Source organism: Netta rufina, assembly GCF_964035555.1.
Source record: "Netta rufina genome assembly, chromosome: 1".
Classification (NCBI taxonomy): Eukaryota; Metazoa; Chordata; class Aves; order Anseriformes; family Anatidae; genus Netta; species Netta rufina.
The window spans coordinates 151,545,840-151,617,928 of NC_140123.1; the positions used below are offsets into that span (position 1 = coordinate 151,545,840).

The 72,089-nt window shown below is 41.5% G+C and overlaps 1 protein-coding gene across 1 annotated transcript; it reads left to right on the forward strand.

Annotated features, from left to right (window-relative positions):
- Nucleotides 1-31,477: 31,477 nt before the first annotated feature.
- Nucleotides 31,478-57,247, forward strand: ISX (intestine specific homeobox; the record flags this gene model as incomplete). The annotated part of the gene is made up of 5 exons (XM_084282117.1): nucleotides 31,478-31,646; nucleotides 38,424-38,666; nucleotides 51,721-51,872; nucleotides 56,214-56,330; nucleotides 57,002-57,247. The coding sequence occupies 5 exons, from the start codon at nucleotides 31,478-31,480 to the stop codon at nucleotides 57,245-57,247; spliced, it is 927 nt and encodes a 308-aa protein (XP_084138243.1).
- Nucleotides 57,248-72,089: the final 14,842 nt, after the last annotated feature.

Consider the following 72,089-nt stretch of genomic DNA (forward strand, 5'->3'; position numbering starts at 1 on the left):
AGAGCTATGTAGGATGCTGAAACTAAAGAGTGTATGTGTAAGCCTGGGATTCTCCCATGGCTTTCCTAAAATCAAGATACCCTGAGCTCACAGCATTTCTTTTTCTCTCTAGTGTTGGAAGGGGCTAGAGGAAGCCATGAAGAAGCAATAATTCAGTACATTCAATATATATGCATACTTGTATACATTTATTAAAAAAGAGAGAGAGAGCAACTGCAAAATCCATAGGCCAATTATAACTGTCTTTTTTCCCGTTCCACTCCTTCCATTTATAGTACAGTATGTGCTGTAAGCACTGATTCCAAAATACTCATTGCAATAATTCCCTCTAGCGGAGAATGATTATTTACTACTTACATTCTCACTTCAGTGTTTTCCATTTAGGAAAAATCAAGCTGCAAACACAGGACCAGGGTTAAAGAAAGACACTCCCATTCTGCTTAGAATGGCATTCCTAGAAGTGTTTACTGTTATGTAAAAGCTGTGAATTGTACTTGAAAACAGATATTTTTTTTCTAAAAAAAAAAAAAAAAATCTATTATTTATGGAGCTTTTATAGGCAGTATTTATCTCTTGACCTAAGTTATATGGCATGGAGTAAAGCCACAAAAGCAAATCTTCTATTACACAACCCCTGAATGCTGGGGTGAGGGGCAAGATGAGGATGTAGTGATGGAAAACTGAGAGTCGCCAATAAAGAAACATCTTGGTAACAGGTGTGACCTCACTTACAATGTCAACAGCTGAATATTGGTGATAATCTACTGAAAGTTACTAGAAATCAAGCATCAGAAGGTATAAAATTGCATTAGAATGATGCTTGCAGCTGCATTCAGGATACCACACTGATGTTTCTGCCATGCTAACAACACTAGTCAATTAAGAAACCTTCCAGGCCAGACTAGCAACTGAAAAAAAGAGATGCTAATCCAGTCTCTGAAGTGCTGCAGTGCACGAAGCGTGGGCTCTCTCCATATGTTCTCTCCCTCCTTGCAGAGTAAACGTCAGTATTGCTTTTGCATGTTTAATGACAGTTTTCTACAACCACCAAGGCTATGAAATATTAGAGGAGCTAGGAATGATTAAATTCAACTGGAGTGAGGCCAGCTCACCTCACCATTCTTCAAAGTTGGTGGAAAATGTACACCAGCAAGAGATGCAGGTAGCAAGTTCCCCAGCACCAAACAAAGCTGCCACTTAGCTTAAAGCTCACCCTGGAGAGGCAGTCCAGCTATGTGTTCGTGCCTGAGCCCCTGCCAGTCCACCATTCAAGGCCTTAATGCTTACTGGCAGCCTCTGCACTACACCCAGCCCCCAGCCTCACCCTGAGCTCTCTACAATGGGATTAAGTAATTTATAGATCAAATAAATAACAGGAGGCTATGAATCATGAGGCTATTATTCCTTCAAGGGTTCCTGTTCTAATTCAGAGCAGAAACCTTCTAATGATGCCATCAGCTGAAAAAAAAAAAAAAAAAAAAAAAGCTTGAGTCATAATAGCTCCTGGATAAAATGATATGTGTGCAATACACAATCGCATTTTTGTTTAGATAAGCTGGCTTTGTTGTCCATGAGCTCTCTGACTGCCTCTCTCTGACTGCCTGTAACAGGGAGGAATTGGTTTGATACTTTCCCCCAGTGCACGCTGAGAGAATACATACTGTGATGCACATACCCTTTTGCTTCCACTTAGGCACTGCAAGATGGATCACAAACAGCCATTTGCAAATCATGAAAAATGAACCGTGTTTGTGCTCAGCACAATCCCATCATGTACCTACCTAGTTCACCTGCAAAGACCCTCTCTATCCTGTCCATCGCTTCCTAGGAGCTGTTATGTGAGTCAGGGATGGCACAGTACACACAGGGCTCTTGATTCTCAGCTCTATCATTGTGGTTTCACCCTGGGCAGCTGAACTCCACAACAACCTTGCTCTCAATCTCCCCTCCTCAAAGGAAGAGGGGGAGAAAATATGATGGAAAAGGGCTCAAGGGTTGAGATAAGGACAGGGAAATCACTCACCAATCACTGTCACAGGCAACACAGAATCAGCATAAGGAAATTAATATAATTTATTGCCTATTACTAGCAAGCTAGAGCAGTGAGAACTAAAGGCAACTAAAAACACCTTCCCCCCAGTCCACCCTCTTCTGCATCTTCCCCCTGAGTGGTGCAGACAAATGGGGGATAGGGGCTGTGGTCAGTCCCTGACGCTTTGTCTCCACCGCTCCCTCATGGTCCCTCTCTGCCCCTGCTCCCCATGGGGTCCCTCCCACGGGATGCCGTCCTTCCTGAACTGAGCCTGCGGAGTCTGCCCACAGGCAGCAGCTCTCCAAGCACTGCTCCCACATGGCTCCGTACCACGGGGTCCATCCATCCCCCAGGAGCAAACTGCTCCAGCATGGGTCCCCCACAGGTGGGCGGCAGCTCCCCCCAGACCCCCTGCTCCTGTGTGGGCTCCTCTCTACGGGCTGCAGAGTGGAGATCTGCTCCATGTGGGACCCATGGGCTGCAGGGGGACAGCCTGCTCCACCAGGGGCCTCTCCACAGGCCGCAGGGGAACTGCTGCTGCTTGTCTGGAGCACCTCCTGCCCTCCTGCTGCACTGACCTTGGTGCCTGCAGGGCTGCTTCTCACTCCACTCTCCCAGCTGCTGTTGCACAGCAGATTTTTTCCCCTTCCTTAAATCTTCTCTCCCAGAAGCCCGCCCAGCGTCACTCCCTAGCTTGGGTCTGGCCAGCAGCAGGGGAGCTAGCTTTGGCCTTTTGGAGCTGGCTGGAGCTGGCTCTGATCTGACATGGGGCAGCTGCAGGGCTCTGCTCACAGTTGCCACCCCTGCAGCTCCCAGCTACCAAATCATTTCCACATAAACCCAATACAGCCATGTGCCTCTGGTGTCCCTAAAGGCAAGAACCGGGAGAAGACATAGCAGCAGTACCAAACATTCGGGCTGATGTCCTCAGACTGGCATCCTGAACATGTGCTAAGGGCCCTTGAACACTATATGGTTCTCGGGAGAGGGAGGCAATATGCAGAGCAGCCTGAATATGGCACTGAGCCATATTTGGAGCATTCTCTTCCTGGTGGAAAATCTGAGTTTGCTTCCCTGCCCAGTAAAGACAGATTCATACCTACTTTTCCCAGCACTCATTTAAGTTGAACAACTTGCCCATAATTAAAGCTTTCCCAGCCCATATGCAAAATGGGCCACAAGGCAGACAGGAATGGTTAATCATCAGGTCAAACAGCACAATGGACTATTGCTCTCTACTCCAGTGATTACAGCATTTGCCTGGGTAGGGACAATATCTGGGTTTGGCATTTTACCCTAAACAGTTGTTGAAACATTAGGTAATGGTTCCCTGAGGCAGAGCTTAATAGCTTGGTCACATTAATATGACTCGAATGCCTTCAGACTGGAGCTTGCATCTCAATGCACTACTGCATTATGGAGATACCCAGATGGCGAACGGCTGGCTTGGGCACCTCTGTCCCACTTAGGCAAGTTGACAGCTGCTACAGGAAGTATCGTACAACAGCAGAGGACATAGCACGTATGGAACCCATACCTGTCTCTTCTTTGCTCAGGTTACCCAAGTGAGTGATAGCATTCCAACAGCCCCTCTGGTAGGTGCTTCTAGATCTCTTTGTAAGAAATATGTACTAATGTCACTCATAAGCTCTTCGGTTTTGCTGTTAAGCAAATCCTTGCTAACTAATTACCTTTCAATGTTTCTTGTCTCCACCTCCTTTTGCAGATACCTGCAAGAGTTGTTCAGAGACTAGAAGGCAATGCCCCATAAAAAGGCATCTCCAGCCTTTTTCCTGCAGTAGGTGGCCTCCTTACCACCTTTAATAGCTGTGGCATTGGACACCTTTGTTAGTGTTTCAGCCAAGCTTGCCAAAACCCTAGTGTTCCAGCTTCAGAGTAGGATTTGGAAATGTTCATCTTTCAATCAACTGCCAAATGCTTCCTCAGGAACAAGGAGAGGGATGGCTACTTAGTAAAGCCAGACTGCATCCTAAACTGCAGCTTTCCAGCTCTCACCTTTTAGATCCCACACTTGTTCAGAGTGCAGCAAAAAAGAGGCCATAAATGGCAGAAGGCTATAAAGACCAATCATGAAAAAGATCAGAATGAAATTTGGGAGTACTCTCCTTCATTGCACTGGGCATGTTTCCCTTAGATCATAACAGTAGGAGAGAAATGCATACACCCTAAGAAGTGTGCTTCTTTTGCTGGGAGTCTGGATGCTTCAGACTTGTTTTAAATTGTTAACCAATCCAACCCATTCTATGATTCCATGACTCTATGAAAGCATTTGAACTGTAGCCAGGCCATTATGCATTGAGATGCATAAGCAGGGTATGACAGTAATTAGAAAATAAGCACGTAACACTATTTTATAAAGGCCCATTCCTCACAGAGGCTTTATGTGTTGTGGTCATCCTGTTGAAAGAAGTGGAACTGCTCAGAGCATGTAAAGTTAAGCATTTGTGTAAGTCTTTCTAAGATCAGGGTAATAAGGCAAAATAAAAATAAGTAAAAAAGACTAAGCCTTTACAATGCATGGTTGGTATGAGATTTTCAAACATTCATAACAGTTAAATAAAAATCAATTTCTTTCACAATGAAATTGGGCATTTTGACTTAGGCAGCTATTTCCTTGGAAAATCACAGTTTTCAAATATCAGCCATTTTGCCAATAACAGTCGATAAAAAGGGTCACAAGAGAAAATGGGAGAAATGTATTCTGCTTCTCATTCTCAGTTGGAAATGGTCTGAATAGTTTATAAGTAAACTTTTCAAAACTGTTCACCAAGCATTTGAAATTTTAGCCTAGAAGGTGGATGTTTCACAAGCTAGAACTATAAGAAAAAACAACTTTATAATAAAAAATGTTTTGCCATCTTAAATATAGTGCTAGTTGTCACTTGCTTTAATACCTGATAATATGGTTTTATAAATATACAAATAACATATCATTTTGCATCTAGTGCTTTGATTCCAGGCTTTTAAGTCTTCTAGGAAGAAAAAAGTAACGAAGCAGGAAGCAAAATGATAAAAATTCAAGGCTTTTTTTTTCTGTTCACTTCTGAAAACCAAAGTGCAGGAAGCATAAAGGTATTAGTGTTTGCAGGTGTTAGAAGAACCGATAAGGCACTGGCTTACTTGATTGTACTATGGGACCATTCTGCTATAATCCCAGAAGAATTTTAAGCAATGATAAACGTAAAAGAGCTTTTAATGCTTCTTTCTACACTAAACAGGAGACTTCATCATCACTAACCATATTCTTCAGCTTGAGCAAAGGTCTCTGCTGTGTTGCAAAAGCTTCTTTAGAAGAGCAACTCTACAGCAAAGCAAAAAAAAAAAAAAACATACCTTCACCTCCAAAAGGAAAGCTAACATTCCACCTTTCTGAAGGAATCCAGGAAGCAAATATTCATCCTCACACCAAGCTTCATCTTTCTAGTGTTCAGACTGACTGAAATCATATTTTCATCCTGCAGTGTTCCAGCCAAATTGTTTCATTTACTCACAAGATTTAATTAACACCTGCTGAAGTCAATGGAAAAACTATCGTTTGAATGGGAAGTGGTCAACCTTATGAAGAACACTTGGAGTAACAAGATAAATAGCATAAAATTGCAGCAATATGTGGATAGGTATCTTGGATACACTTGTAACAGCTACAGTTAATGACAGCAGGATTTCACTTTGTTTTCCTGAGGTTATGTCTGTATGTCTGCATGCATGTAGCTGAACATGCATTTTAACCCTCTGGTCATTATAATTCACCTATTCCAAGTTGATGTTTCTCTTGCTACCTGCTACAAACCCATGTAGTATCTGGTAGGAACTAGTTTATATTTTTTTAATGGTAGATATAGTGAGATTCCTTGTGGCAGCAGAGTTACTCCATAGGGTATCTTGGTCCTTTGAAAACATGGGATAACCACATTCCAGAACCACATACAAATGCCAACATGTCTGATGCACCATCTCAGCCAGCACCAAATCAGCTATGGAAAAACAACAAACATGGTAACAGACTTAACAATCCTTTCTAATGACTGGTCAGTAGATAGTACCAGAGGATATCATTCCAAATATATTCTAGGAAAAAAAATATACCTTCTTTTGCTTTGCAAGTCAGCAGAGAAATGTTACATCCTTTGTTGAGATATGTAACTCCGCCTGAAGCGTCAAATATTTTCACTGTTGATCTTTAATTCCCTGTTCCCCAAGCACAAATGTCTTCTGTAATGTCAAAGAAGGATGTAATTCTTGGCCGTTTGCACAGCATATGCACTGGCCTGAATTGCAATTTTATGCAGATATGTCTGAAATACAGGACCTGACATAGTAGAGCTGCAGTCCGCCTAGCCCAGTGTCCTACCTCCAGAAGGCATGGATACTAAAAGACACAGCCTCCCCATACCATCTTCATCTCAGAAAACACCTTTCCAGAACAGAGGTTCACAACCAAAATTTAAAAAAATGTTACCAAGTACTACCTTTGGCAGATATTGTCATAGCAGCTGTAAAAGTACAGCTACTGGTAGCATTTTCTTTCCTCTAGTCCTTATACTGCTTTGGAGAAGCTAAGGTGACACTAACAGTGCTTCCATTGCCATTTAGAAATATGGGAACTTTAGCGCATGGTAGACTTTGCAAGGATTCAAAGTGACATTCAAGTCAGATCTAGCTCTAGGGAAGAGAAGCAGAAATCAGGCTAATATTATAGAGTGATTTTAATATACTTGTTCTTAGCTTTTTTTCCCCCTTTCTTTTAGGTATAATTGATCCTTTGGAAATTAAAAAAAAAAAAAAAAAAAAAAAAGCAAGTTCATTTTGGCTTATAATGAATAACAGCTTTTGCGACAATTGCAAAGTGCTTGAATTAGGAGAAAAATAAAAATTTGTAGAAGCACACAGAGAAAAAGGATAAGGAGAAATGGAAATTATAAAGAAACATTTATGATTTATGAAAAATTCTTCATTTTACTGCTAATCATAATGGACTCCCGCTGCTTATAACCTTATTGTAATCAAAGGGGTATATTCATTTCTTGCATAGTTATGTGCACATAACTCCTATTGAAACTAATAAGTGTTATGCACTTGCTGTGAGGGGCAAAGAGGTTCCACACAATTAAATCATTTACTATAGCTGTATTGTAAATGATAAGAATGGCTTAGAGTGTTATAATTATAGATAACATTGCCCATTTTTTAATTTTACAAACGATATATAGCCCTGACCCTTCAGCCTTGTGCTTGGGGGAAGGCAGAAATGATGGCAGGGATTGGAGGTGGTGGTGGGACAGATTTCTGTGCATGGCCAAGCTCTCCAAATGCCTCCAGCAAGTCTTGCTATGTGCTCTGCAAGAGACTGCTTAACTGCTTTTCAACAAAGCTTCCCATCAGTGCCTGCAGGGCTGGGTAAAAGCTGCCCACTTCACCATGCCTGAAGCTGTGGAAGAAGTACATCTTGGCAGAACCAGACACCACACTAAAAAAATCAGGTATGGCATCTTGAAGAGACAGCAGAAATATCTGCATTGACCAGCAGGAAATTAATATCCCTTTTACCGTGGTATTAAGGAACCTGCAAGTAATTGTCTTTGCCTGTCTTGGTTTGTACAGTTTATATGTGCCCCATTTGCATCAGAGTCCAAAACAGTGGCAGAATGAACAGCCAATGTAGTTATTTTGTGTGATCCCTTCTGGGACAGTCTGCTCCACCTTGAACAGTCTGACTAATGCTGCAGGTAAACTGGACAAGTATCAGATATATATAAAGATTACCATTTCAATTTTGTATGGCAGGCTGAGATAAACTTTCAATATTAAAAATCAAAATTGTGCAGTTTAGCTATTCGATTAGAGCTAAAAATTGGTTTGATAAAGCTTAACCAAAACATTTCCATCATGCTCGCCAAGGCAATTTCACACAAGATGATGTAGATCAAATTAATATATCCTTAAAAATGTTTAGATTTTGGTAAATTGTTCTTATCTAATAGAAAACTGCAATCATATTCTCCAGTCCTAAGCAATATAAAAACAAATAATATAAAAATTAACAATATAAAACAATATACAATATAAACAAGATCTACAAAATATAAAAAGAAAGTAAAAAATTCATAAAGCTGGGCAGAAGACTATGCACATGGGTATCATAAATAGTGAAGAAACAATTCACCACATATATGCACAATTTAACATGTATAGAAGTGTTTGAAGAACCATTGCTTAAGGCTGCTTTACTTCACACAGTCTCAGGATGCCCTGGCATGAGTATTTTTGAATACAGCAAACGCTTATAAGGCAACTTAGGAAAGCAAGGATTATGCAGAAAGCAGGGGAAAAAAAAAAAAAAAAAAAAAAAAAAAAAAAACAGGTTTCAAAGATTAACTCTTCAGAAATTTCATGTCACTTTGAATTTAGATGATTTGGTTTGGAACATTGCAGACTGTTGGAAAAGCAGAAGTACCACCTCACCTTAGAAACCACCATCACTGTCTTCTTCTCATGTGATACACAGCATCTAATGGAGGGGTTACCACCAGTAATTAAACCAAACTGATCTTCAACCCTAACACAGCACACACAAACCCATGAATGTTACAATCTGGAAATAAGGATAAATATCCAAATCCCAATTTAATTAAAAAAATAAATAAATAAGTAGTGCTCATTCTCAGATGTGCCAGACAAGGTGTGCCCACTCAACGCTTCAGTCTAATCACTTTCAGAGGCTGAGGACAAACATCCTCCTTCAGATCCAGTTGTGCTGCTACATGTTACTACTTCAAATGCTCATCTGGTTTGCCCTGTCCTCCTCTTCCCACCCTTTCCCTCCCCTACAGTTAAGCACCCTTTTGAACCAGACAACACAGAGATTAGTGTCAGCATTTCTTTGTTTGTGCCAAGTAAAACCATCCGGGTTAGTTTAGTCAGTTTAAATAGGAGGTGGCAGCAGTGATCGTAGCCACTTTCTTTGGGCAGAAAGGCAAGGATGAACAGCCAACAGGCAGCAGCTTGGGAGCTGAGGAGGAGGAGAACTAAAATGTTCAGGTGCAGAACGAAGACAAAAAGCCAGTTCGCATCTAATTAATTATTTTGTGGTGCTGAAGAAAACAAACAAACAAACAGCAGGACACTGCACTGGCCATCACCATAAGCCTGTCATGCTGATCTCATGATTTTCCTGCTTCTACCTGGACCTGAGGTATAACAGATGTGATAATACAAGGGATTGCCTAGTTCCTCACATGTGGCATGTTCCCATCCAGGAAATCCCATTCAGAAGTGTGGCAGCATTACCTGGATGGTACACATAATCCAGAAAGCTCAACAGCTGTCAAAAACACCAGATACACTATTTTTGTGCAGCAAAAGTCATTTGGGATTTGCACTCCTGCCACACGTTCTCTTTCAGTGCGTGACTGAACAGCAAATCCTGTAGCCCTTCTCATTTAGGAGATGATCCAGGTTGACTCTCTCCTGTCTCCCCTTTCCCTAACATGAGTTGTTTGAAGATGCTGCCATGAAGTGTTTGCTATTAGCAATGTGTCAAAAGGGTGACAAGTCAAAATAGTAGGACCCATGTGAGAGACAACCCAATCTCCACATCCTTGTCCTTTCAGAGGTAGGCCTAGTGATGCATGAAGCATACCAGCAACTTTCTCATCAAGTGAAGCCCTGCTGCAGAGAGCTTGGGAACTCCCACTAATATCAGCAGACGAAGCTGGAGAACTGGAGTGTGGGAGGAAGTGCAGTCCACAAGAAACAGAAGAAATTAGCTAAGTCACCTTCCTCTCAGTGAGGGCAGGTCATAATTCTCCCCAAGTCCCAGTGGGAAGATACGAGCTTAAATAATGAATCTCTAAGTCTCCTTTGTGACATGCAGAAACGTGACTTCTCTTTCTCTGCCTCAGCTTGTCCTCTGCAGTTGTTTGATTCCCAAGGAATTGCAATAGACTTACTGATTCTTCCCCAGCACAAAGAGGGGGAGGGAACATTCACCAAGGAGTCATTCTCACATTTTCAGTCACCTCCTGTCCTGCCCCAGCCAATTAAGCAGTTGTGTTACAGCCTGTTAAAAAGTGACTGTATTCTGCCCCAGAGCAAGCTGCATTCAGAGAGGTGAGTGAAATCTGGGCTTTTCTCGGTTTCAGCATTTAAGTGTCCTCTAGATTAAAAATTAAAGAGGAGATATTTGTGTTAACCTTTCTCAAAACCTGGGGAAGGATTGAAACAATTTTGAAACCTCAAACAGCTTCAGAGAGAGATTCTGCAATTGTGCTACCAGGCACAGTTACTCCTCATAAACCTGAGGAAGACAGGGCAAAGGCTTACGGTAACAAGTATCACTTTCATGTGTGAAGACGTTGATTCTTATTTCCATTATCCCTACAATGAAGTAGGACCTTAAGGTGAAAGTAAATATTATTTTCTTTTTACATTTTTCCTTGATGTTACATCAGGGATAGATTTAGAGGGAGGATGGTTGATGGGTCTGCAGGTCTGCTTATAGCATTTACCCACGTAAATTCTTAGTCACAGCTTGGAGAGCCACTGCTTCCCTTGACCCACTTCCTTAAATTTTGTTCACATCCTCATCAATTTTACATCACTACAGTTTGTAAAAAGCTTTTTTTTTTTTTTTTTTTTTTTTTTTGTAAATGAGAACCAAAAACCAAAGCACATATACATTTTTGAGATTAGTCCCTCTTTTGTTTTATTGGCAACACATAGAAAAAATAGTTACTTCTATAGTTACAGTTGTGTTCAAGAGGTTATCTGGGGAGCTTTGAAGAAATGACTTTTTTGTGGCTGATAGACCCTACATGTTCCAGAGTGCCTCAAAGGCTTCAATCCCCATTATATTCACTTGTGAGTGGTTCTTTAAAAAGCTCCAATAAGTTATGTTCTCAAATGAAGATGTGCTACTGCCGGTGGTACAATGTTACTAATTTCCTTTGTACAAGAAGATAAAACATTAAACAGAGGTATGAAGGACACCTACAGTACCCCTTCTTTACGACTCATGTCTGTCCATCTTCACAATCTTTTCTTCTGGACTCACTGTTTGAAGACCCTTTCACTCTTCCCTTTCTAGAAAACATTTATGCTCTGAATGCCCTGATTTGCTAGGACAAATTCATCTAATTCACTTTAATTAGAAACATGGTAAACTTCTACTCGTGTACAAAAGATGAAAGGTAACAGCTAGCAAGTGATTATTTCTATCAGTAGGTTTCTGTATAGCATTTCAGACAAAACATTCTTGTTCTTAATAGCTTGAATGTCTCAAAAGAAATCCATGGTAACTTGATCAACAGTGTCTGAATCTTTTCACAGGCTGGATGCTTTTCAAGAAATAATGATATTCGAATCATCTTTCTTAATGAAGAAGATAGCATCAATATAATGTGCCAGTTCTGTTGCTTAGCCACTCAGAGCTGGCACTGGCTTCACATTAGGGCTGTTCACTTGGTGACTGCAGGGTGCTAAGGCCCTGATCCAAGAAAGTAATGAAGTAATGAAAGTAATGAAAGTGCCTAAACATAAGCCTGAAGGTAATACTTCAGACTATCTGTTCAGAGCTACACTCCTGCTCCAAGCGCCTTACAGAAATAGGATGAGAAAGCTTGGAGGGAGGACAGACCTGTGTTATTTGCAAACACTTTTGACAAGCAGGCCTCGGTGGAGAAGCAGACGTTACACAGTACTGGGAGCGGTGGTCTCTTGAACAGATCTAGAATGTGTGAATCATTCACAACAGTCTCTCCTATTGCCTGGAGGGTCAGGAGGCACAAAGGCTTTGTACTGCACCACATTGGACTGTTGTAACTGGAACCATTAAGCATGATAAGCCCACTAGAGTAGGAACCTTTTTACTTATCCTGTTCTTGTTGCTATGAGATGTCTATGACAATAGGCTTACTATTACTTAGTTAAAATGATCTCTGCATCCACTCAGAGGTGTGAACTGTAGGCAGACATGAGGCCTGTGAATTTCCAAAGCCAAGTCCGCCCTTTGCTGAAGTATGGAGAGTTGGCCAGGCACCCATACAGCATGCCCCAGGCAGGATCACCTATTTAGCTGACGTGTGGGAAGACAGGAGATCCATCTCCCTCCCACATTCAGGATGAACAACCAACAGAACAGGAGATTTGTACTGTCTTCAAGGTTTCTGCAATGAGAAAATAAGAAACTTTGGCCTGGAACAATGTTGCCTAGCAGCAGAAACCACAGACCTAAACACTCCCAGCTTGGGGAAAATGTATGGACATAAACTGGGAGCTTGTCTCCACAGAGACCCAGTAAAGCATGAGTCTGCCTGTGCATCAACACTCTGCTCATGCAAGTGGCTTGGATGCAGTGACCTGGGCACACCACAATTTGTGGGAACAGTCTTGAAGGAATAAATTGTTATATTTCACTGTAAGTTAATTGTGTGCATGTTTCTCATCAGTATCCTATCCCATGGTCAAAATGGAATATTGGACATCTCTCCTTTTTTTTCCCCCCTCAGCTGCATTCCTATTCTTTGCAGAGGCAAAATCATTCATGAATCTTAAACAGCTTTTGCACAGAATCAGCTCAACTAATGAAAAAACAGAGAAGATTGCTATAATCTCTTGAATCTAAAGAGTAATATAGAGCACTGATTCCATCAGGGTGAGGAAGAAAGAAAGACATGAGAAAGATAGCCAGGTTCATTATGAATGTTTGCAATACATTTCTTTAAAAAATGTGGGGAAGGGAGAGGTGATACAATTTGAACAATGCCATTATTTTACATCATCCTTCTCCTCATTACTTATGGACAGGCTGATGCTGAGATTTAGCACAGGAAACAGTTTTAAGAATCCATATATTCTTGGCTACAGTTCATGCCCTCAAACTGTGCCAGAACTACAACTGAATGTTAAATATCTAATCTACCTATGCATTGTTAATGCATGCATTACAATCATATTGCAATAACATTGAGCACTAATGGCAACTTTTTTTTTCTTTTTTTAACAAAAAGAACGTGATACCCAGAAACTATATAGAAACAGTAAGTGTAGCTAAAACCAACATACACTGAAAAAAATATATATATGATTTCTTCCTAGAGCTTGTGTTCCACTGTAAATGGCAAGCAATTAGATGTGCCCACATTTGTGGTTAAGGTGTACAGGGGACTTCTTCATTTGGGACATGTAGGCTGGTTCAGGTGCATGTTTATCACTCCAGGCAAGATGGGTGATGGTGCTTCTGCCAATTCTCCACAGACTTGCTGTAGAGGTAGAAACCACACCAGCATGTCAGCTCTCCCATACTGGTCTGGGTCACAGGAAGGACTTGGCACAGGTACAGCACCCCATTTGTAAGGATTTTCTGGATCTGGAGCTTGTTCTAGGATCACTGTGTGGTAAGTACTGCCCTGGACTGTTTCAAGGCACTAGCTTGGCCAGAGATTTCTAATCAAGCACTGTTTTGGGTGGATGTTCCTTTACAAATTAAAAGGCTAGTCAAAGAAATTAAACTGTGGAGGCATGTCTCCTCTTTACTGTCATGGCTTCTCTTACCTAGTTAAGCTCTGATGGCTTCAAAGCTAGGACTCTTCCTTCATGTTTTTACAGATCCAGCACAAGGGAACTTCAATTTCAGTGGCAGCTGCTAAGCACCACTGCAATACATGATAATTAATATAAACTAACTGAGTATACCAAAGAAACCAGCTGACTGGCAGGCCCTATGTACTCACCTCTGAAAAGATTATCCCTTTATTTTCCTTTCTGCTTATAAATATATAAATAAGTATATATGTATATTTATTCCCCCCAAACAAACAAACAACAACAAAATTTTACTGAATGGCCATTTAAAAACAAAGTAAATAAGGCTTGAGATTTGGAGAGAATGGGAGAATGGGGCACTTCACATGCCTAAGCTGTTAAGTGTTTCAGGATTTTAAAATGCTGTCTGCCATTTTTCTTAATTGTTTCTGGAACAAATATGCTAGGTTTTCATTACTTACTCAAATGTCTGATCCATTATGCTTTTCTCTTGCAAACAAAAAAGTCTCACTGCAAGGGGAAGAACTGGAGACCAGCCACTACATAAGCAATTAAAAAAAAAAAAAAAAAAAAAAAAACAGAGAGAGAGATTCAATATCCTTGGAACAGATCCTGATTACCAACCCCGAGACCTACTCCCCTTCTTTCTGCCAAGTATATTTTCTTTTGTACTGTCTCCTGCAACATTCTGCTTTGCTTTGGTCTACTATTAATCTAAATAATGCTTGTTCTAGTAGTTAGGACCCAGTTCTGAGGAGTACTACTTCCTGTTTCCTCACTAGTAGCTCTTTCTGGGGATGCAACCCTGGCTAGGAAAAGCAGTTGCAACTCTCCAGCATTTCACTAATATCCTAAAGGGGGATACTTATTCTGTAGTCCTGTACCAAACTAAAATATTTATGTTTCTAATGCAAATACTATTTCTGTTTTTTTTATTCACTTGTCCTGTCTCTGAGACATCTGTTACATCTGTACTCTGTTACATCCCGATAGCAAAGTGTCTCATTTATTTTTGTTGGGGAAATCAAGTTCTTACTTCATGTCTTTACCCCAAGATGTCCATACCCCACCATATCAATTTCTTATTTCAGGTGTTGAAAAGCAGATGAGGTGACTTAATGTTTTCATTGCTTTTCTTTCTGGGAACATGATATGTGTTTTTTCCTTGTTTCCTTTGGCAAATCTGGTACTGTGGAAATACTGCGACAGGAAGAAGTACCTCGGCTGCCTAAAGAATAAGCACCTAGCTCTTAACACCAGCTAAAGTTAGCTGAAATGAATCCCACTCTTAGTCACTGATACTTTCTGCGTAGCTCAAAGCTACCTCTTATAAGCTGCTCATGCTGTGCCAGCAGTCTTGCTTCAATCAATGCAACACCTCGCACAGTGAGACATGACCCAGCTAGTGGCAGAACTGATTTCCCTATTCTTTAAATCAATGAATTCTGCCATTGGTTTTCCTTAGGACCAAAATATTTCTGTATCTGTAGCATAATAATAAAAGTATGCTCATGCTGGTTCAAAGCAAAGGTCTGTGCAGCCCAACAGATAAATTTTTTAAATAAATAAATAAATAATAATTAAAAAAAAAAAAAAAAATCAGAGAGAACTTTAGAAGTAGTGCTGGGATAGAGTGATTACCCCAATCCCAATATACATTTCCAGGAGCTAGAAACTACACTACTTCCTGAGCTTGTAATTGTAACTGCATCACTCCAAAAATTTAGCCTTTGTTTGGCCTAATGCCCTCAGTTTTAGTTGTTGTTGTTGTTTTAATTTCATTACAGTTGGGGCTTTCAAAATTCCCCATGGCAACGAGCTCCACACTTTTATTGTCTCCTGATAACCTATGGCACTTCTACTAAAAATGCTGTCTAATAAATTGTTCCCTCCCTCCTGTCAACCTCGTCACCCTCTTTATAAAGTTTCTAATTCTGTACTTTCCGCACCTACCTCAAGATTTTTTTGCCCCTTTTTTTTTTTTTCCTAACAGGAGACCAGAACTGCATATAGCATTCAAGAAGAGAACACAGCACAGGTCTGCATGGTAACAAAAAGAATATTTTTTACTATGTTCTCCATTTCTTTCCTAATAATTTCTAATATTCCATTTGTCTTTTTGACCACTGCTAGCTTTGAGCTGATATTTAGGAAGAATTATATGTAATGATTCTAAAATCTGTCTTCTGAGTGGTAATAGCTCATTTAGAGTCCATCACTGTGCACATACAGTTAAGGTTGTTCTCCTCCATATGCATTAGTCTGCATTTATTGACAATGAATTTCATCTGTCATTTTATTACCCAATCACTCAGTATTTCAGGCTCCTTCTGCAAGCCTTCACAAACAGTTTTAGTTTTGACTGCTGTAAATAATGTTATGTCAGCAGCCGGCTATGCCAATTCACTATTCAACTACTTTTGAAAGAGAGGGTTTAGTGGCATGCTGAGTAGTGCCTGTGGAACTACACCAACCACCTGCAGCTGCCATGAAACTTCCCCTACCTCCTAACTTGTTAAAGCACCAGGGCACCCTGACAGTCCCCATACCACCCTACAGCTCTGGGGTACCCAAGCCATATGGCTGCCTCCCTGCTGCTTCTAGAGACATCTAGAAGTTGCTAGATAGCGCTCATCCACACCTTCTCCCTGTCTACTTTTGTCCATTCCAGGAGCCGTGCCTCCTGACCCCAGCGGGGGATGAGATGGAAATTTTCCGCTTCTCGCCTAGGTCTCCCGGACAAGCTCCTCGCGCCCCTGTGGCGGGCGAAGTCCCGGAGGCGCCCCGGCTCCCCCGTCCCCTGCCTGGGCGCGGCAGGGCTCGGACCACCCCATCGGCCGTTCCGGGGCGCGGCCGGGCGCACGGCGCCCTCTGGCGGCCGCCGGTGGACATGGCCGCCCTGTGGCCGGCTCGGCGCGGTCACGGTAACAACCACGCCTCGGTGTTAATGAGGGAGGGAGCAGGAAACAGACCGCTCGGAGGGAGGGAGGGAAGCTGCCTGGCTAAGGGGGCCAGATGGCTGCGAGATAAAGCTCCCAGATTGCACGGGCAGTGCAGGACGCGCTCCCGGAGCTTAAAGTTTGAAGCTTTTGGAGAGGGGTGCGGCAGTGGTACAGTTCCCGATTCCAACTCCTGCTAATAATGCCAGTGACTCCCTGCTGCACTCACTGCTGTAATCCCTTCCCATGTCGTGGCACCATCATAATGCTGTGGAACTTATGTGGAGTCCAGCAGCAGCAGAAGATGAATACTTTTACAGGAAAAAAAAATAAATCCTGTTTGCTCTTCCCAAAGGGAGGTGGGTGGAGAAAATGGAACTGGGAGCTCTTGAAGAGGAATAGCTAATGAACAAGGAGCCCAGGACCCTAACATGGTAGTTCTTTTTGTCTAGGAACTTCTCTACCATAACTCAGAGCTTAGGGCTTTTGTTAGCATGCTGTTAGCTGCTGGCAGACTAGCTATCTCTGGTGTACACAGCAGACTGAGAAATGCCAAAAAAAAAAAAGAAGTAGCTTTCTAGTTTTTTCTTCACTTGCTCTCAGAGGGCATGGAGAACTGAGGGTTCACCTCCCTCTTTCTGGGCAGCATTGTGTGTTGTTCGTACAAGAGCCAATGCTGTAAGAGACAACTCATTCACTAGGCACACTCCTTGGAGTAAAACTAAGTAGCCTGTTTGGAATACTGTGCTAACCCAGGTGTTTCCATGGGTCTTAGAAAAAGCATCTCAACAAAGCAAAGTTCAGAACAATACTACCTGCACAAACCTATGTGTATGAAACTAGCCTATACATCTGTGCACTACATGGTGCTGACATGATGCACCTAGAAGGAAGTTCAGGTATAAATGGTCAAACTACAGCTATGGCTTAGCTCATTTCAGTGCAGCCCATTCCACCAGGGACAGCATGAAGACATAACAAGATTTCTGTAACGTTTTTGTTTTCATAACATCACTACATTCATTGGGCGCCTCTCGTCATTCAAAAGTGTTTCCTTGTTCTGTACTTGTACAACACCTAGCACAAGGGTGTTCTTAAGTGCTAAAGTGCTCTGTAATCTCAGCCTAGTGCCTTGAGGAGTCCAGGTGGAAGCTACATTTAGGAGAATTAGGCAAATGCAGACTACAAATCCAGTGAATAATACATCTGCAGTCCACACATTAGTATAAAATTTCATCACATGCATTTGGAGCATATTTCCTAATCCACAGCTTCCAATCTGTATTTGTGACTGCAGACTATTGGTCTGAAGGCTACATTTTTCAGCTGTGCATAGAGAAGACCTATTGCAAGGTTAAGTGCAGCCATGGTGTGGAGGAAGGGCTGTGCAGACACTGAGCCATTCCCCTTTCCTCTGATGTAGTACAAACACTGTTTGGTGTGGGTGAAACTTCAGGTGCCAAATGAGGCATTAAATCATCCTCAATCAGAAAGCCTTGTAAAACTTGCAGTTATAAGCCAAAAAAGCAAAACCTGACCTGATTAGCATTTCAGGCCAGTCACCATGAGATTCAGGTACACTGCACAAATTGCAAATGGATCCGCTCCTTTTGATTGTGTACCCTCAAATGTTCCCACTGTACTCTATTAATTTGAGTCAAACTCTACTGATTTTGTCAGCCATGAACTAAGCCTACATGAGCAATGAAGAAGGTGCATTAGCGTGACTTCCTCCACATGTAAAGGTCTTCACTGCACTTGAAGTCCAGCACTTGAGCTGTGGTCCAGAGATACTAAGCCAGCACCCTAGGCAAGAATCTTGGTTGCACAAACATAAAAAAGTAGACAGATAATTTGTTGGCCATGTTTTGTCATGCAGAAGGTAGCTAAACACATGCTTGTAGTCATTCCTCCCCCACCCTCCCTTCTTTCTCTCTGGAAGAAAATAAAAATACTCTCAAACTGCACTTATCACAGCCACAAGCCTGTGTAGATTCTCTCACCGTCTCTCTCTTTCTCACTCTAAAACACTTTGTATGCATTTGGTCTTTTAAAAGGTTGCTGGAAAGATTTGTCAACAATTCACTGTGGAGACAGAAGTGGGAGGAGAAGCTGGCCATTAGCACTAAAAAGCAACTGCCAGCCGGCAGACACAAGTCAGGTTAAACAACCAGCTTGGACATGACGTTTAAGACATTGTTTGCCTGTCTTTTTTGTTACAAAAAAAAAAAAAAAAAAAAAAAAAAGAGTCTTGCAGGTCCACAGAGACTCTTGCATTTCTTTGAACTGAAGTGTTCTGGATGTGATTAACTCAGTGACACGTGGTGAAAATGTCTTAATAGAAGGATTTTTGTGGAAGGGTTTTTGTGGAAGTTTGAGAGCATCTTTTCTGATGGTGAATCAGGAAATAAAGAGATTATGCTGCAGCTCTCATTGATTCTCTGTATGCCTATTACCCAAGCTGGATCTTAACTGTGCAGAGTCACCTGCGGATGCTCCACATAAACAGATATACTATTTGTACATCCAGACAGGTCATCTGCATGGTGCTGCACAGTCACATGGGGCACATTGGCTCTGCTGGACATTGGCTTGGGCATGTCTGCACTGACATGGTCTCTTGCTGCATCCTCTACTCTCTTACATCCTCCCAATATGCTCACTACCCTATTTCAAACACATTCAGTGCCAGCTGTCTTACTTTTTTTTTTTGTGAATTGTATTATGCCATCTGTATCTCTATTACTTTTCATTACCAAGAGAAAACAGTTCTTGGCTATGTATGACTATGTTTGTGTGTGTGCATGCAATCTTTTTAGTGCTGCATAGCCTTGATAAATTAAGGTGGAGCTAACTGAATATTAGCCATTTAGCTTGTTGTGCCTGAGGTGGATTTTTATTGAAATGTGATATCTCTATTAAAAGCTTTAAACCCCAAGTCCAAACTGTGCATCTTCGGAATGCTTGAATTTCAAATACAGTTGCAGAAAATGAATATTTCAGATGCATTTGGTAGTTCTAACACTTGGTTATTAATGAAGAAGCACTGGTATGCTGCAAACTTGTTCCAACTGCCATATCAATCAAAGAAACTTTCTAATGTTTCAACTTTAGTTAAATGATTAAGTGAAATTATAGATCTTCAGCTATATGCGGGAGGCTGCTTGAATCCAGCATTCAAATTCCTTTTAATGTCCTTGGCAGTAGAGTTTTGTGTATTTAGCAACACTCCTAACAACCAATGTCAGGATATGAAATGGGAGCTAGATGTACTTCCTGTATCAATATTGTTAGTTAAGTGAGAGCTTACCTGTATTATTAACAAGCACTGATTTAAAGGTGACAGATTTGGAGATGTGAAGTAATATGAGTTTGCACTCCATGTTCTTCATGGTTCCTCGAGTGAGTAAAAGAAACTTGTTAACCAAAATAGAAAGTGATAGGTAATTATGAACCGATTCTCAACCTCATCTTGTCTCTACCACTGGTGTATTAGCATGTAAACCAAATTTAGAAAATTATTTGTAAAACAAACGCACAAACAAAAACAAAGCTGACAATGATTGTATTGTATATTTACCCAGTCATGTCAACAGCATGGGTATTGCAATTAGTATCTGATGTCTGCAGGGAAGTTCCTGTGGCTAAAGCACATCCAAGTCTCTACCTGCTTTTGCAAGAGCCAGGAGGAACAAATATACATGATGCCCATGATAGATTAATGCATAGGCATGTGTCTGGGGCTCCAGCTCTGCTTTGGTGACAACAACATCTCTCTTTTCATTATTGAAAAATGCTTTTATACCTCCTGGCTATGAGGGAAAGATGGAATTTCAGCGTGCATGTCAAGGATAGAGCAACATCTGCTTGAGTCTGCTGTCAGTGTCCAGCAGAGGGAAGGTCTGTACCTCAAGCTAAAGGGAAATTAAAGGGACTTTTTTCATAAATAAATACAGAAGGTGGTAGAGTTTTTGTTTGTTTGTTTGTTTTTTATGATGTTTTCATAAAGTTCATAAAAAGAACACCAACAATCTGAAAACATTTTCATTTTTCAAAGTTTACTCCCATAATAATAGAACTAAACGGAACATTTCAGCAAATTAGTTTTATTTTTGACAACATAAGGTGTGAATAAGCTTAAGTATTTAGCCAGTGAGGAAACTCACCGCTTTGTTACATTGCCAGTAGTCTAGACAGGTGTGAGGGGAGAGGGACAGCATCTGTACTAGCTGCCCCTGACAGCCCTCACCTGTCCACAGCCAGATTTCACTTTAGGTAGGCAAGAGGGCTTCTCATTGCCTTAGTTTGGCCATGCATTGTTCAGCTGCTCTGCCCTCTGTTGACCTGGGGTGGGTAAATTTTCCTTTTCTCCTTAGGGTTGTCCATGTAAACCTTTACTGGGTCAGAAAATAGCACTACGTTTATAGCTCTTTTTCAGTGCCTTGCTGGCAGTGACTGACAGCTCATCACCAAAGGAGACTGAATAATCCATGAACAAACCACAGAGAGCTGTGATCCATCTAGAAGCTCCTGAACACAAGTGTCAGGCTCAAAACTCCTCTGTTGCCTTCAGGGCTGAAAAATGCTCTTTCATCCCTCTCAGAGGTTGTCTGAACCAGGGAACTAAATCCCTATCCGCTTCCTTCTCCTTCTATTCCCTTGTCTGCTGCAGAGTGCTGTGTCGTGTGCCACAGACACTGTGGTTTTACTGCCTCCTGGAAGTTGTAGAGGACACAGAAATGGACAAAATCAACAGAAGGAAGGGGATTTTGGTACCACGGGTGAGGGACAGTTCATGCAAATAAATCACTTCTCAGTTAATTTATCAGTCCTGCTTGTGAAACAGATCCTTCCACCTACTGCAAGAGTCCAGACTTCTCCAAAAGTCTTTAGTACATCCTAATGCATTTTTTGCTTAATGTATGAGCAAAAGCAATCTTAAGTCTGGCATTGCTTTAGCTTTCCAGTACTTGACTCTGCAGCCTCAGCTGATTATGTTCTTTAGAGGGACTTTCCAGTATGTAATTTTATGGATAAAAAGCAAAGAGAGCACTTGAAGAGAAGCCAGGTTGGCACACTACTACAGAAAGTTTTCTTTCTTAGTACAAGAGGGAAGGGAGGGGAAGGGAAGGGAAGGGAAGGGAGGGGAAGGGAAGGGAAGGGAAGGGAAGGGAAGGGAAGGGAAGGGAAGGGAAGGGAAGGGAAGGGAAGGGAAGGGAAGGGAAGGGAAGGGAAGGGAAGGGAAGGGAAGGGAAGGGAAGGGAAGGGAAGGGAAGGGAAGGGAAGGGAAGGGAAGGGAAGGGAAGGGAAGGGAAGGGAAGGGAAGGGAAGGGAAGGGAAGGGAAGGGAAGGGAAGGGAAGGGAAGGGAAGGGAAGGGAAGGACCTGCGTAACCCAGTTTTCATAGTCTATGTCACTGTCAAATTAGATAATACAGAAGTACATTTAAAAATTCTATGGTTATGAAACAGATGGGATGGTTTCTTGTATAATTTCACTCAAAATACACAAATGCAGCTATGTCAGGTGTCACTTAGGGGAACAAAACTAGGGCTTTTCTTCCCCAAAGGTTTAGGCAGCTTTAGCAGCTGGGGCTAAACTTTGGATGTGTAGTAAACTTTGGTGTGTGCAGTTTGTGGGCTATATCCACAAAAGGACCTGCTGTCAGCTCCAGGTCAAAAGCACCCATTTCCTTGAAGTTTAAGTTCTTGTGCAACTAAATGAGTGGAAATACCATGATACAGAGGGCAATTTGAGAAAGAAAGACACCCAAAACACACTTCTGCCCTGTAATCGGACATACAGTTATGCATCTCAGTCCCCCTGCAGATCCACACAGGCTCTTGTAGCTACAGAGATGTCCTGCCTTTATCCAAATCCTAATGGTGGCTTGCTGCACAACTCCAAAGATCCTGTTATTTTCTGAGCCACAAGAGCCTCCCTCTTCTCCTACCTCTGCCACTTCAGCACTTGGCCTTTCTCTGGAGGGATATGGCAAGGAAGCTCTTAATGGGCCCCTGTGGGACATTAGAGGGAAGTCCAGGGGCTGAGGAAAAACGTCAGACACATAATTCATGACCTGCCTCAGGCAGAAGGGGGCAAACAACAGAAACAACAACAGTAACAACAACAAAAGCTCTTCTCTCCAGAGTGGATTAATAGGAGCTCCCACTGGAGCCCATTAAATAAAACAAAATGCTGAAAGCTTAGGAATATTGTGCACTTCATCATTTTCTTAGAATCCCCAGGGAGAGGCTGGGTAAAGTTGCAATGCTACCAAAGTGGAGGGAAGGAGCCTGGGAGAGGGCTGGCTCAGGAGTGGCAAGCACTTCCAGGCAAGAAGGAGTCATATCTCCTCAGTAAGTGGATGACCATCTCCTTTGGTGTACCTGGTGCACCTGCAGATGCTGTTTTTCCTTCTCTAGTCTGTACACAGATATCTTGTGCTTCCCCAAGTTGCTGCAGGACCTCAGTGGATGGTTTGCTTGCTTTGCCATCCTGCCATCTGGCCAGCCTGACACAACTGTCCCTGGCAGAGGCTGAAATTTTGATGTATTGTCTGAATTTAGAAGTCACATTTTCTCCAAGTTTTGTTAGCAGAACTAATGAATCACTACAGTGCAATTTCTTTTGCTATCTCTTCATGGAGTTTGACCTGAATTTTAGAACTGACAAGGATGATGTGTTGACAAGACAGGCTGCAAGGATAATATCTCCCAGTCTGCTCTGCCCAATCATGCTCTTGCCCAGTATCATGCTCTTGCCCAATATCTTATCCAAGTCTTTTTTGCCTACTGCTCTCACTTCACTGTCAACACAGGGCTTATTCTCTTGGGACTCCCTTTGTATAGTTCTGAGGAAACATCTTCATGCCCTCCTGCCATTTCTGTTCAGGACCTACAGATAAATTTGACACTACAAACCATCCCAGCTCCTAGCTTGTCCTGAAACTACACTTAAGGCTGAGCATGGATCACAATCACTTTACTCACTACACCTTGTTCGAATAAGTAGGGCTTGGGATATCCTACAAGAATAACCATGAATGATTGTAAGCCATTATTCATTTCTTTAAAACTGCATGTCTAGGCCCTGGGAAGTGTGAAGTTTATAGCAGCTAGGACAACTCTCAGCTTCTCCTGTGGTTTCTAGAATGAATCACCTGAAAAAAGGCTTTAGTGGCCCACCTTTAACTGATTTTAATTTACTGGATGTTTTTTCTGTAGATATTTCTGTATTTCTTTTCCATCCTGCAAAGCTGCAGAAGCCCATATATACAAAAATTCAAGGTTGTTCTTGGCTTGTAAATCATGGGATTTACTGTGTCAGGTAACTGCGGGAGAATCTTTGCATAGAAATCAGATGCATAAAAGTATCACTTCTCACCCAGTGACATCTGTTCACTGTGGGGATGACTCAACTTAAAATGGAGGACAAGGATGTAAGACAATTTTCCTGTCCCCACCTGGTCTGTACCAGCCCAGATCTGCTGTTCTGCAGGACACGCTGCCCTCTCCTGCTTGACTTTGAGAGAAGAAATGGTTCAAGCAGTGATCATATAATATTGGATCTGTCTGTCTTAACATTTGAATTAATTACTATTAACTAAAACACTGTTTCACAAAACCATTTGCAAAGACTATCATATGAAAGGTGTAGACTAGTTAAAATACTTACAGGGTACCAGAGCTGTCTGGAAACTTTATATAACTTTTTTTTTTTCTTTTTTTTTCTTTTTTTCTTTTCCCTTGTAGAAATCAAAGCAATTGTTGAGAAAGGGAAGATTGTCAAGCTTGCACACACTGCAGTCCGTGACCATCCCAGACAGATAAAAGCCCTATTATGCATGCAATACAGAATGTATTTATTCCCACATAAATTATTTGTATACATACTGTAACTGCTTTCCAGGATGCCTCACAGACTGGACTGCTGGATTGTGAAAATAGGTACAGAAATAGAGGAAAAGACTTTGAAAAACAGAATGGATTTAACTGTGTAACATGACTAGGTGGCTAACTGTGCCTCTTGTTAATCAGGACAGACAGCTGCTTTAGGAAAATCATACATAATATAACAAAATATAAATATGTTTTAGGGAAATCATACATAATTAGTTTTTTGGCAAACAGTTGATTTTCTAGTTGCACTGAAGTGACCAGGATACTCAGTCAGCAGCAAACACATGCGTTTACTATGCACACACAGAGCACTACAGTACATTACCAGGCTGCTGTTGTTTTTATTCACTATTCATTTTTCAAACAAGTTTTCATTTTTCAAAAAGATTTTGAAGACCCTTCAGATTGTTGAAACACATTGCTCCAGTAGTTTTAGAAAAGGTTAATTTACCTTGTTTGAGATTACATCTTTATTTAAAAATTAAGTGAATATATAATTGAAAGATCAATAGCAAGACAGAATATTTAATAATGATCAAAACGAAGGGGTTTTATTGAGCTGAGACTAAAGAACTGAAAATAAAATAAAAGTAGTTTTGGGGGTTGTTTTTTTGATTGCTTGCCAGTTGTTTGGGGGTGGGGGAGTGGAGGAGAGCCCTTGACAGTTTGACTTTTCACATCAATTTGGTGTAGTAGCATCTCTTGAAATCTCAAAATACTCCTAGGACAAGAAATCTACTTTCCATATGCCTGTAGCCAGAATGTGAATGACTCTGGACCAGTCTCCTGAGGAATGATGACTATAGTTGGCAGCTCCACCCCAACAGTATAGTATAAATAATTCCCATTCAGCCAAGACACTGGTAGGCAGCTTAACCTCATTGACATCTGCCTACTACTAGGTTCACTTTGTGTGTGTGCAGTTTTTCATACACGCACACTGAAAAAAAAAAAAATCTGTCTACCAAAACAAAACAATCCGGTGCACATGTAGCTAAGCATACAGGACAAAAAAAAAATAAATAAATAAAATAAAATAAAATAAAATAAAATAAAATAAAATAAAATAAAATAAAATAAAATAAAATAAAATAAAATAAAATAAAATAAAATAAAATAAAATAAAATAAAAGTCTCATTCTTTGAAAGAGATGCAATCAGAAATTTGTACAGTAAATTTGAAGGTTGGGGGGAGGACTGTACTGTATTCTAGGCACCTAACTTTCTGATAATTAATCTAAACTACATGTTGAGGCTTTCTCTCTTGGCAATGGAGGGAGACAAGTGACTCCAGATGGAAGTTAGGAGCACTTCTTTCAGGCATTTTTCTGAGAATAGCCCATTTGGAAGTGCCAGTCTCCTCCCTGTTGGAAAATGAGACACTTCACCATGGCACTATTTAGAATATTCTCTTCTGCTGGGCATCTACATAGTAGAAAATGCATGAAGGCCTACTTTTTTTAATTGCAGATACAGCTACAAAACAACAGCAATCCAGCATAGTGCTAGTGATTCATGGGAGGACTCAGTGCCTTCTGCACATCTGGATGATGAACTTTTCTGGGACACAAAAAAGTTCATTTTCATGCATCACTAAGGGCATTCATTCACTAGCAAAGTACAACCAATTTGAAATAATGAGTTAGAGGTCATGGACTTTCTGTTTTACTGTTATTCCTTCCTTCCTTCCTCCCTTCCTCCCTTCCTTCTTTCTTTCCTTCCTTCCTGGAAAGCTGCTTTTATTTCTGTACAAATAGCCTCTGTAGCCTTCATAAGCAGGTAGGGAGAAAATGGCTGTTCTTCCCATGTTTGCAAGGATGGGCTAAATTAAGCAAATTCTCTCTTTATTTTTAACTTTCCATCTGCAAAACAGCAGACAGATCAAAGACAGTTTATGGCTGTGCTGGACAGTTCTCCATGGCAATTGCTGCTCAGAGGCCTGAATTGCTATGAAAAGGACAACCTTTGATCTCTTCAGCCCTTCCCACATATAACAGCTTCTGCTCTGTTTGAAGCAAAAAACCAGGCTCCCAGTCCTGGATTAACTAAAGATTTTTGGAGAAAAATCTCTATAAAGGAGTTGAAGGGCCTGGCAGGGGATAAGCAGAATTATGAAATATGAGAATGGGTTAAACAGAGGATGAAGTTACTAAAAAACACCTCCAAAATATGTAATCAGTGACCTGGACTCAAACTGTTTGTGTGCTCTCTCTTGCAGTCCTTCTGCTTCTGTTGTTATTATTTTTGGCCTGAGAGAAATAGCTTTCTGAGTCCATTTCACCTTGATGGATTATGATGCCTTTTTAAATGTCAATTGATAATAATTGTGCCATTAAAAAAAAAAAAACAAAAAAAAAAAACAAAAAAAAAAAAAAAAAACACTAATAAATGCTATCAGTTTAAACCTACAGTGTCCCTTTTATTAATATTTCTAATTTATGTGCTTGTTGAGAAATCTCTGGAGACAACAGGGCTAATAAATCTGAGGTTAAAAGGACTGCAGAAGGCAGGCTGTGTGGGCTTTCTGCTAGATCATTACCAGCTGTTGAGCTTTGAGAAGATCGCAGTAGCTGTCACAGGGGAGTCTGTCAGAGTCCAATAAGGCATAAAGGATAGAAGACAACCTACAAGGACACAAGGCTTCAGAGGTGACATGGGCAATTTGCAGATGCACTGTAGCCAGCAACTGCTGGTGCACCTATTCACCTGGACCTCTGACTGCCTGAGCTCCTAGACTTGCTCTGTACAGCTGGCTGAACACAAGCCCTGAGAGATGAAGTGTTGTGAGCTGTGGCCTCTGTGCAATGCATAAACACCAGACAGCTCCAGCTCTGTGTCACATACAGAAGTGGGAGCTAAAGGAGAGGCTTTGGAGTTCCAGGTGGAACATCGCCCTGTTACTGTCTTTGTGCAGAAAAGAGATCAGTGGGGCAGGAACAGGCACCATTCCTGTCCAGCAGCATAAATACACTTTGTTTTCCTCTTCAAGGCAGGCAATATTGGACCAAAAGCTCCCAAACATTGATAGTTGATTTTGAGTAAGCATATACAGGACTCTTCACTTTCTGAAAGCACACCATATCTTAAAAACCTCATAGGCTTTGTAGACCTCTAGATGTGCTTGTCATGGGCAGGAGGAGCTGAGAAAATCAACGCGGCATGATTTTCTTCTAGACAGCTGCCTTCTGGTGTGAGGAGTTGCCTTCAGAGCTCAGCAGCCCCAGGGGAAGATGTGTTTCCTGCATTCAGGATTATATAGACTAAATTAGACAGGTAGCACAATAATTATAACAAACGAGAATCATCTGCATTTCCAGGTCAAGCATAAATGCAAAAATATCCCCAAACTATGCTACAAAAGCTATTATATTAGAACTTGGCAGAAAAATAACTTCTTCATTCTTTGGTAATTTAAAAATAAATCATTTCTTGTTTTGAACATAAATAATTTGTTACATTTCAGCAACTCAATCATTTGAAAAAGGGGTCAGCTGAACTATTTTAATTTGCAAAATGTTCATTTGCATTTCAAGCTTCTATTTTTTGCCGCTCATCTTTATTTTACTATCACACAAAGAAAAGAAAATCCAAAACAGCAGTCATTCCAAAGAAAGAAAGTATTTAGTTTTTTAGTTAATGAAATAGTATATATCACTTTTTTCCAATTCAGTATTAAAAAAATATTAAAATGTTAAAGTCTTTCAGTATTACTTAAACATTTTGATATCAAATCTGCATTTTTTTCTGAAGAAACCTTTGTATGCAAAACATGGGATTTATGCATCATTACACTGATGCTTTCTAATCCCCTTTCAAGAGTTGTCAGTTATTCATTGTATTTCCTACCACAGAGCTTGTTATGTTTTTCTATATAGAAGAATAAAAATATATTTCTCAGATGGCGTTGCCTTCAGTTTTAATAAAAAGAACAATACAATAAGGCAGAATAAAAATAAAACCTTCAGAAGGAGGCTTTCAAGTTATAAATTTGTGCGTGTGCATCTCATTTAAACTCAAATGCACACAGACAAGCAACTTGCCCCTGTGAGCAGTGGAGAGGTTTAAAGTCACAAAGTAAGACAGAATAGTTTTACAAACATGCAATGTATGATTTTGTGACATGGGACTACAGTGTTGTCTCAGCAGGTTCCTACCCAGAGAGAGTCAGCAGTGGAGACAGGCAGCATATATTCTGTGACTATGGAGATACTCTGGTTTCACTTGTTATGTGTTGTCAGTCTGATTGTTGAATAAAGATATTTCACTGAGATGAAAACTTGGAGTGTGCCTGTCTCCACTCTCTTTTCTTTAGAGTATTTTTTAATGGAGAGACACTTGTATTTCTTTGGAAGCTGGTATGAGCATTCAGAGATACATCACTGCCAGAAGGCTACGTCCCATCTTTTCAAAATGGTGTGTTTTTAACTGGGCAAAAGTGGAGCTATAGAACTGAGGAGGGATAAGAGGTGTATTTTTTTGCACAGAGAGTCTCTAGGCTGATTTACCCAGCCAGGAACCTCCAAATATATGAGTCCTTTCAGAAGGAGTGTTTGGAGTTACCAGACTTTCCCCAAAATACTACACTTCCTCCTCCTGCAGCAAGAAATGAGACTCCTGAATGCAAAGAGGCTTTAATAACAAACCAAAGACAAAACTTTTAATGGCAAAGGAAAGTGTGTCTTTCTTGGGCTTCACTTGGCAAATGAAGCAGACAACTCCAAGGCTGTATCTACACACAGCTTTTGGAAAAAATGGACAGAAGAAGTGGCTTAAAAAAACAGAGGATCCCAGTCCCTGAAGCCGGTTGCCATGGCCTGAAATCTTCCCGATAAAAGGTAGCACAGTAACAGGCAGAGAGTCCAGACACTGTCGTATATGCTTAACTAACACACTGGAGGCCGGGTCAAGGATGTTTGACTCATGACATCTGGGAACTGAGTAAGATTTTAAGCCGTTACTCTATGGGGAGCTGGTAAAAGCAAGAAGAGTGGCCCTTTTTTAGTGTCTAAGGCAAGCTTAGTAGGGAAAATTAAGTGTTTGTAAAAGTAAGTACCAAGTTTCTCCTTGTGTTTTTTCATAGTATTCCATGAAACTCAAACTGGTTTTTGAATCAGGAATCATGTATAAAAGAGGAAGCCCTTTTATTAAATAGGCGGTTTCCATCCAAGGTGTACATTCACATCTTTTTTTCCCTTCCCTCTCCATACAGATATCATGTTCACCTTCTCCCAGCCCATAAACTACCCACTCTCTCATTCAGACTAAGCAAAAAATTGGAAGAAATCCTTTTTGTGTGTGTGTGTCCAGCCAGAATTACAGCCACTGACAGCACCCAAAAGCGAGAGAGGATGTCAATGCTGCCCTTGGCCAGAGCAGCACCCATCTGTGCATATTGACTGAATAGGCCAGGTGTCCTCTCCACAAGGCCACAAGGCCTCTTGTGCCCATGCAGCAGCTGCCACCTCATCAGGTAACAAGGAGGGCGTGAGGTTTTCCTTTGCACAAACAGCCCCAGCAAGCCACCAGGCAGAGGGATGAAAAGGGAACAAAGAGAAGCACTTCCCACTCTCTACCCCTTACATTTCATCAGAGTAAAGGACACTCACCTGTCCAATCTGTCACCTGAGGAGAAGCTTGATTAATAAAATCAGATAATTAAATATTCTTCATCATGACTGGCTGCACCATTTGTCTTTCTTTTTTTTTTTTTTTCCTCTTTCATTGTTCTTTTTCCACCTACCCACCCACCCCCAACCCTTTCCCAGTACTTGGAATCTGGAAAAAGCCGAAAGCCTTTCATCTTATCAGGTGTGGTTTATTGCCCCTGGTTACACAGTAATTTTGGTCTCCACTCCATGAAGAGGTCATATGATGGGATATCAGCTCAAGAATTGTCAGTTCATTGGACAAATAAGGCAGGGCCTGCCAATACAATAATAAGAGCCTGATAACGAAGGCACAGAGGAGAGGCAGCAGGAGATGGAGACACAACCATAGCAATTTAAAAGGTGAGGGGCAATCCCAGAAGAATGCAAAAAATACCAGTGGGGGCAGGGAGAGGGAAGGAATAGGAGTATCTAAAAACACATTCCTCCCAAAATAAAACATAATGAGAAGATGAGATCAATTACTGGCATTCATCAGCACTCTCTGGGAAATCTTCTTCCCTGTCTTGGATACCTGACTGCTGGTGGGATGATTTTCCAGCTAGCTTGCTCAGGAGATAAAGAAAATAATGTTTTATCTCTAGGAGTGCATTGCTAATTCCTGTTCCTACGTGTGTTGCAAGGGGCCTCTCTTTTTCTCTTGTGACTGATAAGATGGGATGATGTTGAAAAGCACCTGTCTGGAAAGTTCAAAGGGTTTCCAGAGTGGGAAAAGAGAGAATTTAAACTAAGTCTGATGACTGTGGGGGTGGCTGTAGGATAACCTGGAAACTGCCAGTGAGGGAGGTTTCCATCTGTGTCAACTCCATGTATGTAAGACAAGTTTACTAGGTGTCTCCCTTGCTAGCAAATGGCACGAGGGAGAAGTATTTGTCCTGCCAACTGTTTTTTTAACTCCATAATTGTACACAATCAAACGGTCTGTCAAAGATTTCAGCCTGAAACCAGTAAAGAAGGATAACTGTCACTTGAGCAGGATCTACTAACATGAAGCAACTCTTCCCAAGGCATTTTTAACCTGTGTCTGTGAGGAACATACCTCCTCCTGGGATGACAATGTGATTGCTCAGAGCTCTGTACATTTGCGCCGACCAGGGGTTGTTCAGGAGTGGGTGGGGTTGGTAAGACTTTTCACCCCCCCTCCTGATGCTGCCTTCCCCAGATACAGCAGCACAGTTTTTGGTCTCAAGCTGGCCAGAAGAGAGGAGCAGGCAAGTGTGCTCACTTTTGGGTTGCCTCTGTTTCTCCTCCCAACACTCCTGCAGGTCAGCTGGGCGCTAGTGGGGAGGGGAGCGCACCTTCCCAGCTGCATGTTTCCTGGGGTGCACCGAGAGCAGGAGAGGACTTTCTGCCCTGTGACTGCTTTGCCAGGAAGATAATGGACCCCCGTGAATGCATCAGCCAGGGGAAGCCCAGCCTGTCATTTTCCATTGAGGAGATCTTAAAGAAACCTTCTGCCAGCACCACCCCAAGCAGTGAAATCAGGAACAGAATTAACTATGCTGAGACTTCTTTAGCCCTAAAAGCAGGATCACCACTTGCCTTTGGTAAGTACATCACATAATGAAAAACATTCTTTTCTTTTCTTTTCTTTTCTTTTCTTTTCTTTTCTTTTCTTTTCTTTTCTTTTCTTTTCTTTTCTTTTCTTTTCTTTTCTTTTCTTCTTTTTTTTCTTCTTTTTTTTTTTTTTTCTCTCTTTTTAAAACTCTACAGCTAAATTTTGATAAGGTAGATTTTTTATTCTTAAATTTTTCAGGAATTTTGGATTTCTGTAGTCAAGCACAAATTACTCATTATATACTCAGAAATAATCTTTTAAAATTAATTTCCTATTAGCCTCATGGTAGATTGTGTTCTGCTGCCAGCCTTTGGTAGGATTTTGTACAATATGAAGTCCTGGTGTTATTGGAGAGATGTGTATGCAACCTCAGTAGTCATTGCAGGTAGCTCTCTTCAGTAACAGCGAGTTCTTATTGTAAACAAATACAATATCCTTTATATTTCCCATTAAAAAGCAACGGTTCTGTTATTAAAAGAGAAAAAAAAAATAGGGGGAAAAAAAAAAAAGAAGAATCACCTGTCACAAGGAAAGATGGGCATTCAAACACAGGAAGCTGACCTAAAACTGCTGCAGCTTAATGAAGTTGTTGGAGTTTCGTTTATACCAGGTGAAACTGCCTTGTGTTCTGGAATTACAGCCAAATAAGTATCATTTTCTGATAAATCTGACCACTCATCCTCAAGCAAGAGAAATGGTCTGTAAGAGTCTGTAGCTGCGAAGTTTTAGAACTCAATCACTGGAACAAGACATGAGAAAGCATCTGTGTTTAATCATTTCTGCTTATCATCAGGGACGCTAGGTTCTTTCATGTACTAAATAAAGCCAACTTGTAGAGAGCTAACATAATTTTGACTATAGCAAACCAACCAGTGCATTAACCTTTTTGACTTCAGTTTCCTCAGTTTAGTTACTTCAGCCGTAATTGAACTTTTACCCCTTCTGAAACTATTTTTTTTTTCCTTAACAAAGATCAACAACAAACATATTCTGGATTTAGTATTTATTTTTCTTTTTTAATTTACATCTTCCATGAAACAGAGATGTTTTATATAACCAGATACATTCAATTACTGAAAAATGACCAGGAGCTTTGACAGAAGACTTTCACTCACTAGACAAAGCTTATTGCTATACTTTGCAATACATAGAGATCCCTCATGGGTCATCACTCCATTCCCCCAAAAACTGGATGAACCAGTAGTAAGGGACGGAGTATTTTTCTAAAGACCTGATGTTTCAAGTAGCCACTGCTTATTTGCATTGTTTCAGCTCCAAACAGGATCCTGATCTAGACTGGAAAGCAAAGAAGATCTAAATAAGAAAGGAAACTACAAAAAAAATGAACTCGTGGTTGGTTACAGTAGTTGGTCTAGAGGTCAGTCCCACTACTGCTTCTTCAATCATCCTTTGCACAGGATTTGCACTTTCTTGTTCCCCCAGAACACAGGGTGACCTCACCCTGTACAGCAGTTTTTTCCTGACCATGGGGCAGAGCAAACCCACAACACATCTCACAGCCTGGGAGCCCCAGCCACTGGGGCTGAATATAATAGCTAACTTTGAAATAGTACCTGCAGCTTTCCACAGAAACCTGCACATGAGGGAATGGGATAGAGTTCTACTGTATTTTCTCAGAACCACAGAATAGTTAAGGTTGAATGGGACCTCTCAAGGTCAACAGCTCAAAGAAGGGATGAGTTCAAAGACAGACAAGTTTGCTGAAAACCACAGTTAGTGTTGTTGCTTAGCTGTTTCATGACTAGTACTGCTGGAGGGGTGCAGCCCCTAAATGTCTGCTAAATCTGCCAGTGCAGATCAGACCTTAACAGCATCAGATCCAGGCTATGTTTTAAATACATTCCTGAAACATAGAACATAGTAATTTGTAGGAGTGGACAGGGATATAGCTGATGCTGGTGAGAGCGTAATGGATCTCATGCTGATGGAGCCCAGGTGCCAGGTTGCCTAGTGGGGGGAAATGGTGGCATGTGCTCTGTGCGAGTGAGATTTAGTGAACTGAAAGTCCTTTCCATAGGGCCCATGGCCATCATTTCGTGCCACTGGATCCAAAGTGAGACATGTAACACCATGGAAAAGAGAGTCAGTGTTCTTCATAGCATGGACCACAAAAATGTATATTAACAACATGAGACTCTTCTCTGGGAATGGAAAAGCACAGCAGAGACAGGGTTTTTTTTTTTAATATAATTCTGTTTCATGATCAGTATGTTGAAGATAGCCAGCTCTGTTTCAATGTGCATGTCAGCTAAACATGCCACTCGAAACACAAGGTCTGACAAAACCATATGCAGGACATGGTGAGTTCCTGGGACTGCATTGCTGTACTGCCAAGGCAGTCTCACCACAAACTGCTCCACCTGAGAATGCAGTCAGTTTTCCACCTTGAAAGCAATGCAAGCAGAACAACTAGGCTTTGTCTTTGACTTCACTTCATCATCCAGCCAGAGAGATATAGTAGCTGTAACAAGAGAATAGTGACCCTTCTCTCCCCTGCTAGGAAGCAAGTCTGGAGTAATTTACTTAAGGCAATGTGAAATGTTAACTAATGAAAATAGCATATACGCATGGAGATTCACTTGTCAGTAGAACTGGGAAGACATAGGAAAGCTGTAGAGATATTTCAAAATGTTGTTTCATATTGCTTTTGAAATTGATCAATAATTTAAAATAAAAATTTAAAAAAAAAAAAAAAAGAAGAAGAAAAAAAAAAAAGAAAGAAAGAAAGAAAGAAAATGAAGCTTTTTTACTGTTGGTTTCTGACTAGCTCCATAGATTTACCCAAGCTAATTACTCTTTACTTTCCCATCAGAATTGCCAGTTTTTGCAGATAAGGTTTATTTCAAAACTGCAATACCCTATGCAGTACATCTTGGGATAATTGCTGTATTTCATCAAAGTCATTCAACTTTATGCCATATAACACTGACATTAAACAAATTGTGTAAATAGTGAGCTATATCTAATTTGACTCAGTTCTGGCCAAGGTCAGGGCACTGAAATGAGCAAGGGAACTTTTTGGAAATTCCAGGATGGGATACAAATCCAGCTGCTTTCCCAGGACAGCTCAGCAGCAGCAAAGAAGGAAGTACTGAGGGTCAGGGCCAAGTCATATCTTACTACAGATTTTAAGAACATTTTCCACCTCCTATATGTTATGTATCTGAGCTATGCTATGATCCACAAGAGCAAGAACTGAGCCATACACATATCAGTGGCTCCATGAAGTAGATACCTAGGCCAGAAACAATCATCCAGGTGGTCTGCTGATCTAGGCAGCCTAGGGACCAAGATCACGCTTGTCCTTAAGTCTAAATGTAGCCACTAAGTGTTAAGAAGATGGGTGGAACCAGGAGATTCAGAATGTCAGAAACGAGGACATAGAGCTTACCCTGGAGTCTTTTTCCAAGGCAACCCAAGGGCACTAGGTCAGATAACCTTCATAAATTGCTTCCAACCTAAATTATTATGCAATTCTTTGACAAAAAAGAATGTGATGTACAAGTGTTAGCCACTCATAGAAAGATGGAATAGGAGTCAATCACATATAAGATCTCTGTACCTGATTCCTAAGGTTTTTGTAAGGGTGTCTCCAAAGGGGTTTGGAATAAAGATTGTAGTCTTCCTACAAACCCAGTTGTAATATTAGGCATTTGTAAGTTTACTATACAAAAACAACTTACAAAATGACCTGGAACAGCAGCTGTTGATCTGAAGTCTACTGAAAGTTTTGAATTTTTGTGACACTCCTACCAAGTTAAAAAAAGAACATGGAAAAAGACATTTTAGTATTCAGCCTATGTTTCTCCCCTCTTATTTTTGTCACAATGCCTAGAAAGAGTAACTGTGGCCTTTGAAAGGAACACAAATAAGCATGCCCAACAAGTGCTGGTCTCCTTCTTGGTGCCAACACCTTCACTTTAAACAGAGAAGACTTGCAGCCTATTTTAGAAAAAGGGCCAGTACATTAAACGAGTCACTAATCTGTTAAGTGAATTGGTCCTTTCTCTAAAATCCCTTGGAACCTGATTTCAATGTGCTTGAAAGTACAGCTGAAATAATTGTTCATTACTCCCCCAGTTTCTGTTAGTGAGGTTCCACCAACAGGAAGCCCTTTGTCAAGGCAAAGAGAGCTTGGGATGAGGATGTTACACCTGGGAAATTAATAGTAAAAGCAGTAACAGATACAGTAATTATGTTATTACGTCTGCATTATGCCCTGTTGTGTTAAGGATATGCAAATTAGTCTGAATTTAACTGTGGCTTCACACACAAGTGTCAATATGGTAATTGTTTACTTCACTGCTAGCAACACTCCACCCCCATTTGTTGCAAAAGAGGAAACAAATGAAGGAATATAACTGAATAGGTACCACCTGGCTAATATCAACAATTCACCCCACATAACAAGGAAAAACAGACCACCGAAGAAAAAAAAAATTAAATAAATAGATAAATAAATAAATAAATAAATAGAAGTGTACGAGCAAGAGAAAAACAGTGCAATAAAAAGCTGCTTGCACATCTCAGTGACAGACTCTTCCTTGCTCAGAGCCTTAGTAAGGCCCTAAAATCATATGCTTGAGGTCTGCAACAGGTCTGTCTCTCTCCAGTGACTACACAAAGAGGCTTAAATGGAGCTTAGAGCATCTGAAATAACTTCCTGTTTCCAAAAAGAAATCTTGTAATCTTCCCTGACATTTTCCATCCTTTCCTATACAGCTGAAAGTCAAAATAAAAAGACCATTTTGGGCCACAAGTCAAAGTAATTTCTGTGCATAGTAACAGTATGCACGGTAACAAATATCTCATGTCGAGCCAGGCTGAAATGTCATCACCATCCCCACAACAAACAGGAATGAAGAAAACTGCATTCCCTGGGGGCAATCTTACCCCATGCCAATTAATAAATATTTTTCAGAGGTCTCTGCTGGAGCCATATGAATGTGCAATGAAAAATGCTAGCTAGCCTAGATAGCTGCCACTTCAGCTTCTCCATAAGGTTTATATCACTATAATTTGCTTCCTTGATCTCAAACAACACACTCTCCCACTCTTTTCTACCAGTTCATGCAGACATTGGTATTCTCCCATCCATCTATGACAAATTTCCATTGGATTCCCATGGGACAGTGGATTCCCTCCTTGTTTTCTTTTCTTCAGCCTGTAATAATGTTATCCATGTCCATAAGTAAATTGTGCTCATCACTGGGGTATGCAAGTATCTCGGGGAAGCACTTGTATAAAAAAAGTTGTATATGAAGGATGAAGACATGAAAAAAAATTCTATAACTTAGAAAATGCCAATGTCATTCTGAAGAAGGTTTAGTGACTGCCCCTAAAAACACCTTGCTCAGGTACCCTTGTCTTCATTACTGCAGGATATAATTGCTGTTATTTCTGTCCATATTCATCTTCACAGCATCCCATCTAGAAAGGGAGTACAGCTAGTCCTTAATTTAAGGATGGGAGATTGAGATAGAAATCCCGGGCTAAGAACCCACACTAACATCCTCCAAGTTCTTGAGCAAATCATTTAACTCCATGTCCAAGTTAGGGGCCAGTTCCAGGTCTGCCCTCTTCTTTATCCCATGAATGTTGTTTGAAACCCTACACGTTTTCTTACCAGAAAACGCAAAATGAATTGATCCTAAACAAATTAAATGAGTTCTATTTTGCACAATATGCTTCAAACACAGAGGTGGAAATCATACCATGTTCTTAAAGTTAGCACGGCTGGATGCAGGCAGTTGTATTTAGAAGTTTCCCAAAAGATTTGTGATAAATTGAAAAGATAACATTTAAATAATCATTCCTCATTGACATGAACTTTTGGCTGATTTCCAGAGCTCTTGTAACTGTATTTTCTTCATGTCAGTGTAATCCCTCTGTACAAATCCTATTGTGTGGGCTTTTACTGAGGGCAGAATTGGGCACTTTTTCTCCAGATGTTATAATTATCATTGCTCCAAGGCTGGCTAGAAATAGAACTTATTATTTGTTCAGAAAATAAAATTTCTCTAAAAAGTTAGACACTTTGCCAATGCTATATCCCACACCAGAAGTAAAATAGGTATTAAAAATGGAGTTTATACCAGTACAATCTGTTGAGTGTCACAGCTGTTATCTGGATATGAGAGGAGAGAGAGGAGAGGGGAATAGCCCTAGGTGCTGCAAACCCCAGAGCCTAGATGTGGGTGACTGCTCAGGAGCGAAGTCCATTAATAGTTTAATGTTCTTTGGTGTAAATAACAGACAAATCCGTGCTGTAACATTAGCTTCACTCTGGTGCTATCTATGGTGAAAGTCTATTTTGCTTATGTGTTGCCTCTTACTCTACCTTTCCAAGCAAAGAAATCCAAGGAGAAAAACTAGAGCAAATTCTAGGTTTGCTCATTAAAGCAGCACAGACCCAAATCTCTTGTTTCTTGGTTATATCTGCTTACTTCTACACTCCCATTCTGAAAATTTCCCACAAGTATCATCCAAAGTTATAAGGTGGAACGAAGCAGAGAGAAGTTTAGATTTTGGGGGGCAAGCTTACTAGGATCATGCCCCTGCAACATAGGGGTCATCCTGGCAATGATGCACAACACAGAAAGATAAAGGCCATTTTAACTATGATCAGGTTAGAATGGTAAACTATCTAGACCACACTCATGTTTCTGTTCTTTTCACACATACTGGAATGTGCACCTAATAACAGTAGCTTTACCACAGCTTTCTTGTGCTGTGTCCTTCACAGATTCCATCAGCAGGGGTCAACTGGAGAATGACTTACCTTCGGATAAAATGCTTCTCCCTGCCATGTGTACTACACCCATGACCAGAGCAAAGAAAATTCAGGGAGCCCACTGCAGGAGACTTACTGACAGCCCAGCTTCCCTCTTGGGTGAGGAAACAGGCCGTGAACACCTGGAAGGCAAAAGAAAACACGATGAAGAGGAAGATCAGCTATGTGATTTCCCAGTGGACCATCCGCTTCATGGTGAGCACCTCTAGATTCAGACTTTCTCCCAGAATGCTCCAAACCACAGCTGGTATCTTACATGGCACTACGTGGCAATACATAACAGCAGACATCACAAGTATTTCTTGTTAAGCTCTTGCTTGAGTCAGGGGGATGATTCTTCAGTCTCGTCATTGAAACCATGGAGACCCACCCTCTGAGCTAAGCTCAGGCTTGTAAATCCTACCAGTTTTAATGACAGGGACTAATTTGGGTGTTTATTGCCGTCCTTCTTTGGGTGGCAATCTACGGAGCTAGCAGGAAATGGGCATTGCACAATGTGAGGAGCAAGGCTGCTGAACATGCCACATCAGCTTAACATGCTGTATACACCTTGGACCCACGGCACGGGTGGTGAAGAGGTCATCACCATGCACACAGGCAAACTGTTGATATGCAATAGCTCTGGCATGTAGGATGTGACAAGTGCCGCTTTAAGTTCTTTGAGTTTCTGGAGAGGTTAATATGGACAGTAATACTACACTTCAGAAAGCAGGTGCTTGGTAGCAGTAGTAAGATCTTTGCTGCATGGTTTGTTATGATTCAATCCTTTATGAAAAGGGAAAAGAAAAAAAAAAAAAGGAAAAAACAGCACAGTGCAATTTCAATGAAGGCCGCTGAAGGCTCCTTGTGGGTCTGTGTGACTGCAAATACATGTGGCTTCACTGACATCCACACATCTTCCTCAGCCCATACTCTGCAAGTTGGCAGAGGAAATATGTCTCTCTGTGAAATACATCTGAAAGAAAAGCCTTGCTCCTGCAGCTGCTGCTTTGGTATACATGAGTCTTGTGACAAGCTGCTGTCACCTCCTCCTCCACAAGACAAAGCCTGTCTTGATGCAGAGAGAAGCATCGTAAGACAACCAGATATTTTAGCCTACTTCTGGCCTGTAAGCTGCAGGAAGCTGATGGCAGCAGGGCAAAATCATGTGTTGCATCCTCAAGGTAGAGCCAGGGCAGCATGTCTCTGCCACACAGAACTGCCTGAGAGTGTTAACAAGAAGTGCATTTCATGAGGGAGGGAGTTCCCAGCCATGGGGAGGCCACTTTCCCAGGGTGACAGAGGGGGAAGGCAGGTGTCCTGACTCAGCACTTAGCTTCAATGACTGGCGCAGTGGTTGGTACCAGCCTCATCAGCAAAACAGGGGGAAAGCACGTAATTACCTGCATAAAACTGAGCTGAGCTGAACAGGCCCTTTCAATGACAACTTGTATTTTAAAGGCATTTTAAACAAAATCCCTCTGTTCTCTGGAGGCAGTGGGGTTTTGAAACCAAGCAGAGGTTTAATGATCTGCCGTTTTCTAGGCTCCTGGTTCCCACAGTTGCTGAGGCTTTGATAGAAACTGGCTGAAGGAGAGGGAGGATCTGAAAACACTGGATTGGCATTTTCCCCACAGTGCACAAACAATGATGTTTCAAATTCTGTGCACACACTGTGTCATTCTTAGCAGAGAGCTGAAGCCCTGGGTTTAAAATACTTTGCAGCATCATAAGCTCCAGCCGCGGTCCTCCACTTCGTGTTAGAGGAGAAGAGCAGGTGGCTCCTTTTCTCCTGCCTCTGGCTGAGGCTGGAGTCACCTTTTGCAGATATAGTCAGCAGCAGTGCCTCCAGGAGAGGCGGGATGACACCATCCCCTGCAGCAGTCTATAATCTTTACAGCTTGAGCTAATAGCAAATGAACTTCTCTTACCATGCCTAGCAACTCTGTGCCTCAGGCATACTTTTGGCACAGTAGCTATGGGATAGTTACTTGTCCTCTAAGAAAGTATCTTGGTGGTGCCAAACACCCACAGCATATACCACAAAGGTGTCCTCAAGGTCTCCCTTGTGCTCACACTGAGTATGCCTACAAGTGCCCAGGGGAACAGCACCAGCCTCAGCAGTGAGAGAAAATTCTGACATGGAAGACATCAGTCCCTCACCCTTCTATCTAGATAAAGCATGTACACAATTTGTGACAGAGGGCACTAGGCTCTGGGTAAGCATACACGTGTACAGTTATCAGGGAGCAAAAGAAATCAAGTGAAGAAAACAAGAAGAAATAATATCTCTTTGGAAAGAGGAAAGCTGGTGTTTGGTGCTTTTTGGATAGGAGGTGAAACATGAGGAGGAGGTCATGACAATATGCCCTTCATGGGCAAGAGGTTCAAGATAGCAAGAGAACCCCAACTGTGAACCGTGAGTGTGGATTTGGTGCATACTTCCAGGCAAGCCTGCAATGGAAACATTGCAGTGTTCCTAAAAACTTGTTTTTCCCACAAGATGGCTTCTGCAACTAAGTGGTTTAGAAACACAGGGTCATTTAAACTAAATAGATTTATGCCCTTATCACAACCTACTTACAGGAAGCAATGCCTCTTGCACTTTGAACTTAGAGGCTGCATTGTAAGCAAAAATAAAAAAGAGAAAAACCCTCATATGCTAGAGATATGCTTGTGGTGCTAAACTCCCATTTGAATTTGGAAGCCTTCACTCTGCATGTGAACGTTTTCACCCATGACTTGCTGTGTGAGAAGCTCAGCAGAACTTTTCTGGAAAGCCTTGCTCTCAGAAGCAGCACTGGTAAACCCAATTCAGAAGGAGATCAGACTGAGAGAAGCCTTGCTTTGAAGCTGTGGTTACTGATTCTGCTTCGGGCAGCTCTCTATGAAATGACTGATCAGTGCCATTTTGCTATGTGTAACCACCACCACTGCCACTGTCTTCAAAACTCAAGCACAAACAGGGCAAACTGTGGCCATCAGTCAGCATCTCAGCAAATGCCTGAGTTAAATACTGAGCCCCCACTTTCCTTTTAGTTCCTTCTCTCTGCTCTGTGTGAAACCCTTGAGGCTTAACCAGTTCACCATGGCCGATCACCAAAGCCTGAGAGAAGGACGTGTCCCATGCTGGCCAGACCTGTTGCAGCTCCTGCTGGAGACTACCAAGTCCAGGATCCTAGTTCATATAGTCATGGGCAATTATTTTACATGTGCCGGGTCTGACTGTATACATATCTCTGTCTGTGTCTGCCCTAACCTTTTACTTCCAAAGGCATTGGATGAGTGTGCCCAGCAATGCAATTATTTCATTGGTCCAGCCAGGGAGCAGTCAGTACATTGGTGAAACCAGATAACATCATCAGCTTAATATACTGTCAGATGCCCAGTCTTCTGGGACTTCTTCTCTGGGCAATAATTCAAGTACAAGGTAGATCAGGCTTCCACAAAAGGGGCTTGCTCCTAATCTCACTGGGAACTGGGGGTTTCAGGGCCTGGGAACAACTGCACAATGCTATTTCCTGCAGCTCATATCTTCATTATTCACTGTAGAGGAGTGTGCCATAGTGAGTCAACGTCACTCACATATTTCTATAGCAGAAATCCTCTGCTCGTTGCTGACTGGGGTCTTTTTACCACTCTTATAGTTTTATTATTATGATAATATCTTTGATCCCAAAGCATATTGACAAATTCTGTTGTCAATTATCATAAAGACAATGGAAAATATGGAGATGAGCCCAGTCCTGGAGAACTTCCAGTATAAGTCATGTCTCTTCTGCATTGATGCCAGTTGCAGGCATCTTTAGCTTAGTGTTTATGTTTTCTCTGAAGCCATAAATTCATTTGTTCTGTTCATTTGCGGATGATATGGTCAAATCCATGTACCCCTGTGAAATGGCATGGTTTATCACTTGCAGAACAGTCTTTTCCCCAATATGCTTATTTAATGCATTTATAAAGCACCCAAGAGACAATGAAGCACTGTATAATCACAATTCCAGATAAATATCGGCTGCCCAGAATACACCAATGGGACGGAGAAAAAGGGCAAAAGCATCCCATTGTCCTGAACAACAAAAGGAAGCAATTCTAAATGAAAAGGAAAAAAGGGGGGGGGGAGGGAATAAATGCCTATATACAAAATTCTGCTGCCATCGGCTGTCTTACCAGTCTTCTGTTTGTTAGTGTGAATAGTCCCTGCAGTCCTGTGTCTCTGAAGTACAGTATTCCTATACACACTGAGAAATGCAGCGAACCATTGACCTTGATTTGGTGGGTTTACCTGAAGCATTGTTGAAGGCTAGTTCTTTGTTTTTCTCCCTCTTTTAAGACTGACTGTTTTTAATCACACCCTGGATATTAAATGAAAGGCATTAACCCTGAATTTTTTACTCTTGCCTTCAGACTACGTTCACACAGTAGTCTGACTGATACAAGTAAGCGCTGAAGCAAGAAAAGGTTGGCAGTTGAGGACTATCATAAATTCTATTTGTGCTTTTTTGTTTATTTGTTTTGGTTTTGGTTTGGTTTGGTTTGGTTTGGTTGTTTGTTTGGTTGGTTAAAGCAAGTATTAGCATGCAATGCTTTTCTCCAACAGCTCATTCCTTCCAAGGAATTTTAGACCCAAAGGGTATATTACACAGGAGCCAGAGGTTAATTTGTTCCTGCTAGTCAAATCTATGTAATGAGACCACTTGTAAAGTTGATGGCACATCTTGATAAGTTTACTTCAAAGGTCTTACAAGTACTTATTGACTTCTCTGGAATTGTCTGAGAACTTTTCATTACATCTCCAGGATCCAGTGCTTTTAATTACTGTTCATTAAAATTGATGGCAAGACTTTTACTTACTGTATTAACAAATGCTTTATGCTGAAATTAGAAACATCAGAGACTATGTACTAAAATAATGATGGAATTATATTTTATCGGAGGGAGAGCAGACTCTGAGGCTGGGATGTAAACAAGCATGCCTGATTCATGTCTAGAGGTTTGTAGGTACAAGTAATCACAAAGAGCTGGAATAAAGCAGGGAAATGAAAAAAAAATAAATAAATAAATAAATAAATAAATAAAAGGCTGTCTGTGCAACCTGTAATAAGCTCAGCTTTCTGACAAAGGTGATTGACCAGAGAGTGTGGGGAGAGCAATGGGGAACCTGTATTTCGCAGTGAAAACCATTATTGGATTAGTCAGGTCACTGCTTTCTCATTGTTCACTGATTGTGAGCATCTTTAATGTGAATTTTGGCAATGGCAGAGCAATCTCAGAAAGTATGTTTTAAAGCTGAGATGTAGGTGAGTGGGGAAACGCACATATATACCTATCCGAAATTCACTTTGACCTGAAGGAGTTCGTGAACATGGAGGTCATTTAGCCTGGGAACAGAACTGATACCAGGTGGTGGAAAATACCACACACCCCTGTCAGTTGGGGTCCCTCAAACCATGGTCTGTGTGCTCCCTCCAGAGTTTTCACAGACCACTGTCTGTGCCAGACTTATGCACAACAGGGCAGCATCATTTGTAAACACCATCGCCTCTTTGCTGGTGATTGAGAAGGGTTATATTCACTGGGGACTCAGGCTGATGGTGAGCACCATCCTCTAACAAACTGCCCATGTGAACTGTTTCACGTGTGCCATCTGCTCCCTGCCAGCTCCTCTGAAAAACAAGAAATTCCCACAGCCACCACTGTACAGCTTGCTTAAACAGGTTTCTGGCCTAGCATTTTTAGCATTCTAACCCACACTGCCTAAGTCTGCACCTCTCTGCGTTTCAGCCTTGCTATCAGGTGATTAGGCACTGTACTCTGCGCCAGGGTGGACACAGCTCTTCATCAAAGAGTTGCGGACTGAGGAGAAGTTGAGCCTTTAACAGTTTGAGTCCTGCTGCTCTACCTTGACTTCTGCTATGCCTCAGTGGCCAGCAGCTGGATGCTAAATGCTACATTTCACTAGCAGGAGGCCCTATGTGGAACACATTGTACATGTACAATTCAGATCAGTCTCACTGGCTATGTCAGACCCTCTTGAAAGTGGCTGAAAAAAAAATATTTTAATAAAGATTAGCCATGCTGCCATACTCCCACGTAAATAATGCAGCACAAGCTCTTTTAAAAGCCATGAGCCACCTCTTTAAGTAGGAGAGGGACTGCCACAGGCACATCTCTGTACACAGACAAGCACATTTTGTCCTGATGCCATCAGCATGCTGTAATAGCTCTTTTATAGAGTTGCAATTGTTTTTTGCTATGGGCTTGACCATCATAAGCAGAATGTCACCAGAGAAGAACAATGCTCAGAAAAGTCACTGGAAGAAACCAGCTGGGAGACTCAAATATCTATAATTGGTTGAATCAAAAAGGAGAGAGTTACTTCTTTAAAAAGGCTAAAAGGAAAAAAACACAACCCAGCCAGATATAATGAGGATCATTGTCAAGGCTCCTGAGTTTCTCTCTGAGAAACAAATGGCACAGTCATCTTTGTTACACAGAAAAAAATATATTTTTGAGCATATGAAGCTAAAGCCACTGCTTGCTTATGTAAGTGCTTTCTCTCTTCTTGTCAAACAAGTAAAAAATCTTTGGATCTGGCCATCAGATACTGTGAGAGGGTGTCTGTCCAGAAATGACAAAGAGGATTGCAGAAAGATAAACTGATCCCACAAGTTTTACCTATCTAGATTATGTACTTCAAAGCAGAGATGTGTCAGCACTGACTTCCAGCCCTTCTCTTGGGGTTTTAGTTCCTTATCCCTCCAGTATATGCCCCTTGTATTGAGACTGAGTAGGCTTAATATTGTCTTGGCCTGCTAAGACAGGACCAAGTGCAAATCAGAGGTTCAATTGCAGCGTTGCAGAGATCTTCACAAAGTAGCATATATTTAGCTGGTTCAGGCACACAGGGCAGCTGAGGCACAGCAGCCCGAGGTGTAGGCTATTTGCCTGCTACAGCCCAGAATGAATTTGCCAAAGCGTAGTGTTGCTGCAGATACACAGCTTTTACTCAGCAAACTCAGGTACAAGTACTAGTCTTCAGTATTGGTTTGCTTGTACCTTTAATATCTTGCAGCTCCGTTATGGTAGGTGGTGAAAATAAGCTTAGCTAACATGGTATAAACAAGAGATCAGACTCGGTAAGCTATGAGTAGTATTAAAGCTTTAAATTGCCTCCTTTTTTTAAAGGGGGAGAGGGGGCGGCAGCATTGCTACACTTTGGTCCACATGGATATTTGATATTTGGAGATCAGAGATCACATAATACAGTATATTGGGTGGAACCTCTAGAGACCAGCTTGTCCAACCCCAACTCTAAACAGGATCACCTTAGATCAGGTTGCATAGGCTTTGTCCTGTCAAGTTCTGAATATCTCCAAGGCTGGAGACTTCTCAGTCTCTCCAGGACTGTGTTCCAGTATCAAACTACCTTCATGGTGAAAATATTTTTTTTCCTATTATCTAATCAGAATTTTATTTGCTGTAATTTGTACTCATTGTTTTCATCCCTTAACTGCACGCCTTTAAGAATAATCAGTATTTCAACAAAGTTCAAATGTTTCAACTTGCTCTAGGTCTGACCTAGTAACAAAGCCAGATCTGCAAAGGACAAATATGCCTGTTTCTGAATTTAAAGAAGTTATACTGCTTTATCAGTGTGAAGAATCTAGCCCTTCCAATGTCAACAATAAGGCAATGTATAGACAGCTGTATCTCTAAGAATCTGCAAATGCTGACATATCTAGCTGCCTGGTGTTTTCCGGCTTGGTTTCAGCAGTCAGCTAACCTGCAAATGACTTTCACAGAGCATAAAAGCACACTTGAATATCCCCAGCTTTTACATAGAAAATAGCTCAAGAAACTCAGACAGTCTTATTTCCCCAGAGACTCTACAGCCACGTTTGTAAAGCCAATGTTACACTTCCAACACTTTCTAGTCTTATATCTTCCACCCACATTCTTTATTAGACTGTAATTCTGAATGCTGTTGTTTGCTATGGGATCTCTAAGCTAAGGTCCCAAGGCAAAGGAAAGTATCAAAGCTACAGTCAGAGAAAGTTTCATCTTGCAAGGCAAAATGTTAACATACAGTCCCAGATTCTTTCTATTTTTCATAGTGTTTTGTGGGTTGGATTTTTTTTTTCTTTTTTGAAACAAAAATAGAATGACTGATTACTTATAGAAAAAATGCACTCTTCTAGATTTCCTACTGGCAAAATCCTTGATTAGGTCACAGGAGTCGATTTTGTTAGCAATTTAATTTCATTTCCAGTTGAAATCAAAGCCTGTCCTTCAGTCTCTACTGGCCCTGTACCTGACCTCATGTTATTTTATTTTGTTTAATCTGATGAGTTCCAACTTTGAAAGATCTGGTTTCAGTAGAAGTGGCACTTCTGAGTGCTGTGTAGATTCTTCCCTTACATAACAGTCTTATCTACAAAACAGCTCACCATGCCCTTTCAAGAAGGAAAAACGTGGAAGATGTAAGAACACACTGACAGCAAGTTTCTTTTGCCTGTCACCGAGCTATATGGGTCATTTTCATACAAAAGATGCTGAAAGGAGACACCAGAAACTCATGAGCCTATTTTCTCTTAAACTGTGTTGTCCAGTCCTGGACACCTTTGGGTGGGACAGATGATCTGGCAGATCTATTCCCAATCCCATCTATAGCATAATTTCTAATACTGTACATTTCAAAAAAGCAATGGGTCAGTCTTTCAGGTACCATAAGATGTCCCATCTGCACAAAGTTTCTTCTCACACTTACAGCAGCTGTGCATAGACTTTGTCTTCTCATTCTCATATATTCTTTGTATGGTAGTCTTTCTGGATCCTTCTAGACTCATGATCTTTACTACTGAGTTTGTCCTATACCTCACCTCTGTAGAGATAGTATTACATTGTTAGAGATGATTTCTTGAGTCAATGTAGGCTGATTAATTCAACAAACTCTGCACCAAGTGTCCTTCCAGCATCCAGAAATTCTTAAGCTGGTAGCCAAGTATAAATATTTACATCATCATGTCTGTCTATAGTTTGTATGAATCTGCTTTCTATGGAGAAGTCCTGTAGCTAGTATAGTCTGATAATGTAAACCATTCCTTTTTAGCTCAGGTAGTATTCTCTGATTTGGGCACTAAAAAGTCTTGCCTTTAGGTTTTATTCCATATTATACAGATGATGGTTGTCATGTTCTGTATTTACAGGCAAAAAATACTGATTACTGCTTGTTTGGTACCCACTGTGATGGGTTCTGACCCAGATGGCCTTTGGAATTCATTTCATTCCTATCACAGTCCACTTCACTCATCTTAATTCTAGAGAGTCTGGTCAACGCATGAGACAGAAGGGTTTATACCGGACCAAATCATTATTTGCTGTATTCTGATGGAATACTAAAAAATACTCTTTTTTTTTTCATCTGATGTGACATCTTAGATTTTGAAATGTAGACATTTTCTTTCTTTGCATAGTTGTGAAATTATATTTCAGTTCACTAATATAAAACGTTAAAAAAATACATGAGACTTTTTTTGCTTCTTCAGAAATCTTCTGGGAGGTAGTGTGGTCTGCTCTCTTTCTCCTGAAGGATTTCTGGTTGCTAGAAGTTACATAGACTGCCTTGACATACAAAATCTCGCAGGATATGAACCCTGCAAGCATCCCAGGTGTTTATGTACAGTTGGGACCAGAAGAACAAGGGGGTGGTGACAGTTGAGATTAGATTACTTCCTCCACTCTGTTAATGTTGGGGGTAGAGTGCAGCTTCTTCCAGCTTTGGGGAACGGTCTCCCACTCTGTCAAGAGGCAGGAGCTCAGCTCAGTGTTCAGTAAGATATGTGGGACATCACAGGACGCCTCCAATTTCTGAGACCATGAGCAAGGTCAGGGCAGAGTTCACTTGTCTGGATATGCTATGAATTGCCCTGTGAGAGAAATATAAATACCATATGTTGTAATGATACAAATATAGCAGAGATATTCATTACTGTATGACAGGACATGATGTACTTGACAAAATATCACCTTGGTACTCAATCTTACCTGTCTAAAATATCTCCCAGGAGGATATGGAGGCCAACCCCCACAGAGAGGTGTGAGGTAAAAATCTTCCAGACAAGAGACACTCTGAACTACGTTAGCGCTATCATATCCACAGGGGAAATAGTGCCTTGGGATTCATATTCTTAGTAATGATGGTCCATATTTCCCTTTTTAATCCATACAGCAATAAATGCCCCTTTTCTTATAGACATATTTTGTGAAGGTTTGAGTTGATGCAACTTTGTAATCAGAGCTTCAAGGAGAGGGTGCCCATTGCTATCTCCAGTATATATGCACAAAAATATTTCTCATTTCAAATCTTTGCCCCAGTGGTGTCAGCAAGATTCAATTTAAATGACATTTTTCCCTTGGGGCTGAAGCCAGGGCTGCAGTCTAACGAGTAGTACTTTGATAAGCCAGTGAAAAGTCTAATGATATGGATTTAACTCTGTTGGACATCAGCTTTATTAGGTTGTTCCTGAGATATGAGAGTATTGACAGTGTTTATGATAAATGACGCTTCTCAGTTACTCTTGCATGGCTGGTCTCCTTTTCAAAGTAGCTGAAGTGTTTAAAAAAGAGAAAATACTCACAACAGAATATATTAACTTACTGGTTCCCATATATTGTCTCCTAGACATCTTCCTACCAAATCAATGAACAGAATTTTTTATTCCTTATTTTCTGTGTCACCAGGGTCAAAATGAAGTTTCCATTACAGAATGAAAGATGTCATTTTCTGGTTGGGGCAGAGCCTAATTTATACCGATTAAGGTGCTTAGTTAGCTTTTTCACTGCTTTAGCCCCAACAAGGAATAGTTTATGCTAATACTACAGGTGGAAAAGGTGTAAAGTCCCTTTGAGGGATTAAGCTAATCATCTCTGGGTAACTGTTCCCATTAGGAACTGTATGCATCTATTTACGTGGTATGCATTGTAGCTGTCATCAGACCATGGAAGACCAAAAGCAATTATTCAAAAAGTTCATTTTCTTCAGCAACATGGTGTCAGTGCCAAATACTTCAGGAGAGATTTGGATTTTTATGCTCCTATAAGGCTGCAATTTTACAAGCTCAGTAGAAAAACAAACAAACAAAAATGTATCTTGGGGCATAACATTTTGTGCTGTTCATCCAATGTCATCTGGAAGATTTTCCGTTTGTGCATCAGAGAGGCTTCCAGCCTTGGGATGTGGCTAAAATCCATGTTTTGCAGATCAGTTGCCTTACAGTTTATTTCTGCCACTCCCTTCTCCTCCACTCTGCAAGACACCAACCCTTCAGCATCATTTCAGATCAACCCAGACCTTATTCTAATTTACACCAAGTGGCGTACATAGTGCATTATCTGAATAAAATACCTTAGTGTAGGAGGGCATTTTCAAATCAGTGTAGGTTCTGTTGGAAAAGTCTGTGTGGTCACACTGCAGCAGTTGAAGGAGTAGAACAGTCACAGAGTCCTCTCAGGAATTCACACCACCAAAGGTCCTGTGTATTTTAAGGCCTTATAGTCCTTAAGCACAAATGTGTTTAGAGATTCCCCACACCATAACAATGTAGTCTGGAGAATATTGTGACTTTTCTTCATAAGGTAGTATTTTTAGTGCAATTGTTACATGGCAGTGAAGCTGCTGACTATCTCTAAACACTGCTAAAGGAATAGTATAGAAAGAGAGTGGAGATCAGTTAGTCTGGGGTGGTTTACTTCTTTTCACAATGTTCACCCACTTTGGGTACTCTTTGATCTTACTGGCATCTGGGAGGAGTAAATTCATCAAAATCAATTCCAGAGGAATAAAATATAGAGGTAAGATCAGAATCAGACCAAGCAAATACACTTATATTTGTAACTTCTCATCTTATCTGTATTTGTGCACGTCTTTTGAAGATGACTCTTCTAATTCTCTTGTTCTCCATCCATGAATCACTCCAACATTCAAGATCAGGTTGGGTATAATGTAGGGGTGGAGCAACTGGCTTGGGTGAGGCAGCAGGGTGGAATAAGTGCAGTGTTGTCAAAGAATGTTATTGGGCAAGAAATAGCTGGAGATGTCTGGTGACAAGCTGACATGGGACAGTAGTTACTGCTGCCCTGGGGTGAGGAGAAATTGGGTTTGTTGATTGTAAGGTGGTTCACTCTCAAGAGGTCCAGCAGTGCTTTTCTGCTTGAAGCTAACAGTGATCTAAAAGCCACTGTATCACTCAGCTCAATCTCATAGAGTCAGTACCTATCCAAAAATAACTCAGATTCAACTTTTAAGGCAAGAATGAACAAGTTAATGCAAACAGAGCAAGAGAGCACAAGGAAACAATGAATAGGCCGCAGGCTTTGTAGTAAACCCAAGCAGCTTTGCAAGAAACACAAATCTGCTGAAGAACTGAGTTTACACCAACAAGGAGCTTGCTCTAAGTTGAAGAAGCAGACCTGACGCAGTTTGTCTATGGACAAAAGTTACTCCCTTTACTCGTTATTCCTCCACTGCTTAACAAGATTCACAGACTCCTGACTGTGGAAAAGTTCATGTTAAGTCTAAGGAAAATACAGATTTCAATTTTATTTAATAAATGGCTGCAGATGACTGTGGATATTCAAACCACTCTTCAGAACGTGTTATACCTCAGAGCCTGGGGAAAGCTTAGAAAAACCAGTATGGCAGGAAAAGATAGGCATGGAAAATTTATAAGCTGAAAGAAAAATGGTGATTTGTTACACTCATGAGAACGGCACCAAGACAAAACAAAGTATCCAGTCATTCATTGCCTTTACATTCAGGGTTTGTTCACAAATAGTTAATAATGGATTATAAATGAGCAGCAGATGTTGTGTGCATGTGACAGATGAGCAACAAAGGTCAAAGTTTCATCCAACGTTAATGGACGTTGATGACAAAACCATTGCAGGGTTAGTGTGGCTAAAATACATAATGTTTTGTGATTAAAATACATAGGTTTCTGTAGTTGCTCATATGTAATGAATCAGTGGAATTAGCATTGCAAATAGACACTGTTGACTCTCTACTTCAATGTTAAAGTCCACATTCACTGTTGGGTCAAGAGACAGTCACCTATTGTAAGTACACCTTTTGTAAGTACATCTCTAGAAGGAATTGGAGATGCCATCCCAGCTGCATAGAAATTTGCAGAAATTGCTGGATCTCTGAATTTCCTTGTGGTCCTGTGCCCATTTGCTATGAAATTCAGTGCACCTTTCCTTGTTTGCACAGTTGAGAGGAAAGGGAAACGGAGAATCCGGACAACATTCACAGCTGAACAGCTCCAGGAACTGGAGAAGATTTTCCAGGTAACTCACTACCCGGATATCCATATTCGCAATCAACTGGCAGCAAAGATTAACCTCCCAGAAGCCAGAGTTCAGGTATGTTCTGCCTCCAAAAGGCTAAACTCATTGCACCAATTCCTTATTCAGGATATGTTCATAATAGTTTATCCATGAATGACAATGCTAATGAAATATGTGATCTCTTCATTACCTTACAGAGGAGGCCAATATCATTATTCTCCTTTTACAACTAGGGGCAAAAAGTATTTGTCACCCAACTGGGATTAAACAAATGGGATTAAATAAATGGGATTAATCAAAAGGTTAACAGGTGCTCTAAGCATCTTAAATGTACAGCAAATAGGAGTTGCAGATGGTTATAAGCAACCTGTTGGACTCTGTAGCAACAGAATGGCCATTTATGAAAATATTTATTAATCATCTATCAACCTTTTATAGGACATTGTAATTCAGTGCAAACTCTCACCCACATCTCTCTTCTACAAGTTCACAAAAAAGTTAGAATAACTGTCCAAATGAAAATGTTTTGTTACTGTCCTGTAATTTGGTATTACGGACTATAAATGCCCTGGCTGTAATTTCAGTGCATGGAAACTAATCCTGTTTCCCCCAGCTATAATGTAGCCTTACTAACAGAGCTCAGAATTGACCCCATGTGTTCAATACAAATGAAAACTGCTACACTGAAATACACATACAACTGTGTATTGGAATTTGGTGTTGTTTATCAGACACTGCTGTGATGATTTATACAGTTCCTGTACTTGCCATAATGCCAGAGTTGTCAGTGTACTTCCATGTACATGGCCCACTCTAACAAAGTTCAACACTGATCAGTTTATTGACTATGACATGCCTGGGACTATTGACTAACTGTGGTGATATTGCTTCATAGTTAGGTGACAGGGAGAATTGGAGCAGCATAACTGTAATGTGCCCATTAGCAATATCAGTGCACCCGTATTGCATTTCCAATAGTATGGAGTGCAAGCTGGGCTACTAGTCAGACAGAACACCAAACCGCATGAAATAACAGGACTATCTTCTGTTTAAAAAATAATTTATAATCCGTAGGAAAAAAAAAAAATGGAAAAAGGGAAAGAAACGGAATTACCATGGGAAACATCAACCTGAGATGTGCAAGGAAGAAAAAACCCATCGTGTCTGAATTTCAGATGGCAAATTCCCTATCCAGACTGTTACACTTGACACAGAGGTTCTGCATTTGCCTCTGTATTGGCTGACAAAGGGAAACTGGTCACAGAACTAAAAATTAACAGTAACTTAGGTATTTTTGAAATCAGAGAACCATAGAACCAAAATCAGCTATAAGTCAAATAACCTCAGAGAGAGAATTTAACAACAAGAAAAGAAAAAGTGAGCATCTATTGGGGAAAATATGTGAGACATTTCACAACTGTGTGAAAAGCTCGTGTTCCCCAATTCAGAAATAAAGCTATGTTTCCTACAAGACAATTTAATTGGACAGATGGAATTACTCCTTGCATGTGTGCATGCGTACATCCAACACAAAATGAAGAATGCTGGATGAGTAAACATTAGAAACAGAAAGTTATAAAAAGAAGGAATAAGCGAAGCTAAAGTATACAGGCCAAATATGTGGTCAGATAAACAAAGGATCATCAGAAACTCGATAAAAGTACATTAAGAAGAAAAAAGTGAAAAATTTTATTGATCTGTTATTCTACAGAAATAGTGGGACAGTCAAGGAGAGTGCAGAAATGGCAGAGATGCTCAGTCATAATTTCTGCTCTGTCCTTGGAAATATGTCAGGTAAGGTGGCAGTATCACATGATGGTGATGAGACACTTTCTATCAGGACAATGTTGAGTAGCAGCTACAGACTGACGTTTTTAAATCCAGAATCTCAGTGACTTGCTTCTAGTAGTTCTTAAAAAGCTGTTTGAGACACACTTTGGATCATCAGTTTTGATATTCAATCAGTCCTGTAGCACAGTGGAAGTTCTGGGGATCTGGAAGAAAGTTAATGTTATGTTGATATTCGGAAGGGTAAAGAGAACAACCACATAATGACTGACCCGTGAGCCAAACACTGATTTCGGCAAAATGATGATAAAGCTTATATGAGTCCCTACTCATGAAGAATTAAAGGAACAGTAATATATTTAATTCTGATCAAAACTGGCTTATGGAAAAGAAGATGTTGTCAAATTCATCTTTTTTTTTTTTTGATAAATTATATTTTTGGCTGATAGAGGTAATAACACTGATGGGGTGTCACTGTAAGGACCTTGCCTTGGTCTTACACTCTTCTTGGATTAAGAATGTAGAGCAGATCAAGATGTCATGTTCTAGTACACAAGAAGCAAGATGTGCAGCAGGTGTTCAATTGCAAATGAGGACATATCAAAGGTGGCCTCTCATAGGAACCATTTACTGACACAGAGGTCAATGTGAACTGCATAATCAGTAAAATCTTTAATGATAGAGTTATGAAATAGTAAGAAGATAAAGGACTGGTAAATAAGGAAAAGGCTTGTTCTTTAGCGTGCCCTAGGTCATTGGTCATGTGTCTCCAACACAGGGACAATCACAGAGCAACAGACAGAAGCCATTCCTAGAACATGGGGAGCACCACCCTCCCTCTGTGCTGTTATAGCCCCTGTTTCTCCATACAACTTGCTGAGAACACTCCCTCTCCCTCATTCTGCTGCTGGCTAATGCTACTGCTGTGATGGGCAAATGAGTCTTTTGTGAAATCTCAGGCAAGATTAAGGAAGCAGTTGACCCTGGCTTTAGCACCATTGTGACTTTCATGAGCACCCATGGGAATGTTGTTCTTTGTCTCAGTGCCACAGCTCAGGAACACTAGAAAATTGAAGGTTACTAACATGCAGGAAAAAAAAAAAATGATATTAGTAGGTTGCTATCTGTGGTGGATGGAGCAGGGAGGAATATGATTAAATCCAAGTAAAGAGAAGTCAGGGTGCACGTTTAGAAATCATTCTGGGGAGGGAGGTTTTCTGAAGAACCAGCTGAGCAGAAAAGGCAGTTTAGGCTCTGAACACAGCTATGCCTATATTAAAAAATAAAAATCTATGAAGTGAAGACTTTATCCTACATGCAGACTCTGGAAGAAGCACTTAAAAGGTTGAATTTTTGGCTTTGGCACTCCCCTCTACCTTCAATCACTTAATAGATGATAAAGAGGACCCATTTCATGGTTTTGTTTCACTATATATCTACTACCTGGTAGAAAGGGAATGTTATAGCTCATACAGACTGAGCAGTTCTCAAACACACACAAACCCAGCAAAAAAGGTCTGTCCTTTCAGTAACCTCGGATACTTCTAACTACCAGCAATATAGCAGAGGTCTTCTGACATTCCCGTTACTTGCTGGGCAAGAGATGCAGAAATAATTGAGCTGTTCATTATTGTATTTAAAATGCATGTATATTTACAACGAGCAGCATATGGTTTTGATCCCTAACACCTTGTGTTCATCTGAATCTCTTGCCAAGAAAGAAATGTTTACATTCAAACAGCAAGTTCCAAAGCCAGCTAGTCTGCAATGGAAGGGGAATTCAACTTTCACAGCAATGCAACAAGATGTAGTCCTGTGGCTGCACAGTAAATACTTGCATGCCTCAGCCAGAAGCCAGACAAGTCAAACCAGCTGAAAGATGAAAGAAGCTCTCCCTTGAGAAAATTAGTTGTCAGTTGTCCAGTGCAAAAGAAATGGCAGATCACATAGAGTGCTGAATGACTCAGAAGTTGGCATCCCCATGGGTCTTTTGCTTAGGATCCTTACATGAATTTCAGAATGTTACAAGCTAAATACAAGAAGAACCCTGTTACTATAGCTCCATGGGTGACACACGTTTACTGCAGTCCAGCAAACATCTATGTGAGTCTTTTCCTGGTCTATTCATTTGAGAGCAGGGTGACAAAGTCCTGCCATGCAATAAGTGGCACCTCCTAAGGAAATCATAATGCCACATCTCTTGACTGCTGTGAAGCTTTGACCATGAAAGGATTTACTTTCCAAGGAGATCCCTGGAAGACTTGCTGCACACTGTCCTACTGTCTTTCCGTAAAGAGCGGAATGGACCTAGTCCATTACTACAGAAACAGGGCTCTGCTACAACATCAAGTGATATATAATTTTTGTAAAAAGTTTTGCGTGAAACAAAACCAAATGCTCAATAACAGCTGTGATTCTGTGAGAGAAAAGTGGCTGTTATGATTGTGCAGAGATCCCATGTGTTATGCAAAATGCAAAAGGTGTTGTGTCAAACCTCATGTTTTCCTTTAGGTTCAGCCTCTGGTTTTGGTGAGGTCATTTAATGAGCAGGAAAATTAATTGAATGTGAGCAGTTCCTTCTTTATCTGCTGCTCATTTCTGTGCCCTTTCATTTCTGCCTGTATCTAGATCTGGTTCCAGAACCAGCGAGCCAAGTGGAGGAAACATGAAAAATTTGGCAACTTTGGTGGCCTTCAGCATCTGACAGAAGTTGATTTCATTCCTGCTCCCAAGGCAGATATCGCAGTAAGTATTGGAGGCCATGTATAAAACCAGTGAGGGGGAGAAAGCTATCCTTCACCAGGTTACCTCTTCACATGGGACTATCCCAGTGAGGGAGGACTGGAAAGGACAAAATGGTGATATGATCAAGTTAAATCCCAACAAATATGGTCAAATAAAATTTATTTTTCTAAATATGTATTATTCCTAATATTATTCCTGTATATATGCCATGAGGGTGATTCTACCCTATTTTACTTCTAAATCATATGCTTGTAAATCATGTTTTGGATCAAAACATCTTAACCCCCTGCAACATCCTGAACAGGAAGAAATATGACATTTGTAACCACAAAGATGTATTTCTTTAGGCAGTCAAGATCTTTTTACAATGTCCAGCCTACTTAGAGTCATCAGGGCTTTTTGCCATTGCCCCATATCCTTGCTAAGCCCAGGGCAGTTAATCTAGGCTGGCACACAGGCTGTTTCCTTGACAGGAGTGCTTCCATAGCTAGAACAAAGCATATTTTGCCTTGCTGTCTGACTGACAGCACATCACTGGGTTTTAGGGAGTCTATTCTAAACTTTTCTTCTTAATTACTAAGCACCAGGGAAACAGCCAAGGTTGATTGCAAATTGTATCTAAGTAAAAGTCAGTATTGATTTACCTGAGACTTTGTTTTTGTTCTTGAAAGGCTTCTAGCTTGATGCCGAGAAAGCTCGCTGCTACTGTCCCTGCTGTGGGATACTACTCACCACTGCAAGGGCAACTGACATCTGCTTGGCTGCCCAGCATGCTCTCCTTCGTCCCTCACCACCTGGAGATGCTGCCATTCCCAAAACCATATTTACTTTTCAACGTCCTCCCCCCCTATGGCACCTACAGCACGCCTCTGCCTCACAAGTTGGAACAGAGCAGTATCTGTGCCAGCTCCACATAGAGGAGGATATGGAGGAGCAGGGGACTTGGGGTGCATGCCTTTATCACCCATGACTGTTTGCAGGGGGCAGGTGCTCTCCTCAAACAAGCATGCTGGGACGATGAATAGCCTGTGGCACGAGGTCAGCTTGCTGCATGAGTGCCACCACAAGAAGCTGCAGCCTACTAAACATGGGCGAGAGCCACCGTGGACGTGGAAGGAGATTCCTGTTGACCTAAGGAGCAGCATGCTGTGTAGAAACCAAACTGCTCATCCAAGCGCTTCTCCCTGGGAGGACAGTGCACCAAGCCGAGTGGTCCTGCAAAAAGGACTGGGGTTTTACTCAGCCCTGATAACACAGGATGACCCAAATGCACCAATGCCTTGCAGCAGGGAAGATGTCTATGATGAGTGCATAGGTTCATCCAAAATGGTTTTCCTCTGTATGTTTTGGTTTCTTTCCTTGGACATGCTGGTTGTCATGCTGGGAGGGGGGAAAAGAACATGTTTAGGTCAAAAATCAGATTTTTAAGATACTGTTTTTTTCCAAGGATTTGGTGAGAGAAGGGTGTGGGTTTGATTTGCTGGCTGTGTGTTTGAGTTGAATATATAAAGGGGTGCAAACACAGTTTGAGCTTACTTACGGCACTCTGAGAGGGGTAGCAGTGCTAAGCTCTGGATTTGGTACTGTGAGTCTCCGGGGGCAAAAGAGTTCTTCAGATGGTTAATTAAAATGCTTATGAGGAAGCCTCTCATTTTTTGACCCGAATTAAGAAAGCTCTAAAGCTACTTCAGAAACAATAACAAAAAAGAGACAGACTAACTGAGTTTAATCTACTAGATATAATAAGATGGTATGACCCCACGGTTTGGCTTAATTGTAGATCAATAATGAGGTTGACCTTCCCACTTACAAAATGTCTGTATGCCCTATTATTTACATAATATTCATCTCCTTCCAACATATGGCTGTTTTCCTCTGCTTGTTCAGGATCCAATCCTCCTTCTGCTGAGGTCTCCACTGGCTTTCACAGGAAACACTATTGGAAAGCGTTCCATACAGGGCTGCACCATCCTCTGTCTTGCAGCCAGAGTACACATTGCACACTGACAGGGAAAGCACACATTGCACACTGAGCAAAGCCATTAAAATGCGGTCTCCCTCCTAGACATATCACTTGCAAGGGTGGCCATTTGTGACAAAGTCCAAATTCAAAGCAAATCGTGACCCAAAGGCTTGCAGGGAAGGCTGTCCTGTGCACACGGGAGTGCAGGTAGGTTAATGACTCTGTATAGGTTGCTTATTTAAGAAATCCCTCTGGCCAGACTGCAGCTGCCAGGTCTTCAGCCTTCTCGTAGCCACTAATTGTTAGTTACATAGCAGATCACAGTGAATCAATAGCTTTCTTGTAGTCTGGCTGGTACCAGCTGTCCCTGTACCAGTTATCCCCGTACTGTTTGAGGGAACCGTAAACTAGTGAGTAGCTGATTGTTACAGGGTGAAAAAATAAAGGAGCAAAACCCTGCCCTACATGGGCTTCATTTCTCCAGGCCACAACTATTCAGCAGAAATCACACTGTCTTACCTCCTACAGGTCTTACACAAGACCTTTTTCCTACACCTGCTAGGGTTTTTATATCTTCTTCATCCATGTCATCTCATCTACCATCTGAAAGAAGCCAAGTCAGATACAGTTCAGAACCACAAAGGGGTTTACCCACCTAACTGATTTAAATGTACATGAATTAGCTGTGCTGTTCACCTCATGCAACTTTAGGTGACTGCATTGCAGCCACATACACCTGAATTAAGCACCCTGGTCTTACTTTACAGAAGGAAAAGTGCTCACACTTAGGCTTCTAAGTTGGGTGAAGACTGTGCATTACTGCAGTTTCCCTATTCCATATTGTCTCTACTCAATTGTTGTCTTAAATATAGATGTTGGCATTGTAGTCATATAAAGCTAAGACTATATGGGCGTGACTGCACACAAGCGGACCAGGACTGTAAGACAGCCCCTGCACTGGAACAGCTTCTTCTGGGGGTTAATTTGTGTAGAATAGAGGACAATTCGGGGATGATCATAATGTGTCAATTTATCTTTTTTAGGATACGGAGTGTTTCAGTTTCACCAGTCTTGTAATAGAAGCCAAGCAGCTTTCCTAGACTGTTGTTTACTTTCTGACCACTCCACTTGTCTACCTGATAGCCCCACTGCCAGGGTTCCTACACAGCAAGATGCCTGCCCAAAATTTGGAAGCTCTGCTTCATGTCTCTGAGGTCATCTAGAAGCTCTGTTTTGGGACAGAGAGTTGAGAAGCAGAGCTACTGAGCAAACTACACCAGCTTCATCTTGAAAAATCAAAGCCTTGGAATTCCTTCTTTTGCTTGCAGTGCCAAGAGTTGGAGATTTTGTTTTGATGTGGTACAATTTTGCTTGGGCTTTCTCATTTATTTATGAAGTTTCAGAATTTCCCACCCAACATCAAATCTAGGTTTCAGGAAATGTGTGGCATCTCCACTCATATACATACAGCTGGCAAAATTCCAGAGAGACTTAATATCATCAGTTTGTTTTTCATAGATTTCATAATTTTATTCTGAGGCACATTCAGAACAAATTGTCGTGGAGTAGGACAGTTCCTGGCAGTAGCATGTTGTTAAACTCCTACGCTTTCTCATCTTCCAGTTTTCATCCCATCTTGTCTGATACTGATGTCTTTCCCTTCTTCCCTTCCCCTGCACCCCTGGACCTATCTTCAAAGCAAGAAGTAAAAAAAAAAAAAAAAAAAAAAAAAAAAAGACCGCTTGCTTCATGCCTGTGTTGGTGTCCTGGTCCCCAGGATTTATTTATTTATTTATTTATTTTTGGCATTGTAATATATTTTGGTATTTGCCAAAAACGCTAGCTTGGGCACATCTTATACTCCACAACATCATTCAGACTTATAGGATTGCTCTGGGCATTCACTTACCTTAAACCTGCCTGACAAAGTGTTGTCAGAGGGCCAAGCTGTCTGAAGAAGCTGGCCACCCGCTAGCAACATCTGCCTATAAAAATGCAGCCATAGTTTTATCCTAACTTCAGGATAATAGACAGACATATCCCCAGCAATAAGCACCAACCTTTTAACACCAACAGAGCTGTTTTCCTCTGAAATTCAGGGAACCCTTCACAAAGCAGACATTTTGATCCATGTTTTGAACAGGGAGATGCTGGGGAAGAAGTGCTGGCGGCTGGGAAAAGGAGTCAGATTTATCAGGGAAAGAAATCAGAGGTGCTTGGCTCTCACTGTGCTGCTTCAGAGTGAAACAGTCCTTCTGACCAGCTAGCATCACTCCTATTCTTGTCCCAGCCAGAAGTAATCTGTCCCACTCTCAGCAGCCTAAGACCACTTCCCCAAAAAATCATGGTTATAATCTCTACCCACAAGGCACAGCAGAGAGTCACAATAACATTTCATTCCCTTGGCTGATCTGGATAACTTCTCCAAGGCAAGGGCAATGAGAGGTGACAGCATGGGGCTGAACTCTCCCTGCCCATGGACGTCCTGGAAGGCTGTTGCTGCTGTCAGATGGATCAGGTCTCATTAGCCTAATAACACCTTGGAAATGAATGACGGGCAACCCTGTCTTCTCCTAGTCCCTGACAGAAATGAAGGGCCATTAGTTGTGGTAGATGCTTGGGGGTTTTACCTCACCTAATTTTAAGCGACTCAAATGACAAGGTTGTGCAGCCCACTTAGGGATACCCCTCCACAGTCTCACAGCTCTCTATGACATTCAACTTACATTTTCCATGTGACAGTTTCATCCTTTAATTCCCCATAAAACCCCTCATAACCTGCACAATTCCTCCCCTCTGCTTATGGCCCCAATTTCCATTTCCGCACAGACTTTTCTCGAGGAGAAAGGCCACCAATTTCAGAAAAATTAGTCCTCTTCAGCGTAAGGAAATCCTGATCCTGCAGATGATGTTTGCACACCTTAGACACCTCTGAGCCCTCAAGTCACCCTGGCTTAGCTCACCTAACTATCTTGTGTCCCTTAACCTCTCCTTGTAAATCCCTCAGGGCCAGAGGTATTGAGGGCAAGATTCTCAACTGGAATTAAACACAATTAGATAGATGACCAAGGTCCGAGAACAGACGTAAATTAGCACCAATCTAGAGGGTGGAGACTGGGACAAAGTCCAAAGGGGGTGGTGAATATGCATCAGGGAGAAGGGGATGTGGTGTGCAGAGAGTTGGCGGGGTTGGGATCAGTTTTGCTCACATATCATCTATGGGAAGATGGGGTCCTGTGCTGCTGGTAGGGAAGAGAGCTTGGCTGTGCAGGAGGAAAGCTGGACCCCACATAAAAATTGGATTATGAGCCTGCCTGACTCCTATTTAGACAATTTAATGTGGAAAACTTGCTGCATATGAGACTGAAATTCACACCAGTGGGCAGAGCAAGGAGGCATGCATGCAGTGATTGCTCTTTTGATCAAAAGCTGATTTTCTTTTTCTTTACTTTTAGCTGAGTTTTCAGATTGGCAGACTTTTACCAATACCGCAGTAAGAGAGCCCAAGGGGTTCTAGAAAGCTTTTCAGTTATCATTGCTGCTGTTATTTTGTGGGGGCGGCTGGAAAAGAGAGCTGGGGTTTGGAGGGGGTTGTTTACTTTTGAGGGTTTCTTTCTTTTTCTTTTTTTTTTTTCTTTTCTGTGATTACCACTGTCAGAAAAAGAGCGTGAAGAGAAGGCGCTGCTTACTCTGTAATTCCAAACAGGTACGCACTAGACCTTGGGTCAAAAAAAACCTGTGATTTAAAGCAGCCAAACATCTGGTTCTTCATGCTTGTTGAGCAAGCTCTCCATTCTTTTCTCACTCCGTGCTCTGACCTGACTTTGCTAAGCAACTGCAAAGTGTTCTTCTTCCTTCACCCCTTGTCCCCCCCCTTAGCCTAGACTACAAGCCTTGCCTAAGCACCACTTCTCGTTCTGTTCCCTTTTTGCCCCTAGGTAGTTTGGTGTATTTTTGTATCTGAAAAAATGATATTGGTTTAGCTCAGGGACCAAATGATCACACATTTGTGCATCTCATGGAGATCAACCAAGAAGACTGGGTGTAAATAAGGGTTTCATTCAAAATATAGCAGTCAGTGAAATAATTCAGGCAGACTTTGATCCAGCCAGGAGATCTTGGCTCTTTTAAGAATACCTCTTGTTATACATTCTCCTTGCTTGTGTCTTCAGGCAAACCTGCTCTGTCCCTGGGACAGTTTTTAACTGACTTCCTGGCCATTTTACTTCTTCTTTTTTTTTTTTTTCTAAAATCCATCATTTACAATCAATATCTATCCAAAGATACCCACACAGCCTAATGTTGTTTTCTAAGGTCTAGCAATAAAAACTCACCCCCTGGCCTCCTGAAGCCTGGCAGCATGGAAGGGGCAGGAAGAGAAAAAGCCTTTCATTCCAGCTCTTCAGAGCTGGAAGCTTCTCAAAGGACTTCAGAGTTGTTTCGTTTGTTTGATCAAAAATAAACCTGGTGTCAAAGTCGCAAAGGGGTTTTAGATTAAGTGCTTTAAACATAAACCCAAACAGATTTTTATCATCTAAAAAAAAAAAAAATCTGTATCTCAAAGTAGCAAAGAAGTAATTACTCAAACAGCTGTTTTCAAGAGCATTTCAGGGAGAGCGTGTCCCCTCATGGGACACCATGTATTGGTGCTGAGCCTGTGAGCCTTTCTGGGACCAGCATATCAAGTGGTATGCGTTGGCCACCTAAATGATCCACAGCCTGTTAAAGAATTAAAGAGTATCAGCCAGCAAACATGTGCCGTGAATTCAGAGCATCTGTCCCTTTTTCTGCATTTCAAAACTCTCTAATAATCACATTCTTTGCCATTGCACTCCTCATCTTTGTCACACAGCTGATGTCAAGTTTACAGGGCAGAAATTCACTGAATCCTTCATCATCTTTGATTAAATATAGATGCTTCTATTTACAGCCTTACAGACCCCAGGCCTTGTCAGCTTTTAATGGTTTCAAACACTTCCAATAGCAGAAAGAGCCATTTTGTCTGCTCCTCAACAATAGGAAAAGCCAATTTAACACTTCTCTTTCTTTATCTGCAGGGAACACGCTCCTGACTCTGGAATGGTACCTTTGCTTTGTTTGCGTCTACTGAAGCTAAGAAATCATTTAGGGCCCTCAGCGATTTCAGCCTTGCTTGTCACTAATTTTCCACTCTCTGAAACCTCACTATTCCCTCTCTCCTTTCTTTTGTCTCCCACGTGTACTAACAGAACAAATGCTACTGCTTCTTTTGCTTTATTCCCTTGGCTAATCTCCTTTTACTGCTCTGACCTTAGGGCCATCCTACACAATGCTGCCAGGATTTTCAAGGCAGGAGTAGGTGCACACTCTTGTAAGGACACCAGGCAACGGAAAGCACCTCCTTACTGCCATGAAAGGCTTGCTGGCGTAGGGAACTACTCAGGAGAGGCTTTCTCCTCAATTTGCCTTGAGGATTATGTAGATGTGCAGTGTTCGGGGTGCACCATATGATTCCCGGGGCTACCCCTCCTATAGGTAAGGAAAAACAGGTCCCCAACAAGGAGTCTCAAATCTCAGCCTGCGTCACAGGTGTTTGTGAGATCCTTTTATTGATGGCATTTAACAGCACTCAGTGCAATTCCCCTGCTCTCAGACACTTCGAATTTTACCAAATTTTTAACTTTCAAGTTAACATTTTCCTATGTTATCTGCCTGCCTCAGGCCAATGTCTTAAATCTTAGGGATTCGGTCCTCTCTGAGAAAGAGCCGGGGAAAGTGCACTGTTTTGCTTGTGGTGACAAAATTCTGGTAGCCTTTCAAAAGAGAACAGTGCTTAAAGCAGGAGCTTGAAATCTGGCATGCAGGTGGCCTTTTCTGTTAATTGTGCTCTTTGCTGTCATTGTCACCAACTCCTGTCGTCTGGCCAAAGTATCATCTGAAGAGTATCTGTTCAAACAGGTTTATTTTGAGTCCTTCAGATTATAGCAGTTACATTCCTTAGGGAGTCGATGCTCCCTGGCAATGCTTATTCTGATGGCTCAGCATGACTTTCCCCCCCCCAGGCTCAGTCCTTGGCTTGCTGCGAACAACACAACACGTGGCCCAGACTCTCAGGATAGCCAGAAAAGCCTGTTTCCCCTGCTTTCTGAGTGCCCCACCACTTTAATCACAGGATCACTGTGGTGGAGCAAAATTCCCTAGGTTAATATTGGGAACAAGCTCCTCAGGAGAGGTGGGCTGGCAAGGAGGGGTGGGGAATTGTGGCTGGATGCTGACTGGGAAGTGGAGAGGAAAAACAGGACAGGGAATGGTATAAACAGGAGAGTGATGCTGGCCGTGTGAGGAGACTGTACTGGGAGGCCAGGAAGGTGCAACCAGAGAGGATGCCTGTGGTTTCATGGGGACAGCATGGGGTAGCTGCACAACAAAGAGTAGGGGACAAGAGTTGATCTGAGGTGGGATGAGGAACAGGTTTGGCCCTACCTGTGCCACCAAGTTCCCATGGGATGCTCTGCTGGTGACTTGAACCGTGGATTTCACTCGTGCAAGGCTCCTTCTCTGCATGCCAGGGATGTCTGGGTCACGCTAGAGCACTGTTTGGCACTGCCTGCTTGCAAAAATAGGAACCCCAGGGTCTGACAGTAGGGTGCAAAGCTCAGAAATAATCCCAGCCTTTGTCAGGCTGTTCCTTGATTCCTTCCTGAAATACAGCAACTACATTCCCTTGCCTGTGGGGCTCAGACATCCCTGGGTGGAGAACTGCAGAGACCCCAGGGGGCTGGGAATCCTTCTAACATCAGAGAAGGCAGGAGGTAAAGCCTGAAAGTTCATAATTAATAATAAACAGAATAAAACAAGTCCTACCTAAGGCCTGTCTTTCAATGAGTTCTTCTATCCTGCGCATTCAATGAAATCTGATCCCACAGGGGAAAAAAGCATCCTGTGATCACTTAATTAAGGACTGTCACAATGTAAGCACAAAAGAGGGCAGAGCTGGGTATTCACTCCACCCTCTTGGGGTTTCCTATCCTTTTCAGTGCTCTATTTAGCTACCTTTCTCTTTAGCCAGCTTTTGCCTGTGGTGTTCTGTAGAGCATCACTGGAGAGGAGCAAACGGTGATGAGGATAAAAACTCTTTGTGCTATGAACACAGCTATAAATTCTCATTGATTCTGATGAAAGAACTTGACTAGAGTAAGAGGCATTTTATTACCCAATTATGCCATACGTTACTAAGAGGCAGTAACAGAATGATATATAGATATATATATCTGATGAGTGTATGTGTGTTTGTAAATGTGGGTGTATATTTACATGTGCGTTACTTGAACGAAACAGCTTAGTGTTTACCGTATCAAAGAATAAATTCCACTGATAAAACTGCATATTTTATAGAAAGTAGGAGCAAAAGAACACAAATCCAGCTACACTGGATCAAACCTCAAATCTATACCCAGCCCAGTATCCAGAGATTTTTCTGATGGTCGTCACTGGATGATGCTTTTGGCACATGCTTCAGTCTCACTGCTATTCCAGGTTGTGTTGCGTGCATCAGTTTATTCCTGTGCATTCATCCAGCTCATGCAAACAGCCTGACTTCTCCATCCTTGGCATCATCTAGTCGTGATGTCTCCCAGTCCAGCAGAAACCCTCCATGCCCAGAACTACCCTTTTCTTCCTCTATGCAAAGCCTTCAAGACACAGCCCCCTCTCTGTGTCCATTTCAGAGCAAAAATGCAGAGTCTCCCCTCATCCTACACAAGTACCTGCTTCCCTGGGTACTCACAGTCCACTCACTTTTCATCCAGACTCTGAGAAATGACGGAAGTCTGAGGTGGATGCAAGCTGTGAAAAGCAGATCTATTTTCAACTCCCAAATATATAAACAGTCCCCAGGTGTCATGAGCATCTGCTGACTCGCAGAACCACAAACTACTTATACAACAAATAATTTTACATGACCAGTCACAAAACAAATCGGGTGCTATGTGGAAACGCTGCATCTGATCTACACCTTGTAAAAATCTGCTGCTCAGCTTTTGGTAACTGGGTGCTGGGGATGGCTCCAGGAAAGCTGGCAAGTCTGACTGTGGGACTTTGGCTCAATCCCTGTTGAAATTAGCAAGAAAACAGGAAAACAGCCCCCATGTTTGGCAGAACAAGAGATTGGTGCACTTTAAAAAATAAAAATAAAAGTCTTCAACATCTACTCATTGAACAAAACTACAGCCGGAGGCCTGTTGATGTTGCACTGGGAGTTATGCAAGTGCAGACCAGCATTAGCACAATGTTCCAGACTTAATATCATTCCAGGCAATTCATTGCTCTCCAATATTAAAGCTGCTGTCCTTACAAAAACAACAGTGCGTGGTGACATGTCATATTTCCTGTGTGCTTAGCTGAGCTACCTTAGCAGTGCTGCTTTAATAAAGTTAAATCTGTACTCATGTTACAGCGAATGATAGTGCTGAAGGAGCTATGAAAATTAGATCCTCCTCTTCTGGGAAGCTGGGCCTTCTCAGCCCTTCTAGGATCTGTTGCAGTACACAGCACTAGCCCAGGAAATGTTTTATCACTCTGTTATACAATAACTGGCTCTTGCTTGGTGTAAGTATTTACTAGAAAGAAAATGTTGTGCCTTGGTTTTCCAAGGGAAGGATGCTGAGCAGGGAGACAAGCTCCAGTCCTGTGTCTCTCAGCAGACTGCCCTGACCACTAAGTCCTGCTTATGGTCTTTCATGTTTGCCCCCCTTCTGACCCCACAGCTTTTGCACTGGATACTGCCCTCAGTGTATCATATCATATCTTAACAATACTTATATTCTTAGAAGTCTTTTTTCATCATCTAGCACGTCAGTTAAGAGAGATGTAGCACTATGCCTTTCCATTCAGACTCACTGAACACCTGCCCCTGAATCACATGTTAAGAAAGAGGACCAAAAAAAAAATACTATGAGAAGGGCTTAATTAAAAGATAAACACAAATGAAATAATAATAAATTAAAAAAAAAAATCAATGGTAGTTCAACTGTAATTGAATTTTATTGTCAGCAGAGCTGCTGTTGTTTTCCCTTCCAACCCAGATGAGAAACTCTGGAGAGGAAATTTCCCTCATCAAATTTCAAATTCTGTTGAACTAGTTTGTGAATCGGGGAGAAAGGAAGGAAGGATGGAAGGAAGGATGGAAAGAAGGGAGAAAGGAAGAGAGAAAGAGAGAGAGAAAGGGAGAAAAAGAGAAAGAGAGAAAGAGAGAAAGGGAGAAAGGGAGAAAGGGAGAAAGGGAGAAAGAAAATAAAAGTTGAAAGGAATCTCTTTAATTCTAGGCAAGGCCTTTAAACCAACCAATCCTCTGCCAACCTGTTCATTCTGGGAACTGAGGGTGTCAGCACTAATCATCTGCCCCTGTTTTCTGAGGGTAAATTCAGCATGTGTCTCAGAGCTGTGGAGAGCAGTCTCTGGAGTCCTCCAAGGAATTGGATTGTAATTCTGATGTGATGGCATCAGCTAATTAGCAGCTCCAAGAAATCTCACCTCCGGCCCCTCTCTGGATTTTTCTCCAATTATGGCTAAGGGTGAAGCCCTCAGAAGGGAGGCAAGGGGGGGAAAAGCTGTCCATAGTTACTGAAGGTTACACAGCTGCAAAGAATAAAAATGACTGCAGTATTTAATGGCACTCCTGTTTAATTCTGACAAACAGGAGCATTAACATTGAGCAAATAGGGACAAATTAACGTGGAGGATACTAAGTAGAGACAAGCCTCAAAGCCTGTTCTCTGGCTCCTTGCACAGAGGTAAATTTTACCATTATCAGCGTAAGGGACCCAGCAGCCTTTGAATGTGATTGCTTTTTTACATGTGTGTGTGAATACAAACATACAATTTTCTTGAGGTTCTGCTTTATTAAAATTCTTCACTACAGAGGTTTTCTTGCTGCACTCTTTTCTCATACACGTCATGCAGAGCAGCAAATACTCTTTACCACAAAAAGAATAATTTCTTACATGCCAAAGGCAGGAAACGCTTTAATTGCTGCTATCCTCAAAAGAGTTTTTCTGTTATGCCCAGAAAGTTTGGGTGTTTTTCATCCCTCTGTGGCACTGGAAAATTCTCCCACTGAAACCAGCGTAAGTCCATTTTTCACTGAAAGCACAGTACTTCCCAACTGCCATAAAATGACGCTATTTTACAAACACCATAAAATTGCACAGAGTTTTACAAATGCCATAAACGTGGCCATGCAAAGAGTGAAAAATGTTTGAAGTGCGGTTGCATCTCTCCCCAGTAACTGTGACATCCCTGTCACAGTACAAAGCTTTGGAACAGCTATATCGCAGCACAGAGCAATGTAAAGTGCAGATGATGACATCAACAAATGCTCAATGCTGACACTTAAAAGAGCAGCTGTAAAAATAGCAGGCCATGATAAAAAGCACAGCATCAGCCATTGACTTTATGCAAAATATGTTATCTACTGTACAAACATACTGGGCTGCAAAATATAGCTAATAAAATAAGTGATTTGCCTGCCTGCTGCTTCCAGAATCACTCACAGTCTCCAGTCGGTACAGTTCCCTAGGGGTGAGTATTTTATAGCAGCAGAGAAGAAACTCTTCATTATTTTTTTCTTTTCTGCTGGTAGTGAAGAGCCACCCTTGTAAGTTTGATTTTAACTCACTAGATTCATTACAAGCTCCCAGTGAAAATAAAATAAAATAAAATAAAATAAAATAAAATAAAATAAAATAAAATAAAATAAAATAAAATAAAATAAAATAAAATAAAATAAAATAAAATAAAATAAAAGCAGGAGCACGGGTGTTAAATAGCTTACATCCCCCAGGGATAGGACCTGTTCTTCTAGCTCAGAAATATCCAAATGGCATGCCTGTGTTTGTACACAGCATGGGGCACAGAGCACCAGACCTGCTAAATGTCACCTCGCAGTAAGCTGGTGTGGCAGTCAGGGTATGCTGAGTTTCAGCCAACGCAGAGCAACAACCTGGTGACATATCAGCCATCTTCAGCATGGAAGCTACTCTGAGGCATATGCTCACAGGCTGCACCTGAGCAAAGGCACTGTCTTTTTCATCAGATGGCTCACAAATAGCTCCCTGGACACTGCCTATACATGCCTGTGTCACACATACATGCTTTCTTACTCCCCTCTTGCCTGTACCTAAAGTGAATAAAATCTCTCCCCGGCACAGACTATCAGTTTTGAGATCTATGTGCCAATAGAGATAACCTCGAAAAAAAAAATCAGAAAAGTTTCAGAATTTCCCTGCTGATAATGGTGAGTTTTGCTGCCTAAATTAATATCAAGAACTCCTTCTGGGAATGCCAGACCACAGCAATTTCTGAACAGAAAACAAAAGTCTTTTTCCTTGGCTGATCCCCAGATGACCTTGTTTCTCAGCCCCAAGGTTGATCACCTGGATCCTGCTCATGGGTGAAGATTCAGAAGAAATCATCTAGATAAGCTTAGAAATAGTGAAGTTTCTCCAGAAATGCCAGCAACCACCATGCCCAAGAGATGAGTAGCTGGTATACAGATGTTACAGGGTTGCAAGTTACTCTGCATGTACTCCAAGAAGAAGAAACAGGTGGTAATCTCACCTATTAATTTTTTCTTATTATCAGGTTTGTATTCATTTTTCATGGGGGGTCATCCCCATGCTCAAGGAAGCCTTTTGCTAAAGAGCCAAACCTCAGGCCAGGAGAGGGGCTCATAGGCTGGAATGAGTTTCCCCCCACCAGCTCTTTACTACAAACATGCAGTTCACTTTTCACCAATGAAGTCAACCAGCTATCCCAAAATCGGATGTGTTTTACACTATTTGGATGCCGGATCCCCTTCCTGGTGATCTCACTCCAGCACCACTACATAAGCAAAGATCCCTGAGAATGGGGGACAATGATCCCCACATGCCTGGGCTCCCCAGAGACAGACTAACACCCACCCCTCTGTGCCTTCAGCACTGCTTCAGCTCAGCTGTTCTCCACAGAGAGCTGCCTCACCAAAGAAAATAATCAAAGTACCTGAAATCCACTGGGGTGCTTTCAGGGTTTTCTACAAAGCCTCCTGCAAGCCTGCAATTTCCCTGCTGTAAATAGACCTCTGACATTTTAGGCAGAGTCTCCTGGGAGCACTGTGGAGTTAACATAGAACAAAAGGACAACAAAGTGAATTTATGGCTTGGGGAATCTAAGCAAAAGCAAAGCAACGTCCTTTCTGGCTGGTCTTCCTCAGCCAGACTCCATTTTGTCCACTTGGGGGTTTCTTTGTTGGTTGTTTTTTATTTTATTTTTTTCCTCTCTTTGTTTTAAAATGCCAACACATTGACAGATGCTTCCCATATATTTCCATCCTATGGTGTTTTAAATCTTGCTGCTGAACCAGCTAGAAGTCCTTTCAAGGGATTATTGCTTTCATTCTTACACCTGGGTCATCTGGAAATCTGAGGGGAGAAAGCAACGTTCTCTGCTGGCTCTGTGATTAAAATGATTTATCTTGCCACTTCTTGCAGTATAACAATGAGCAGAATGCCACCCCCCTGCATGGATGCAGGCTCCCACGCAAGACTGTGCTAATGGCTTCTTTTCCCCAAGCAGAAATGGTTTCAAAACCCCAGAGTTTTGTTCTGAGGATAAAAAAAATAACTGATGCTCAAAGCCAAACTCAGATGGAAGCAGCACATAAGGAAGGAACCATGTTAAAAACTCAAAGCAAACTTATGCTCCCTTATTAGCCAGGTAGTGTAAAGCCAGTGCTCAGGATGATGACAGCAGGAACATGTTCATTAACTGAAGGCATCACAGTTGTCTTCCCATTGCTGAGCTCTGCAGTCGCATGAAGTTCTTGCACCTAGAAACACCTCTCAGACTCAATGCTGCTTCAGTAACATGGTTTAATCTAATCATTGTCTCATTTATCCTATTATAGCCCGGAGTTTTATCTTTTTACACCACTTTTTTTTTTTTCCTCTTTTACAACAGAATTCAACCTAAAAAAAAAAAAAAAAAAAAAAAAAATCTTAACTCTGCTCTAAGCAATTATTGCATTGCTCACTGCAGTAGCAATGCTCACATGTCAGGTAAAAAACAACACAGAGAAATAAAACCAAACCATGTGTTTTTGAATGTTGGCTTTATCCTTTTCAAAACAAATATTTCACCATGTGTTGCCCTGGACTTTGAATTTGCCAGCTTCAGAAAGTCCCTTCAGTCTAGTGTTTGCCCCTGAGTGGAAGAAGAAAATGTACGCAATGCATCTGTGTCATCTTATATACCAAACACAGCCTGGCCCAGGTTGACCCTACCTCTTGACAGATGCTGATCCTGAATATTTCAGCTGGTGAGGCAAAGTACTTATAAGGGATCAATAGTCTTTGGGGATGTTTGGGGCAGTCGTACCCACTGAGCACTGCTGGGAACACCATGATGCATGATGCACACCCTACAAGTCCTTGCTTTTTGACTCCATGAGCAAACATGGAGCACCACTTACAGCCTGTGACCCTACCTTAAATCCCTGCTTCACTCCCACAATTTTTTCCCATTTCCCAAGAGTGAAAGCAGTAGATACACAGGCCGGGGCATGGGGCTGGACAGCTAGCTACCCCACTGTTGCCCTGTCTGCTTCTGCAGCTGACAGCACCGACCTGCTCAGCCAATTAAGAGAGAAAATAATGGAAACAGAGCTCTTAATCAGCAAAATGTTCGTTGCACAGGTTTTGCTACCTGAGACCGGTTCAGGAAAACCACATCTCCCTCTCACCCCAGTCAAGAAGGACAGATAACTTCTCAAACTGGAAAAA